Here is a 72,089-nt window from a genome sequence, read left to right as displayed (position 1 = left end):
GTCATTTACCCACCCAAGGAAACAATTGCACACTGTTGAGAAACCAATCCTAAGGACAGAATTTAAATATTAAAAGAACAGAAGACTTACAAAAGCTCTTTGAGCTGTGCAAAAACTTAAACTGTATTAGATGAATGTAGTTTATTGCAGATAAGAGCAAATGAGTCAAACCAGATTATGAGTGTACAAGCAAGTCCTGCTGTGAATCAAGTTATTGAAAATTCTAGTATCAAATACTGCCGAAAGAGACAATAACAGCTAAATGCTGTTATACATTTGAAAAAATGTACAAATCACTAAAATCAAAATTAATTTTTTTTCACTTAAAGTAATGGGCTCTGCAATACGAGGTGATCCCATGGGAAAAAAAAGCCCAGTTTCACCATGAGAGTATTGGTCTTTCAGCACAAATGCAAATACATGGACACTCCTACTCCCCATCATCCACCAGTGCTTCTTTTAATGATGCTTTCAGTTTCAGAATTGCAATTTTCATGATAATATACAAATGAGAATACTGAGGCAGATATAAGACATGGCTGATCTCCTTGGGTCACAGCCAATAGAACCACATCATAGAATCACACAATAATTTTTGTCATTTAAGGTGGGAAGCATATAAGTAAAATCAATAGAATCAAAGAATAGTTTGGGTTGGAAGGGACCTTTAAAGGTTATCTGTGACGGTCTGAAAAACTAAACATGATTCCAGTATAAGGCAGAAACTGGAATAGTTTATTGAACGTGAGAACACAATTTTAAGGGCCTCAGGGGCTGGACATGTTAATGAGGAGGACCAGCTACGTTAATTAAGGGGTTGCACAAGGTTTTACTGCAGTTTCCAAATAGTTAATTTTTCTTCAAGCAGGATTACACAGGGGGGGAAGGATTACATGGGTGTAAACATGGTTCGACAACAAAATTTCAAAAAGTCCTTCCTTAATTCTGCTGGTGCCAGGGTAATCCATAAGGTTGTTCTTTAATAGGTCTTATGATAAGGGTCCAGTTTCTTCACATCACAACATTCTTGTCAGCCCTTGTTTTCCAAGGTTTATCGTTCAAATTGACCAAGCTTCTCTTTGCTGAGAGCTGGTTTTTGGCCCCTTCAGTTATCTAGTCCAACTCCTATATTTAATTGTCTAGATTTCCTCTGCATTCCTTCTAGGAGTAATTCTAAAAAGTGTTTCACCTCACCATTAAGTGGAGGCCTGATAATTCATTCATTATCAGAATTGTAATCATACCTTTCTCTGCATTGACTGTAAGAGGAGTTGACAAATTCAGATGCACACATCTGAAGCCAGGTGAAGTGAATCCTTTCTACACTGATGTCTACATTGATACCTACAATGTGTAGTGTTAAGATAACCAGCCTAGTTCTTGAAAGCTGTATTTTCAGTATTGCAGTAGAGTGTGGAAAACAGGACATAATCAAAATAGGAACAAAAAAAGCCTGAGTGCTGTCGGTTGCTACAGACACACAGTCAAGAGAAACAGCAGATCCCTGGCAGTAGCTAGGAAGAGTGCCTAAAGGGCTAGAATTTCAGTGAGGGGAGGGGAGAAAGAAGGATGTGCAAGTCCCCTTATTACCAAACATCCTCCTACCACTCCAGGTACAGCGGAAGCAGTGCATTAAGATAGTTCTGCCCAGGCTAATATACTCTGCTTCCTATCATGAGTCACAGAAGTTTTAACTTCTATAAAAGGGCCACTGTGGTACAGGGAGATTTAATCTTTTCACACTGAGCATTCCCAGTAAGAAGCAACCCTGGATCAGTGTGGCAAATGTGTTTCAGCTAAAGCTATGAGTCATTCTGAGGGAACAAAAGTAGCCCATTTAAGTCTCACTGCTGCTGACTACATCCACTGAGTAGAGCCTTTCTGTACAAAATTCTCTTACTGACTGCTTTCAGATGAACCTGTTGTTATTATTTTGCATTTAATAGGATTTCTATAACCAGGTATAAAACACACATCTAAGCTCAAAGAAATGCTGTAAGCATTAAGTAATATTGTCTAAGATTTCAAGACATGTCCTAGATTTTAAGACCTGCCACCTCATCTTTTAAGCTAAAGATTTTGAAGTGTTTTGTAAATGTTAATTATTTAAGCCTCACAAGACCTTTGAGAGTATTATAAACACAATTTCCATTGATGTCACACAGTTTTAGAGTTGTGATGAAAAGCAGCTCAGGGGTACAGGCATTAGAAGACCCAGCTGAAAATGACTGCAAGTGCATTTGTATAGAAAGCCAAAAAATACAGAAATTGACCCAGAAAGCAGCATAATTGTTTTCTATTAACATTCAAACAATGGCTTTATACATGTTCTTCCCTGAAAACAAGCCACGTTTGTAGAGAAGGTCCTTTCATTGAAAGGTATTTTTCAATTTAGAGGGAAAGCTGGAAATTGAACAAGGAAGTAACTAAGGAAAGGGGATCACCTTCTTTTTTTGTGGGGAAGAGGATCAGAGACACAAACATGGCAACTGGCATGGATTGAAAATAAGGATCTCAAATCCCCATCTTCTTGTGCCTCTCTCTACTTCCAGTTAACATGAGTGTAAATTTTAAACTAGAGTATATGGTATAGATGGTGTGCATAACTAAATCAACCATCTGTGTGTGAGGAAAGGTGTACCCATGAGAGGAAAAATTTATACATCAGCCACAAAGAACCTTTGCCTACTGAGCATGCTCCATACTTACACACTTGTGTTCTGTATTTGTACTTGTTTTACTTATTTCTATTATAAGGGATAGAATAGGTTAAAACAAAGGTTTAATCTAGAAAAATCCAGGAAAAAATTATCAACTCCAAGTTTTGCTGTTGTACTCACTGTTGATACAGTCCAAAAAAACTATATTCTACTCACAATCGAAAATAATAAATATGACAAGCATTTACCACACGAGAAGTCACAGGAAATACTTCACAGATAACAGAAAAGGTGAGAATATAGATGGCTTATAAATTACAAGCACGATTACCATCACGCAGCATTATTTTTCCATTACTTTAGTCCTAATGAGCTAATCAAGGAAGATATCAGAGATTATCTACTTTCTCAGATAAGTTGTTAAATACAAAATGTAACAAGACTCTGCAGTTGAATCACAGGATAAAAGTTACTGAAGGTACATTTGCACATGTCATTTCTACATTCTCTTTAAACAAGACAACTGTCTTGTGCCTTTTGAGCTTTCATTTAGAAATACTTCAACAGCAACAAGTGACAGTTCTAGTCCTCAAAATTTAACTTAGTTTGTTTGGTTAGGAGTCCTCATCAGTTACAGTATTCATTGCTATTCTTCAGGAATCTTAAGAAAATAGTAGTTTTATTTCACAAGGAAACTGCAGACTTTCATGAGATGTTATTAACTCTTCCATTCACTTAACTGAAACCTTCTTGGAACCAGCAGCCATAGAGTGAAAAATCTGTGCCTGCACTAGAGTGTAATGACAAATGATAGTGATCATATTGTTGTTCAGTATCAACAACAAATAATTAAACAGCGAATGAATTTGACAGAAGACCTTTAAGACGTTGCCAAACTCTATATGGATAAACTGAATGTTTACAACACGTCTAATGATTTCATCAGTCTTAATTGAACCTGTTACTGGATGAAGGGCTCATATGCTCTAAAAGTAATGAAGAATGTGTCAAATGATTGAATAGAAGCAATTAACTTCTGCCCAAATATTTATTGTTTTGCAAATAATCAGAAACTGGGGAAAAGGATGGTAGTTGCAAGAGAGTCTATTGTTTTCACGGAACAAATTTCCTTACACAGCAACTGTGAGTAGTAAACACTTTGAATATGCTTATATTAAAAGTTTCATTCCTTCCACTGTAGGAATATTTTAAAAATACTTTGCATTTTAAATATAAAAAAGAATTGCTCAGTATTATTAAGGTTACATAACACATGCTGTTATTACTGGCATATAAACAATATATTCAGTGTTCAAGGCCAGGTTGTATTTGTCCTTGAGCAAACTGGTCTAGTGGAAGGTGTAGTGCCCATGACAGGAGGTTGGACTAAATTACCTTTGAAGGTCCTTTCTGATCCAAAGCATTATATGATTCTGTGATCCTATTGGTTGTATTCTTGATTCATCTATATGAAATAGGACTATTCCCTATAGATTAAAAGGAAGCAACACAAAGCTGAATAATGTAGCTGTTGAATCGAAAATATAATTTAACAAAAAAGTATGTGTCTTCAAAAACAGAGCGAGCAAATCTGTATTTATCAATATTTTTGCATTCTTATTCATGAAGACAAAGTAAACAGGAACAAAAAATTATGTAAATGGTGGACTATTTTTATTAGCTATAGCAGTAAACCCAACAAGGAACATACATGCACACATGAAGGTGAAAATATCCACAAACATCCTATACAGTGGTAGTATGATTATAAAAGGTTTGTACCAGGTTGAATTACTGAGTTTCAGTGGCTATATATTATTCACATTCACTAAATTTAATGTTAACACCTAAGACAGGACATCTGAACAGAAGAAAAATATTAAGCATTGCTTCACTGTGTACGCTAAAGTACAAACTGAAATTCATTACAGCGCAGAGAACCAACTGCAAGTTGTCCATGGAAGAAAAAGTGTTGCAGAAATGAAGAGGAGTGTCTATTAGAAGACAACTCGAAAACTGAATGTCTCTGATTCAAAACCCAGTTCAGAAATCCAGACTGGAGAGCAAGATGAACAGGGAGGACTTTGGACTTCATGAAAACACCAAGTCTTTATGAAACTACTCCGAGAAATATTCTGAACTATTCTTTACACTTATAAGGGAAATAGTCCCAACGTAATGAGAAGATCATTCTCTTTACTGGATGGTTCATGACTTCACAGATCAGAAAAAGGTCAGAGGCAGGCTTTTGTTTTAATGTCTAAAGAAAGATAGACATTTTTTGACGTCTTTTTAAAAGTCTTTAACATTAAATTCTCCATTTTGCTAAATAGATCCTACAAATAGATCCTATAATAGATTATAGGTTGGACTTCATGATCTCAGAGGTCTTTTCCAATCTAATTGATTCTATGATTCTGTGATCCTATGATCCTGAATAGATTTTTGAATAGAAAAAAAAGGCATAATGCAGTGGCCTTCTAAGTTTTAGTCAGACAAGAATATTTGAAATTTTCCTCATCCCTGGTGAAACACAACTGCAGTTCTGTATCCAATACGAGGCTTCTCAGCCCAAACGAAACAGCGAAATACTGAGGCAAATCCAGCAAAGGGACATGATGATGATTAAGAGACTGGAGAATTTGACATGCAGGAGGAGGCTAAGAGAGATGGGGTTGATCAAACTCAAGCAGAAGAGGTTCATGAGAATTTGAGCAATTTTTATACTTATACATGAAGTAGGTATATTGATTTTATATGGCAAGGTTTGACAGCAAGGTGGCTATAGGGGTGGTTTCTGTGAGAAGCCAGACATTGTCCCACACTGAACAGAGTCAGTTCCAAGTGGCTCCATGACAGATCTCCTGCTGGCCAAAGCTGAGCCCACCAGTAATGCTAGTAGTACCTCTGTGATAACACATTAAAGAAAAAGTAAAAAAATGCATTCTTTGTAGAGAAGTGAGGTTATGTGAGAGAAACAACTCTACAGACATCAAGATCAGTGGAGAAGGAGGTGCTCCAGGTGCCAGGCAGAGATTCTCCTGCAGTGTGTGGAGAAGACCATGGTGAGGTAGGCTGTCCCTCTGCAGCCTATGAGCATCCAAGGGTGAATAAATATCCATCTGCAACTCATGGAGGACCCCACACCAAGCCAGTTGATATACCTTGAAGGAAGCTATGATCTCTTGAAAAGTCTGTGCTGGAGCAGACTTCTGGCAGGAACTGCTGCCTGTGGAGAGAAACCCATCCAGAGGGGGTTTTCTGACAGGACCTGAAACTCCGTGGGAGACCTGTGCTGAAGCAGTCCTGTCCCAAAAAAAAAAGCATGCCATGGAAAGGATACACACTGGAACAGTTTGTGAAGAACTGCAGCCTGTGAGAAGGACTCAGTGTTGAAGAAATTCATGTGTAAGGGATCACACATTGAAACAAGGGCAGACAGTGAGAAAAGAAAGTGGCAGAGACAAAGTGTTGTGGACTTACTGCAAGAGTTATTTCCCATCCCCCTGCATTGCTTGGAGAAGATAGAGATGTCGAGAGTGAAGATGAGTCTAGGAAGAAGGGAGGGGTGGTGGGAAGCTGTTTTTAGATTTGTTATTATTTCTCATTATCTTGCTCTGATTTGATTGGTAATAAATTAAATTCATTTCCAAGTCTCTTTTGCCTGTGGTGGTAATTGCTGAATGTTCTCCTTGTCCTTAACTTGATGGATGAGTTTTTTTATCTTATTTTATCCTCCTGTACCATTGAGGAGGGAGACTGATGGAGTGCCTTGGTGGGCATCTGACAGCCAGACAAGGTCAACCCACTGCAGCAGTAAGCAAAGGAGATGAAGCCAGACTCTTCTCAGTGGTAAGTGAAAGAACAAGAGCTAATGGGAACAAACTGAAATAAAGCAAATTCTTTTAAAACATTAGAAAAAGCCTATTTATTGTGAGGGTGGCTGAGCACTGAAAGACATTGCAAAGAAAGGTTATGGAGTCTCCATCCTTAGAGGTATTCAAAACCTAACTTGACATGACCTGAAGCAACCTGCTTTACTTAACCCTGGTTTTGTAGAAGGGGATTGAATTAGATTGTCTCTAGAGGTTCCTTCCAGTCTCAACTATTCTGTGATTCTGGGAAATGTTAAGCTTTCTGAGGTCGAGTTTAAGTAGGACTTGTGTTACATAGGAATCCCATTGGTTCCCTGCAGAAAGGCAAATTTCACTCCTTTGTGTTCAGCTATACACATGAGCCTGAAGTTTGAGAACATAATTTTAAGATCTTTAAACAGAACTTAGGGGTAGAAAAGTTAGGAAAAAAAAGTGACAGATTTTCTATAACTGAGAATGGTGAATTGTAAATATTTATACAGCAACATAATCATGTATATTTACTTCACTGCAGTGTAAAAAACACACTTAAAATCTTGCAGAAAAGTGTCTAATGCTGTTAATATTAAGCAGTTATTATTAAGTTCGAGATCATATGTTGGTCTGATTAATTTATTTTTTTAAAAGGAATATTTTCTTAGGTCAGAGAACATTATTTGAAAGAATAAAACATTTCTACAGGCAAATATGGTGATAGTTAAACTCTGGCTTGTGTATGCAAAGCCAGGAAATACTAATGCCTTAAAATAACTGAAGCATATAGTAAAGACCAACATGAAGAGCAAACTGTAAAATAATAAGAAGACTGTAGAATAAATGCCCACAACCAGCAGATCTCTCTAGAGTACTCTTAAATGTCTGATCACAATGAATTATGAATATTTCCTGGTTTTGTTCTTTTCCCTGTAGAAGACTGATCACTGACCTGCCCAGAATATGCTGGATGCACTTGCCCAAGGACAATCTAATCACAGAAAATACAGAAGCAGCATGTGTTAAATCCCAACCCTAATCAAGGCTAAAGGTGAAAGGCCACAATTTCTACCACATTTGAAAAATTTAAAGCACTTATCAGCCCTCTACAGGAGAGGACCCTGATGGCTCTGCATTTTAAAGAGAACAGTCATGTATTTTCAGCTCCTCTGATTTAGGCTGTGATCATTTTAAAATGTGAAAGTAAAAGGCTACAAGCAAACACAAGAGTGCATATTAGAAGGAAATCACATTAAGCAAACTGCTCAAGATATACTCTGGGGTAAAGACTTGTAGCCCATATTGATTTAATGCACAAAACAGCATAGCAAATACAGGCATTGCAGATCAAGCTGTGGTTCACTATGATGAGTTAGCTGTGTAGATAGGCAGACATCTAAGAAAATGAACACTAAACATATGCTGAGAAGGCTTTTACCACTAGCCATAATGCCCAAAACCTTCCCGTGTGTGTCCTGTGAAAGACTATCTGTTTCCCATTTCAAGAAGTAGTTGTAATGACTTTTGATTGCAAAACCATAAGAAAGTTGAAAGGATAGCTTTAAAACAGCCTCTTTCTCTTTAGATTCTTAGCTGGTGTGGGACCATTATAATTTTTTGAGGTACCAGAAAAGTCATCTGAGGCCAAAAATTTCTTTCAGAATTTATCTAGAGGTGATTCTAGTGGAGGGGCAGCTGTCACATTCAGCAGCAGGAGGCTGCTACTTGCAGTTATTCCAAAATTTTCACAACCTCTCTGCTGTGATCTGGGTTCATTCTGCAGCATTTGAGAGGAAAAGTGGATGGTAACTTCTGGTAGTGGCATATAAATGCTGTAGCAGGAAGCACATTCTCTCCCCCATATGTGAATCTGCTTTAACATTGAGACAGTAAGCTTGTTGACTTGGGGAGGAGTGTTTTATATCAAAATTAGTACACTCAAACAGGGTTATGATGAGCAAAGTCATGTGTGAGTTGCATATATTCATTCCTTTATTAAAAATCCTAAACAACAACAACCAAAAAAAATCCCATCGCAACTACTTATAAATAAAAAGATACCTCCTGTCATTAATTTAAACTCTATGTGCTATCATCAGTTTACTTGGCAGCAGGGACATGCTGTAATTGGAACAGAGATCATAAGGTAGAATAGCAAAATATTTTTCCTTCAATGAACACCTGAACATATAAATGCTGTCATGGCCCACTGTAGACTTAGATGTTACCATATGTGAAAGAGTGAGGAATGACTGAATGGGTTGCACACAGCCACTCCCAAAGTAGATTTGGATATGATGCATAGGCTAGAACATTAAGCACTCTTCGGATACTCAAATAAAAAAATTGTCTGCCTTCTTACATCTTACTGAAATACACATGGTGGCTAAATACAGGTCATTTTCCTAGAGGTATAGAATCAAATATACCTTGTCATTTTTATCATTGCCATACTCTGGACAACATTATAACTTTTAGCTGCTAAAATCATTCCAGTACATAGACTGAAGTCTTCTAAGGTGTTGAAGTACTGTAAAAATAACATATGTAGTCTTAATTTATTAGCATTCTGGCTTTAGATGACAGAGAGTAAAGTAGGCGAAATTTCTTTTCCCCTGGAATAATATTTAGATTTCAACTTGAAGTTGTAGGCTATTCTGAAACAGGGTTGTGTCTTTACCAAGTAAATTATCACTGTATGGCAAGAAATCCAAGATGCCTCAAGGAAAACAAACAGTGTACGTATAGCTCAGTGATATGGCTACTGACCTAGTAGTCAGGAGTTCAGCATTTGAGTCCTGCTCTAAATACTTGATTTGTTTGTACTAGGATGATATGCTACTTCCATTGGAAGGGGGAACAGAGCTGATATTACCCTCTCCTGAGTCAGTACCGCAAACATCATGCTCAAGAAAAAAGTATCATTCTGCATATCTTAAGGAGATTCCACCTGTAGTTGCTGCAGGAAAGCAAAGGGGGAAACAATGAAAATCCAGTCAGGAATAGCATGAGGTGAGTGATAAACCATTCAGTTGTATCACAGAGGAGGCCGTTCTGGGCATGCACATGCCAGTCTGTCCCATACTAATCGAAATCTCAGAATAAAACAACTAAATGAACAGTTCATATCGTGAAACCAAGAGCCTCAAACGCCTGTTCACACAATCCAAAATCATCTTACTACTTTGGAGACTCTGAAATGGTCTCAGGATTTTCTTAAAATGAGAAAATCAAACATGGCATTTAGCAAGAGCATTCACAGCATGCCAAACATATCACTTGCATGAGTTAAAAAGGTTTTTAAAAGAACAAGAGGAATTTTTTTTCAGTGAGATTGCTTAATCTTCCAATCCCCGTTTAAGCAAAGTTTGAAATTTAACTTTAATATTTCTCAGAAGTTGTAAATATTTTAAGGGACAGAGAAACTTCATTCTGAAAACAACTGTTATGAAATGAAAGCAAGTTCAAGGCACCTCTTTTTTTCTGGTGTTTCTTAGCACTAGATCAGAATATACATGTAACCTTCACCCTTAGATTATGCTATTTCTAAGATAAATCATAGATTTTTGCTTCCTAATTATATTTAGAAGTTTATTTTCTTTTATAATGATTCAAGTCTTAAAACACAAACTTATTTTTCACTTGGCTTCAAAGACAAATTATTCTTAAAAAAATTTAATAAAATGTAGTAAAAATTGTACAATATAATGAAGTACTCTGGGCATGTATTTTTCAGCTTAATTTCATCTAAAAGTAAACCAGTTTGTGGTCTGATGCCCTTCCCCCTCCCAATGTGAGAATGGAAACATTTGGGATAATTACTTGAAAAACACTTTGTGGTTCAAAACAAAATGTAAATGTAGAAACTGTCATCTGGTAGCAAAAGCACTGAATCTGGTAGCACTAAATTTTGAGAGTGAAAGTTGCATATAGATATTTAAATTTAAATTTTTTAAAAATTTTAAAAATTTATCTATATCGCCAAAGATGTTTTAGAATGTGTGTGTGTTTACATGTAACAAGGGTCACTACTCAGTCTACTAACTCATTTGACAGAGAGCAGTAACAGAAGATATATAATGCCTCATGATATTACAAAGTTGAAACATATTTTGTGGAAAGTGATGGATATCAGGGTCTTTCACCCCTGAATGTTGTGATAGGATGGTTTTTAATCTTGTTCTGTTAGAAGAGGGGTCTTAAAAATAAACATATGTAAAAATACAATTTCTATAATTTGAATGTACTTTCATAATATAGATACAACTATAGATAAAAATTAGAGCTAAGAAGGGACAGCAGGAAATCAATCCATGGTGGTTTTCCAGATTCTCAAATGTGGTTTTCTTTAAAGATATCCTAACTCTTCACAGAATTAATATTTATGAAAAATATAGTTTCACATCTGAGCATTCCTTCCCCATTTTGACTGCACTATATGTTATGATAGATAATTCAAAACAAATACTATTAAATCATTTCCTTTATAAGATGATAAAATTGTAAATTTCAACATTTTCAGGTCTCTTTTCTTCCCCTTTTTCCCCCTGGCTTCAAAGAACATACTGACAAAATCAAAATCAATTTTATGAATCATTTTCATTTTGACAAAATTGCTCTGTTCTGCATAAAAGGTCCTGACTCAATTTTTATCTAAACTGCTCTAGCTACAATGTTGAACTTTCATTATCAGTCACAAATTATAAATTCTTTCTGGTGAATCTTTAGATTAGTATAGCAGATTTAATCTGCAGATTAATGAAGATTCCTGCTACTGAGAGACCCATACCAACTGTTTCATAAACACAGTTACTGAATATCTACAAGCCATTTAAATTAATATAATGATAAAAGTTAAGATATAATTTTAATGAAGCAATTAACTTACTATAAAAGAAATGATGTAGTTAAAGCGCTCTTTCATGTATGCTGTTATGCTTTTCACAGCAGTGAAAGGCAATATGGCAACTAGATCTGTGTCCACAAGCACATGAACTTTGTAGCCTTCTGTTTGTTTGGGGTTTTTTTGATTTTTGTTTTGTTTTACACCACAAAATCTCTTTATTACATTAAATTTTCTCTGGCAGAAGCCAGTATAGCTGTGAGCTCTTAGTTTCTTTCTTGACAAAACGAAAGAGCTTAACATGCCCCCCTACCACTTTACCATCCTTTAGTGTTTTCTCTTCACCACATAGCAGAAATATACCTATAGAATAATGCATCTATACCACATAAAGATTTGTGAAACAGCTTATGCTTTGCGCCGGTCGTCTTTCCATGTATAGGTGTCTGACTGGCTCCTCCGGTGCTCAATACTATGACAAAATGTATGCCTAGGTGAAACATTTCAAACAGTTCTAATTTTCTTACTTCTCAGTTAGCAAGTATATGGAGTTACATGCTAAGATGTGGATACATTACTGGTAGTTTCAGTCTTGAAAGACAGTTTTGGAAACAGTTCTTTTCAGAAATAGACCCAAACACACTTTGAACTTCAGAAACGTTCCTTTTGTGCTGCTCCATCTTCTTTTTCCATCTGTTAATTAAAAACTTAAAAGGGTAGAGATACTGTGGGTATACCACTAGACTTGACTATGCTAGCACCAGTCCCATGAGATGAGCCTTCTAGAAATTCTGTCTTTAGTGTCACTTGAATTCATTAAGGGCTAAGAGCACTCATCTTTCTGCTTCTGCCTGAGATGTTGGCAAAAGCACTGGCAATGATCACAGCTACTCAGCATTGTTCACTTTTACAGGCATGCGTCCCAGGCACTGCACATCTATTTCATATTCTGAGCTGTACAGATGTAAAATGTATAGGTTTTGTCTTGCTGATTTTGTACTCTGTTGTTCTGCTAGCCTGCAGTTTATTTTAACTGCTTCATAATTTATTAATACCATTTTTCTCTAATCCTCCTTCAGCAAACCCAGCAGGGTAGCCTTCATTCAAGCAAAAGTCACAGGATTCCTGTTAAACTCTGCACCTACACAAAAATAAAATTTTAAAACCTCATGGTAGAATTGGATTTAGACTTGGGGGTTTGGGGCTCATTATTCAATACTTATTGAAGCAGAAGTAAGATTTTAAACCAAAATGAGCTCTGGGAATCTAATAATTACCTTTCTTCTGGTATGACTGTGGAAAGCCATTACATACCAGACTGTTATACTTTGTTACAACCCTCTATACTTACTGAAAGTAACGTACTTTTTTGTGCAGAGAAAAACTCTTAAGCAGATGCATTGAAAAAGAACAGATGTGTTCACAGAACAATTTTTCCATGCTCCATTTTCCACTATGTATTTTTTTTTTGCTTATGGAAGTAGGAGGCATAATTCAGGCAATGGATAAAAAAGGACCTGACTATCCGTAAAAATCATATCCAATTAAACATTGACTGGAAAGGACAACTCATTTTAAGATATTTTCTTGGGTCAATTTATGCATCTATAATTTCTACAACCTTCTTCAAAATTTAATATACTTTAGACCAACCAGTCACCTTTAGGAGCGGAAACTTGTAGTTGGGTTTAAGAAGCTCATTCCTGTACACCCGCAAATACCAAAAACCAAGAGACAACCTTCCCTACAGGCACTGCCTATGGAAAGCTTTCATATAGCAAGATGAACCTAGGTGAACGTATCTTACTAGCTATTAAGGCTTTTGTTACCCTAAAAATGATTTCTTGAAATACCTTTTTTTTAATATGCACAAGAAGTTAACAACTAAATTCTAAAGCTTTCAAGTGAAATTTCTGAACATTAGCTTTTTTCAAAACTGTTTCACCAGAGACTGATATCAGTTTCCAGGTGATGCCTTAAGGTCCTTCTAGTTTTTTGATTTTTCTAATTTTTATAAGTTCTATAAGTAGAAGCAGCAGCATTTATTCCCTTACCCTTAGCACAGAAACTACACACATATCCCAACCCTTTTACCCCAATTCCCCATATCAAATTCTGAATTCCATTAGAAATGTTTAGTCTCTCTTTAAGATAGGCCTCTTCTATTTGAGGACATCTAATCCTGGCCTGAACTGCAAGAGTATAGTCAAGAACTGGGTAACCGTGTGCCCACTGTACCCCAAAGATGATGAAGATGATGAAGAAAAGGGTCTCAAAGATCCCAGCCTCAATTTCCAAGGGGTGGGACTGGGGGTGGACCAGGGTAAAAGCCAGGGGGTAGAAAAATCTGGGATTGGACAGAAAATATTATAAATTGTAAGCACCTGAGGCAGAGGTGCACGCGTCTTGTAACCCTATGCCTTGGAGGCATGAATTAAATCCTTTCCTTATCTCACCTTCAAAACTAAGTTGTCTCAGAGTTTTTTGTCCCTGAGTTTTCTGTTAGGCATCACAGGAAAAATAAAGATAGGTTATTTTCTTTATTTTTAGTGGGTATGTCTTTCACAGAGAAAACGTGGAACAAGAACATCTGTCAGAAATTGCAAAGAAAGCCTTCCACTCTGCCATTTATTGAGAAATTCTATCTTCTGCATTCATTTTACAATGTCATTAGTTAAAAAGATTAAGTTTAGTTTAATATCCCTTATGGTTTCCTGCAGTCTCATAGTAATTCATTACCATCTGCGATGTTTTGTGATTGATGCTATAAGGCACAATAGGCTGGATTAATCAAAGAGATAACAAGTAGATTTTCATTTCTTGAATATTAATGACTAACTGAAACCGCTATTCATTGATATTCAAAAATAGATAAAGAAACAGTAGGAAATCCGTAGCAAAGGACAACTGGAATCCAGTTTCTACCTTTAAATTAAAATTGGCAAAAAACATTTCCAGATAACAGCAGATTTTAATATTTATGAAGTCCTGTTTATTCTATGACAATCTCTATCAACAATACAGTAAAATAACAACTAGAGACATAATGATGTACTTGGGTTTGTATTTTAATAACTAGAAACATCACCTATACCATACCATAGTGACCAGTTTGCAACTGATGAGCACTGCCTCAGTACAATGCTTCCTACAACTTCTCTGTTGGTGGAGAAGACAGCACAGCTTTCTCTGTTTTTCAAGTAACACCTTAGAAGAGACTCAAAAGGCCTCTAATCTTGGCTAAACTGGAAAATGGATTAGTAAAATATACAGAAATTAAGTAAGATATCCAAATCCCTAATTTGAGCATGCACATTTTGAAACCACCAGAAGTTCACAATATATCTTTAGGATATTCCTTCCACTCCCATTATTACTGATGTCAGCCTGGCCTCTTCTTAGCCCTGTAAATGTTTGCATTTCTGCTAGCAGGTATACACAAAATATACAAAGCTCTCAGTTCTCAGATTATTTGCCTTATCAGCTTAACTCCACTCAAAGTCATTCTCCAGCTACACAACAGACTGCTGCAGAAAGGTCTGTTCTGGCTGGATTGGGCACATGCATCCCACCAGTCAGAAAATGGTCTGGCCGCATCTATGGCTCTAAATGAGTTCCAAGAAATCTCCCTGAGCACTACAAGTGTAGTATTTGTATGGGCATGGACCCAATCACATACATGATTCATGCGTCTGAATCAAATTTATTAAAAGCGACAAGAGTTTATATAGACAGTTCAAACCGTGACATGTGACCTTCTCATTCAATCACATTGAAGTATTCCACTGAGCATGTGCAATAGAGTACCAAAGACCACAAGTCCCATAATGCCTTGCAGCACTCTTCCTGTAATATGAACCACATTTCCCCTTTTCTTATTATAACAAGTTACAGAACAATTTTTAAAACCTTCTCTTAAACATTTCTTAACATAAACAAACTTATCTTAACCATCTATATTAACCAGGGCCTTAGGTGGTAAGGCCTTTATTAAAACTGATAATAACTTTATTAATTGTGGAACCTTCAATTGTTCAGGGTTTGTAAATATGGTTTATGTAAGACTTATTATTTGAGGGCATTTGTGTAACTGTGTGAGAAACATCAATTTTATTTTAAGGAGAATGTGTTAGGGTATGGGTGCTGTGTTCGATTGCTACTTTAGGACTTTGCTGTGGTTGAAGTGATGTTGTTGTATAATTGTGCCTTTAATTGAGATACTGTCGATATCGAGTGTAGATGAATTCTCATACACACATACACACACACATACACATTTTCATTCAAATAGGCAGCTGTCTTCCACGCATTTCATTCTCACATGTTCTGTATATTTATTCTGTTCTGGTTTTTAACTATAAGTGTGAGTTAGCATTGGTTACTGACTGTGTGTTTCTTCTGGTTCCACTTCACTAGTTGTTGTTTTTGGTGATTGTTTCTGTTTTGAAGAATAGTTAATGTAGGTTTGCACACATAGAGAAAATCCATATCCCCTCCACCCCTTCTTTATTGTTTTTGTAATATTTTTCTTAATGTGCTGTGTGGTCTCTTGAGAAAAGCTTGTCAAGATTTGAGGGAAAGAATGGTTAATTGTTAAAGGGATATTGAGGTTCTGTCATACTATTAAAGTAATTGTTATGAGGTTGTGGCAACATAACTGTGTTACAGAAAGGTCCATTAAAGAAAGCTGTCTCTCACAGATGCTGGGCTGTTTCTGCAGGATTGCAGTGGTGTTTGTGGATGCTTTCATGTTTGCTTCTTGGTTGGAGATTTTGGTCAGCCTTGGCAGGCTGCTGGCCAGCTTGGCTAGTTTCCTGTTGGTCAGCAGTGGGTGGATGATGTGGGCAATGGTGCTGAGGGATCTTTCACAGTTGAGGTCTTGTACAGGTGGCTCCGCAGTAGTTATGTTGGCAGGAAGGGCGTATGTTTTTGTCCCGATGTCCTGTAGGTTGCAGCTGTTGGTAGACGCTGTTCCTTTAAGAGCGCTGGCTGGTTGCAGGCTGTGGGTATTGTTGGCTATTAGCTTGTTTTGCAGGGCGTGGGGTTGGCTGGGTCTGCAGGCTATGTGTGAGGCTGCTGGATACACTGTATCAGTTGTTTGATTTTGATGGCGGGAGTTCAGGTGTTACTGTTCATGCTGTCACTGTTGTTGATGGTAGCTGGCCGAGGGATGGCCTGGGTCTGGCTGTGCCCTGCCCCTACCCAAGCCGCCCCAGCTGCCACGGAAAATGCCGCTACCGCCACTCCAGTCCCGGGCCATCCTTGCGAGGCGGGGTGTGCACTTCGGGGCTAGCCCACGGAGCCAGGCAGGGGCCAGGCTAGTGCTTTGGCCGCACAGGGCCCAGAGCCTCGCCCCCGGGGGGGCACACGGGCCGTGATCCTGCGTCCCACTGTGCGCCGGGAGTCTCCACACCTCGGGGTGGTTCCAGCCCCACTGGCTCCCGCGCAGCCGGAGCTGCTGTCACTGCCACGACCCCGGCGCTGAGTGGGTGGGTCTGCTGCACTGCTGGGGCAGGCCAGGCTGGCCCCCTCCCTGGGGCACCAGAACATCCAACCCAGCACGGCACGGGGCAGGCGTAGCCAGCAGGGGTGAGTCTGTGGTGCCGGGAGCTCAGCTCCCACCATACACGCCCCTGCCACCATTTTGGTCTCCACGGCAACAGCCACTGGGCCAACACACCCAGTTTCCAGTAGGGGCATATAAGAAAATGGCCGTGGGACCGGAAGAGATGAGCCCTCCCCCACCATGCAACCAGGACAGCATGGCACTGCCCGTGCAACCACGCGGTCACCACATGGCTGCAACTCAACAGCAGCTCCACAGCAAGAGCCATCCTGCATGCATTCCCTATCTCGCAGTGGGAATCGAATAACTGCCTCCCTGTAATGGTTTTATGGTTTAAACCAGGCACTCACACCCCAGAGCCTATGCACCTGCGAAAACTTGGCACAAAACTACCACCTGTAACATCTCCCTCCTGCTCCCAGCCACGGGAATACAGTGCCGATCTCAGCCATTCTCCTTCCCATATCTTTTCCTCCCGCATTGTCAGTGGTTTCCCCCCACCTCCATGTCTTTGCCCTGTGTTTAAGGGGTTGGGGGGGGGGGCAGGAGAGTTAGAGTCAGTTTCCACGGACGAGTTTGAATTCTTTTGTGCAGTCTTTAATGTGTCCATAACTTTCGTCCATGTGGCTAAATTTCTAAAGGTTTCTAAAGTTGCTTTTTCCAAACTTTTTGCCAAACAGTCACATTAAAAGTCCTGACTGGCAGGAATCCTGGTATAACTACAGTAATGTGTATTAAAAGCATTCAGCTTTTTCTTTAATCTCCTGGGAAAACCTTCCCTTGTGGGAACACCTCCCTGCCATCCCGATAGGTTACCTCTTTTTGCTCTTTTTTCTTCTTTTTTTCCTTTTTAGTACTTTTTCCTTTTTTATCCTATCTTTGCAGAGGTAACTGGTGCACGCGATGTGTTTGTGAAGAGCTCTTCCTTTTTCCTTTGAATTCTATCAGGACAGATGCTTCAGCAGACATCCCAAAGCCTAGTGCTTCTGGTTCACCAATGCCTGTTGAAAGTCCCTGTTTGGGAGAGCCATTTGTAGCATTTGTATGGGCAAGGACCCAATCACATACGTGTCATGTGACTGAATTGAATTTATTAAGAGCAATAAGAGTTTATATACACAGTTCAAACTGTGACATGTGACCTTCTCATCCAATCACATTGAAGTATTCCATTGAACATGTGCAATAGAGTACCAAAGACAAGTCCCATGATGCCTTGTGGCACTCTTCTTGTAATATGAACCGCTACTTACAAGTCTTTGTCAATTCTTGCATTTTTAAGAATGGTCTTTAGACAAAATTTTTCCAAAGTCAGCACAGCTCAGACTGTAATTCTAACATGTGAGAACTACCCTCAGAGACAGAGAACAGCACATTCGATTTCCTAATATGAATACAGTCATGGGCCAGGAACTTGCACTGTATTTTCCTTAATTCTAGGAGATATCCTTAAGCATCTGAATATTACTAATGTAAGAGGCAGAGAGCATATGAAGTTCTCTTTTGATCTCCAATTAACCTTATTAATATTTAATTATGTAGATAGTACAGAAACTCAACAGGAGAAAAGTGCAATGTGAGAGTCCACTGATCTGATTGTTTGGAGAAAAAAAAGGGGTTATATCTTTCGCACACAGCCAGACAGGCTAGGTTTTTCAAAAATATCCTTTTGGAGTGTAAACTGTGCATGCTGTCATTAGGCTGTTAGTTATTCCTGTCCTAGGTATTTCATACTGGGATATTTTGACTATATCTACATAGAGGATTAGAAACAAAAGTAGATCAGGCTCAGTGTGCCAGGCTCACTGGGTATGAACCCAGCTCATAGAGCAGTCCTATCTGTGTACATCCTACACTGTTTGCATCAACTGCTATATATTTCCTATTCTGAGGTTTTCATTTTCTGTGAATCCTGTTCTCAGATAATGACTTCTGTTATGAACCACATAAAAATAAGTGCACCTGACTCTGGGAAGCAGTTTCTGTAGCCCAACAAGGAGTTTATAAATTAGGTGTCATAACAAAGCAAGCTCTCTAAAGCTGTTTTACTTATATGATTTGATTTGCAAAGCTTCTGTCCAAATGCCAATGTAAGTGAATTAAAAGTGAAAAGAGAAATAGCCACACAGAAGTTACAAAAATATTTGTGAAACATTTTGTCAACAGCAACACAATAAAAAATAGATTTTATGATAACCGAATACTTTCAGTAATATAAAGTTGTGTCAGAGCAGAAATTCATCCACCTCTTCAAAATGAGCAGTTATTTTCTGTTCAGTTTCTGGTTTTGCTTAAGAATTCCCTCTTAGCCTACATTAGGAAAAATGCTTTTAAAAACCTCACTGTGATAAATCTGAGTGCCTTTTACCAATCCCTTCATATGCTATTTTTTAAATAATTAATATCAATATAATTAAAATAATTAATATTTTTTGATGTGTTAATGTATTTCACCCAGTTCTGTTTATTCTGCCTGTTTGTTGCTTTGCAGTCCATAAAAAGATTTACAAATATTGCATGCTGTACAACATTGGCAGTTCTTTTCATCTTTTTATTTTGTAACATTGGAGAGTTAGAAAAAATGAGAGAGAGCACAGCTTAAAATACATTTTCTTTAGGCTAGGATTGTTTAGAACCTCTAGGAATAAACTGTGTTTGGATTATATTCTCATCTAACTGGTGATAAAATGCAAGAAGTATGCTCTGAAATTTGCATTATTGCAAGGTATTCTGAAAGGATTAAATAGTCAGTAGGATTAGGATCTCAGATGACAAATCCCTGTTTGTTTGGGGAGGCACCAATGAATTACTAAATGTTATTTAGGGTTAAAGATACACATAAATATGATTTGCCAAGAGAACACATTGATGGTCAAGGCGTAATTAAAACAACTCTTCCAAATTTTGCAGTTAAAGAATAGTTTTTCAAACAGGTAATCTTGTGGTAAATATTTTTGAGGTTTTAAACATTTTAAAATTAAATTTTTAGGAATCCAAGAATCTATTTTATACCAATTTCCCAAAGCTCACATAGGATGTGACTTTTCTTTCACTCTCTAGTGAGTTCTGACAGGCCCAAGAAATCATCTTCTGTTCTACTTATACATGTCTACTGTTAAAAGATTTAAGATCTTGAAGAAATTCTACAGGAAAAATTTTAAAAGAAGCATTTCATTTTAGCCTTTCACTGAAGCAAAATACTTAATTTCAAACTGAAAGCAGTTGCTGTTATATCTGTCACTTTTCTTTGTCATTGTAGAATATTTGAGGAAGATTATGTTTCATAGATATGCTATCACCATTTCCAACTGACTATACACTGCCCCAGAATTTAAAGCATAACAAGTGGGCAGTGCACCTTTGGAAATACAGTTTAGTCTGTAGTATGAGACATTAGGACCCAGAACTAAAATTCTTATGAGGTATATCAATGACACTGCAAATGCAGAAAATTTATAAGCATTTAAGTCTTAAAACATTTCTGTTCCATACAGTGTTATTCTGTTTTGGCTTTTGCCTTAATTCTGGGTAGAAACATATATGGAAATACTGTAATTTAATTCCATACTCAAGTCTGCTTTGTTTGAGTGACTAACACTTGGTTTTCCCTTCTCTGATGTGACCGTGCCAGTTTACTAATCTAGAACTCTCACACATTATCTGTTTTTTCCTTTTTTCAATTTCATTTTTCTGCACATTTTCTTTCTTTATTGAAACAAATTCTGCACTGATTTATATATTGTTTCCCTTTCTTTTTCTCTGTCTTTCCAAAATTTCCATTTCAGTGTCTTCTCTTACAGCTTATCCCATATCTCTTTCTCTGCTGCGTCACTCTTTATAGTTCAGTTAGTCTTTCCCAGCTCCAAGTGCTGGTGTCATTTTTCCAACTTTGTTCCAGTTGAAAAGCTGATTGATTGACATCCAGAATTTGAGATAAAATTACTTGAATATGCCAATATGCTTCCAGAGGAGATACTAACAACAACAAGCATGTGAGCATCCAGGTTTTTTCTGAAAGGTGGCTTGAGTCTTTGAACAGCATTTGAATAATCTGCAGAATTAATCATTAATCTCTATAGTGTGCTCTTAGAATTTTCAGATTTAATGAGTGTTGATTTTGCAAACAGAAAATTAGAGGGAGATATGGAACAGAATTATGGCAGGCACATATTTTGGATATTGAATGGCTCTTAGTTACTTCACAGTATTGAAAGATACCTTCAACAGAATTCAACATAACACTTCTTAAATTCAAAATAGATGTTTCAGATTTTTTATAGTTGTTTAAAAATTTAGTCCTTGTTTAGATCTGAAAGATGATTATTATCAAGATCATTTTCTTTAAGAAATCTGAAAGTTTTTATAGTGGAACGCTGTAAAATAAAATAAGTGTCAAGTACTTAAAGCATCCTAATAATAAAATCCTGACAGTACTCTCACTAAATGGCAACGTCTCAAGGATAATAAGCTTCTTGTCATATTTTTTGACGAAAGAGTATGAAAAATGTGCTGTTCAAGAAATGAATCTCTCTAGTCCTTTCACTTCTTTAATTTTAAAAAGTGCTTGTGGCAGAATCCATAAATTGACAGGAACATATGGGACAGCTACCACACACAGTGGTCCAAAAAAAATTAGTATTACTGTAAATGGGCACATCTCTATTGGCATATAAGGAACATATTTATTCTTATAAGTGTAGAATTTTATCTCATGTCTTCATATCACCAAAGGCTACCTTTAGGGAATGACATATTAATTTTTCACCTGTCATGAATATTTACTGATTTTCTGGAAGTCCCAATGACATAAATCATTATTTCTAATGAGTACATTTTATATTACACCACTAATAAAGTAACAAGAGAAACTAGCATGAGAAGAACTAAGACAGTGGAAGAGACTGAAATAGCCTTTTACATTTAACACATTCGCTTAAACCCAATGTAGGATCTGAACATTCTGAAACTCTAGAGAGCACTGAAATATTGTCTCTATTTCTGATGCTTCATACGCCTTCCCAGGTTAACACTCAGGAAGCAACTGTGATATGGCTAATGACCTAATTACATTCTGTAACTGAAATTCTTGATTTCAAAAGAGAAAAAAATTGAGTTTAGGAGCAGGAGGTCTCAATTTTCTTCAAGGCAGATAACCCATAAATTGTAGAATAAAATTGTCTTAGAGAAGAAAAATCACTTGGAGAAGAACTCCACAGTAGAGCAAACAAAAAACCTCTTAAAATAAATTAACTGAGAGTGTGCAAAATAACAGTGAGGCAGAAATAGCAGTGGAAATTTAAGCAAACAGCTAGAGTTTGTTCTCTTGCATGGAGAAAGGGGCATAAAAAAAAAAAATTAAAAAAATGGAGAGAGAGGGAGAAAAAAATCTAGATATTGTTCAAAATTATATATTTTTTTTTCTGCCTCTTCACTTACATTTTTGTGTGTTTCAACTTGAAGAAGTCATCAAAAATTTTTCCAGAAATACTTTACTTTTCTTGAAGGATAAAATTTTTCACTTACTTCCAAATCATGTTATAATTAACGATCAGTTCAAAATTCCTGTTCAGAAGTAAGAGAGATGCTGTAATATTGCAGTGAAATATATCAGTATGACATTTAAGCATACCTAAGCAAATTCAGCAAATCAGAACTCAAAAGTTTGTACAGGCAGGTCTTCAAATACCGAAAGTTTAATTGGAGTGCCCAGAAAACATGACTCTGCAATGAATCATTTTACTAGTGGTGGTTGATCAAAAAGAATAGGAACTAAGTCCAATAAAGGATGACCATGAGCAAAAGAATAAGGAAGATATTTTCTCAGTAAAGAAGGACATTTTGTGCTGCTACATGACCACTTGCTCTTCCAAGTGATGAATTTGAAAGGAGATTTGAGGTTAAACATCATATTATGGGTTTATTTTGGAAACATCCATGTTTACAAATGTAATGGAAAGGGGTTGGAGCAACAGTTCACTTCTCTCTGAAGAGGAAAGAAGGTACAAAAAAAATTTTTGCTTGCTTATGAGAAAACATAATACTTCATTTCTCTGACATGTTTAGTACTAGGCTATTTTCATTGTGGATTTCTGAGATTTAAAGTTCTGCTTTTGGTACAAGAAGGAATTCAGATAGAAATACCTTTTCCTCAGAAAAAGAATTTATATTAAAACAGTTTCCAGGGTTTGTTTTTTTTTTCTTTACCAAATTTAGAGGTACACATGTAGAAATGCTCTCTACTGTATGTAATTACATTATTCCTTTGCGAAAGTGACATTAAAATTAAATTCTGATTGATGATACAAGGTTCTGCTTACTTACATTATTATACTTATATTCTACTTATATTACATTTCTTACATAATTTTTTCTTACTAAAATTACTCTATTTCTGGTGCTAGACCACCATGGACTTCCCCCTGACTTCAACAATGCTGCAAATAGGAACATCTGTCTCTGTAAGGGGTTTAGAGCACTCTACGGCTACAAGACACTCCCAACCTGATTAAGGGCATTGTTAGTGTTACTTGAATCAAAGCAACACAAAACTTAAACCAGAGTACGGTATATCAACTGGAACTGAAAAAAAATAGAAGACACAAAATGTTTAATTGCCCCTAAGTATAGCTCAAGTCTATGTCTTTATATCAAAAAAAACCCACCCAAAACCATTTATGCATATAAATGGACATTTTTAGCACAGAACATTTTTGGGGTTGCTGTCTAAACCAGTTTAACTAGCAAGAGCCAATACCTGTCAAAGTACAAGTGTATCTTTGGGTCAGAAATTACTCTCATGCCTTTTATGACATGCTGAGGGGACATAGTGGGTGAGGTGGTAGAGAAACATCTGAGGGGGAAGGAATATGTTCCACATAGTTTCATAGAGTAGAAAGTCAAGTGACCAATAAACACAGGAGCTAATGCCTCTGCATCTCCTGAAAACCACCCCTATATAAATGAGGCTGGAATAAAATGCATTGACTATACTATTATAGTGTAAAATTTACACGTCACTAAATTTGTTCTGACTCCTTTATACTTATAAGAAGACACAAAGAGAACTACCACTGTTACTTGGGCAATGCTGTGAAGGTTCCCTCTTTCAGTAAAACATGTTTATGAGGCCTCTGTCTGTGTGTGGGACAGGGGTAGTTTTGCCCAGTTTTGGGCACAGAGACTTCAGCTCTGCATGAAACCGTTCCCACAGAACCTGCTCACAAGTTGCTGCTATTCGAACATGTAGCTTGCTACAGCAGATCTTGCAACTGAACTTTAATTTTTTGGTAGAATATCTGAAATTATTTTAAGCCCAATCAGACAGGGTACAATTAAAGCAATCACACTCCTGCCAGTGCCCACCTGTCATCAGTGCAATGACTGTGCCGACATCTCTGCCAGCTGTTAATGGCACTCCAGAATTCACACTCACAACCCAACTCAGACATGCTCCTGCCTCTCTACACATTAACCACTCGGAAATGAAATACGTGTCTGTCTCTTGCTCTCCTTTTTTTCTCTCTCCCTCATTTATCTCCATTTTAAGAGCCAATAATGAGATGAATTAAGTGGTGATGCCCTTTCATTTTTCCTCATTAGGTTTGCTGGCTATTTCAGCCTTACCCTTGCTGAAGAATTACTTTGGGGATGCAGCCATCTTGCAATTCCTCTTCATTAAACTGGAGGAAGTAAAAGTATGTAAAAATCACATCGTCCCTGTTGTGTCAGCAGTCTGAATGGAGAATTTAATAGTTATAAATGGCCTGTCTCTTTTAAAAATATCTCATATGTGCGAAAGTAAATATGTGCAAAGGTAAATATAGCTTTTTAACATTACATGTTTTGCTTTTGTTCATCTGTCTAAAACAACTGCTTGCCCCGACTTACTGCAACTGATGAAAACTTTGTTTTCTTAATTTTAAAATGTAATGAGGAGTTTTCTTATTCAGCACAAGGAGGAATAAGAAACCCAAATGTATCTCCACACTTCTCTCACATTGAAATTCCATTTCTGTCTCTAGCATTTTTTTTTCCATAAGAAGCATGAGAACAGCCATCTGACTCACCTCTAGCTCTGTTACATTTCTGCTGACACTACAGTTAGACACAAGTATTCAAAGTGGATTATTTTCCCGTTACAAAGATAGTGTTCCATGAAAATAGATATTTTGGAAATAATGTCAGTTTGGAGAATATTTTTTGTACAAGTAAGTTGAAAAATAACATTTCAGCTTTTCAAAACAAGGTTTTCAAATCAAACCAGTAGTTTAATTCGATATTTCTTTTACTATTTTGAGTCTTTTGCAGTAAAGTGTTTAAATATATTAAAAGTTGAAAAATAGTACAGTGTAAACACGTATCTTTTTTACAGTTGTTCAGTTTTGATTTTCTAGTGTTTCCTATGGAAATTCCAGCCCATATTCACTAATAAAAATAATTTTAAAATAGTTGGAACAACGAATTTTCTGAGAAACATTCTTACATTCAATACATTCTTCTCACAATCAGATGTACAGTTATGTGTCATATTCCACTGGAAAAAAAATACATGTGATTTTTAATATGATCTTTAAACCACAGTATCTTATCATGCTGCCAACTTGAAAAGAAAATTTATATTTTATATTGTTTCTCATAAAAAGTTATTTAGGTGTTGCTGTTCTAACACAATGAGAAAGGAATAGTTCCTGCAGCTATCAACTTTGAAGTCTTTAAATAGAAGTACAAAATGAAGAAGAATACAATCAAATCTAACATCCATCATAATTAACCCAGCTGAATGACACTGCATATATTTGTGTTTAAAGTGCCTTTGTGTCTTCTTCTGTGTTTGTTATTTTTTCAAACAAAAATAAAGAGAGGGAGGAATAGATAAAATTAAAAACAATAAAAGGTCCTTCCTCCCTCCAAATAGGTACCATGATCTTATTCACTACATGAGTTGTAACAGACACTAAGGTGCAGAGCTGGCAGTGAGAACTGCTTCAGCTGTGCTCCCTTGCAATGTCAATTGGGCAATGGAGTTTTGGTCTCAGGCTACCTTTAAGGGGAGAGATTTTCTTATCATGAAACTCCCCATCTCCTCTGTTCCTCAATAAATATTATCTGTGATAATAAGCAGGCACAACCATCTACAGCCCTATAGGTCATGGCACAAGCCTTTATTATTCTGCACAGAGAAGAGACTTTTCTATTCATTAGTGTCACGTTGGGAGAAAACAAGACTCTCTTGCTGTCATTACCAGGAAAGAGCTGAGCAGCACTGCAAACCTGCATGAAAATGGGTACTGGAGTTCCATAAAGCTCATCCACAAAACATGTTCCCCTAAACATGAGTCAGTGACACTGTCTAGAAATGAACACAGAAAAAAAATTCCACTTTCCTGATAAACACTTTGGAGACTGTACATTCTTGCATTTTTAGGAGTATTGCTGACCCTATCCTCACCCTCCACAATGTGTAATGGACATCCCTCACTTGAGTTTAAAATAATGAGTCTATGAAATACTGTTAATTTTTATTACTTCAGGATTCATAGAGATTATCCTACCTTTCAATATCTAACAGAAGCAAGAGAGATTAGAAAAGCAATTTCATTGCAAAAGAAGAAAAATAAATTCAACCATTATTACTTTTCATTAATCTATATCATGATTATAAATTATAGGTCTGTTAAATACAATTTGTCACTATAATCTGTTATTTCACACCAAACATTATTTGCATATTTTGATTTCTCATTTGTAACCACCTATGCTCATTCTTCACTTTTATTTGAAGTGTAATTCATTTGAAAGTCTATAACATCGGTAAGAATCTAGTTTGAAATATGGACATACTTAAGTTTTATAAATTGGGACTAAAGCAGTAGAAAGAAACATTGAGCATTTTCTTCTTTTCTTCAGATGGACCCTAGAAACATGCAAAGAATTCACATGCCTCAGAACAATAAACATAATTATTTTCTCTGAAACTAAAGGACTGGTAATGGTATTACAATACAAGTAACACTGAGAGCCATTTTACCAATGATTGGCTTTTTTATTTTTTTTTAAGATGCTAAATTTAAGCAGCAATATTAGTCACTAGCATTAGTCACAATCACAAAGAAACATAGACTGACAATTTCCTAAGTCTAAAATAAGATAACTATGTGCTTTTCAGAGTTAAATACAGCAACTGCTAAATCCAGGATACATAAGGGTTCCTCAGGTATATGTGTTTCCAACAGTAAAAAGAAGGGGGGGGAAATCACCAAGAAAATACCACAATAACCAACAGAAAACCCACCAAACACTTAAACTTTAATTGTTATAACTAATGACAACTACATGAGTCTTGACAAAGCTGGGTCTTCATCCTCCAAAACACAGCTAAGTATGTGAAGCATTTCTTTCTTTAACTTGCCTGCAAAACGATTTTCAGATCACACACTTTAAAATGAGAGCTGCAAAAAACAGTAGAGCTGGGTAACACTCTTACACCTTATATGCCAGGTGGTCGTCCCATGATGTGTTATGGGACAGACTTACTCACTTTGTCCAGACTTAAGCAGAAGATATAACCCTGACGCTTATTGTGTTTTATTTGAAAGGTTCTTCTGAAGTCTGTGTTTCTAGCTAAATTTGAGAAAAGAGTGCCTAAACCTACATTCTCAGCTTACTTTGAGATCATTGATTCCATATCTGTCCTGTCCTACATAGATCCTGTTTGCAGGAGAGTAGCTGTAAAACTGAAGTGATTTCAATTCTCTTATCATCAATTGAGATTAACATAATTTCAGTTAGTTTTTCTGGTACCTTACTGCCTTGTAGTAACTCTCTTTACAGTAAATAGGAAGAAATAGATATCAACTGAGGATACTTTATTTCATTCAAAGACAAAATTAAAACCAGAGACAAATTGATTTATAAAGGCACCTATTCCCTTCCATTTTAAAGGAAAGCTGGCTGACTATCTTAGATCAAGATTATTCAATACCAGATGACTTAAAACATGTAAAAAAAGACCCATTGATTGTTTGATTTTGAACTTTTGTTGGGCATTGCAGTACTTCATTATAAAGTGGTACCTGGCAACACTGACAAATATATATGATCAAAGCACGTACAAGCTGCACTTCAAAACACCACATTGCACTAATCTGAACAACTATATGTCTGCTTCAGCTGAGTTTAACACGCACTGTTTCTGAACATCCTTGCAGAAACCTTTATGTAGGTGAAGTAAGCCTTCACACATGTTCCCACTGTTGTCTGTCCCTGTTAACAAAATCTGTCATCACCTTCTCAGTAGCAAGGAAATTGCACAGCAAAATATCCATGGAGGATATTTCATAGACATTTAAAATTCTCATTTAGATGTTCAGCTGTTTCTGTGCTGTTAAGCCTCCTTTCTGAGAGGCTTGTGATGCATTGGATTGAGCTTGCAACAGTAAATAAACAAATCACTTCACCTTTTTAATGCAGAATTTAGACCCACCATCCAAAGTTTGCCACTGTGTCTTGCTGTATCCTGTCAGAAAACATGGGATAGAATAGTATTCAGCCACAGGTAATAAAAACTTCTGAAAGGGTTTTTATGTATGATAAAAAGATACCTCACATGCAGTTTAAAGTCATTACGATTTAATAATGGTACAATATTTTGAGTGCAGTGCTTGCCAGGATAAGCAATACATTAAAAGAACTAGCTTTTCAAACTAATTTTTAAAGGCTGCAGGTTGCTGATGGAGTCAAAAGTAAGTAAAAGAGCCTGAATCACATGTTCAGATGATTATAGCATGTTTATTTAATTTCTTCGCCAGGTGCTGTGCTTATGTTTTCACTAGTCAGCTTTCTTCGGGCAAAGCACCTGCTTAGGAAATGAAATAAATACAGTATGTCAGTAGCATGAAAGAGAGGCAAGCCTTTACTTCATTGGACTTTAACCAACAAGAAGAGTTAAAATTTAAAAGGTTCTTACTACTTTGCACCTGATTTTGACACCACAATACCATCCTCCATTCTACAACCCTCCATGCTGATTTAGGAAATTTAGGTTTCTTCTAGACAGGTAGTAAAAAATTTAGGGTCAAGTCCCCAAAGCAGTGAACACACTGCTGATGGGTAAGAGTAGGAAACTGCCATTCCCTGAAAAAAGAAGGCCCACATTTCTGAGGCCAGATCATGCTAAGCATTTCTCCTCCCATGGAGTTTGGACAGATTGCCTGATGCAGTGGAAAGGAAGAGGGGAGACTCCCAATAAACCTATAATTGATTTTGCTCAGGCAAATGTTGACATACAGAGTTCCTTTCCTTCTAGATGATCTTTAAATTCCCTTCTAACCCAAATAATTCTATCTCCATCAAGGAGATGCTGTGTGTACCACTGTGGAAAGTCTATACCAAAGATTAACTTGAGTAAACCCTACTTCATACTAAGCCAGAATTTCTGCATATCTGCACCTTCTGAATCTGTTCAGAGCCAAGCCTGGACTATAACACGTTGTAGGAATGCTTGAGATGCTCCAAACCATTCTCCAAGCTTGCCATGAGTTAGGATGGGAGAAAGCACACCAATACTGTAATACACTCCTCTCCTCCTAAATAGTAAATTGTCCCTGGGGTGCTTCATTCCCTGGTATAAACATAACCTACATAATGAGAAGGAGTGTCCATAGCCATTGAAAGCAGTGCAATTTAGGGTGCCTAAATTCTCACAGAGCACCATGTGAAATTTTTGGGATATTTTATAAAGATCAAAAGAAATTAGGCACTGCACCAGGCACAAATGGCAGGGTTTGGTTGGAGAGGGAGTATCTGAGGTGCCCTATGTGGGAGGTGTCCATGACCTGCCAGTGCTGGGCACCAGCTAGAGCTGGCACTGATGCAAACTCCTCAGCACACCCCAAAACTGCTGTCAGCAAGGAACCTGTGGCATCTCTGCTCAGGTGGTGATGAGCCACTGCAAAAAGAGCTTGTGGCTCAGGCTGAGCGAAGGGAAGGAAAGGTGTTTCCATAAATGTCTGCTATCTTCTTTGTTGGTTTTGTGTTGCTTTTTTATTTTTTCTCTCAATACATAAATCAGTAATTAAGGCTTTGTGTTAATTGGCAATAGATTAAATTACAAAAAGTTCCCCAAAGAGAAGTCTGTCTTTTTTTTCCTGAAAGCCACTCAGAGGGGAATTACCTTTATCCATGGGAGTAATGTAAGCAAGTACCTGAGCTCATACAGGTGGCTTCCCTTCACAGTAGTTGTGGTGCTTCTTGAGAGAACAGGCAGTTAAATATGTTGCTATTTCTCTGTTGACTGCCTACAGGAGTCCAGGCCAAACACAAAATACCTGCTTTGGTAGTCAGAAGTTAGCTAAGATCAGTGCACCACTTGAAAGGAATCCCATTTCAGGTATAAAAATTTTCTTTGTTGGATTTTTCTCATTGCTAATAGTGGTTTTGTTGGGTTTTTTTCAGTCTTAAGTTAGATCCAGAAACACATAAGATTTTTAAAAAGCTGAGTGTCATAGTTCACAATGTCAAGGCTGAATATAAAACTGTATTGACTTATGAAGTTTGTAAAACAGGAAAAAGAATTATAATAGAGTATCTTCCAAAATTTCATATAAAAATATTTTGAAATAAAAAAAAAATCACAGTGTTTATGCAGTCAAAGAGCTGGAGCTGTAAGTTACCCATTAATCTATCTGTTGCTCGACATGGCATGGGAACTCAAGTCACTTTGCAATGCGACCATTCTGTCTGATTTTGACACAGTTCAATTAAAAGCATGCAGTGAACAGCTTGTATAAACACCAACTATTCTTCTTACTCAACAGTATGAAGCAAGGAAGCAACTTTTCAGATTGTTTTCTAAACCACAATTGCTCAACTCATATAGACAAATTAAGAAGCAAACAGAATCTAATCACATGCAAATAACGTTTCCAAGATGCAAATGTCAAACACTTCCTCATGAAGTACAGCAGCTCGCAACTGCATAAGTAAATTCACATTTTGACTAGAATGTAAGGGGAAGACGTTCAGCAGCCCTCTACATGATTTTCCCCATTAGATGAATGATTCATAAATATATTAATTTTCTTATGTCATTTAGAGTACAGCCATTCATTCTTTGCCACTCAATGCTCAGTATAAGCACTATTAAAAGTAAACTACATTAATTATGTAAATCTAATTGTCAATGGCCCTTGAAATGACTATATAGTTAACATTGTTATATAGTTAACATAAACAAGATCAAATCTTAAGAGGAGTCTCTGGGTATTGACCTAACATAACTATTAATACTAATTTAACAAAAATCTGGAGCATATATAAAGTGCAATTACTAAGATTAAAATTTAATAAAATTTACCTTTTTACCATTGCCTTTTTCAGGACAAGAGATTATAGTGTAAACCAAGGTAGATGGGTGGATTATATGCATATTATTTATGGACAATTGTAGTTTTTCAAAGTATTTCTTTTGTGAATCCCCATGCACCACTACAATTGAACTTTTCAAGAACCAATTAAAAAAGTTACACAGATCATATAAATCACTTGTGATGTTCTTAACAGTAAGAGGACCTTTAGCTTATGGAGCATTACCTCAAATGTCAAGTGGAGTTCATTTTTCATTCACAGCATAAGAATTGTGAAACCGCGTAAATAGATGCCAGGTAATCTCTTACCATAGTAAATATCAATTTTTGAGACAACAGACTGCAACAATTGGTGATCTTCATATCAAATTCAATCTTTATACCTAAATGTACATTATATTTAGGCCAGAGCCTATAATTCTGTTTGAATTCCATAGTTACAATATTGTACTGCATACTTGGGCACTGAGATGCAGATGAACCAGAAACAGTGGTATGCAATGAACAGAGCCATTAGGGAGAAAAACAAATAAAGAAACAGAAAAAAAACCAAAGCACTTCACTCTTGCTAATAAATGCTAAGAGGACCAAACATTCCTTACATGATGTCAGCAGTAATTCATGCATTTAGCAACATTCATAAGTTAACATTATTAAAACAATAAAGATGTTAAAAATATTTATCTTATTCATTGTGGTAAGAGTAAGCAACTTGCATATACATTTTATCTTCACAAATCTGTCGGAAAACCATGACTGCAACAGAAATGAAGGGCACAATACTTAAATATATGATATTTACATATAGTGTCAGTATTTACTTGTAAATTCTCCAGGAAGAGAGCAATAATCACAGTATTTAAATCTTGTGCAGTATATTCTATTAATAAAGTATTCACATAGTTCTCAGAAATGGTACCATTAGGAAGGAAAGCACTTGGCAAAAGACAGTCTTGCTGTTTAAGTTAAAAATAAAAAAAAATTCAGATAAGGAGATGCTGGCCTTTTGAGTATGCTATGGTAAGTTTCGGGTATTACCACCTTCTTAACACATCAGTACAGGGAAATACTAACAATGGGTTTGCACTTGATAATAGAAAAAACTAAGAATTTAAAATTTAAATGGCTAAGACTTGGTGAGCTGAACTCAGCATCAGATAAAATACACAAATGTAAGACAGGGAACAACTGTCTAGATTCTAATAGGAATTACTTAGGATTACAGTAAAACATTAATTACTTAGGATTACTGGTCAGACAACCTGACAATATTGTATGGTTGCAACATTATCTATGAGAATTGGCAGTCATCTTCAATACATGTCTTTCCTGAACTAAAAAAACAGGACAAGTTCGCACAGCATTTAAGGAAAGATGTACACAGATAGACAGACATCAGCATATAGCAACAAGAATGATCTTGAAAATTTTGTCTACAAGAAATGGCTGAAGGAGTGCTGTTTAACTTAGAGAAGGAAAGACCAAAGAAAGATGTCTTTATAAAAGATAGATAGATGGATGGATGGATGGATAGATAGATAGATAGATAGATAGATAGATAGATAGATAGATAGATAGATAGATAACGAACCTAAGACTGCAGCAAGAAAGATGCTGTTGTGGGGTAAAAAAGTGGTTTCCCCTGGAGTTAGAAAAGTGGTAACCCCCGAGGGGGTGGTGTTCTTGGCGTAGGGCCCAATCAGAAGCCACATTTTGCTCCTTTGAAATCAACATTGCAACAGACCGGAAAAGAGGGAGATGACATAGTTGGAGAAGAGAGGCAGCCATGGTTTAAGACCACAAGGAGAGAGGAGCCAGGAGCCCTGCTGGGGGCCAAGGGCCCCCAGCCCTGGCTGGGGGCTGCAGGAACCTGGAACAGTGTTAAACTGGGCCAAGTACTGTAGCTGAGAGCTGAAGAAAATTTCCTTGCTGTAAGTGGACAGCCAGAGACACTGAAAGTGGTGGTGGAGCAGCACTAAGCAGAGAAGTGTGGTTGAGAGCCGAAAGAGATAAAAAGCAGCAGAGATGGCATGGAACCAAGCTAAGAGACACAGAGATGTCTGACGGAGAGACAGAGCACCAAGCTCAGCAGAGACTGTTTTGGGGTAAGACTGAATTACTTTCCCAAAATCCTGAGACCTCCTAGAAAGGAGGAGTGGGCTTCCAAACTCTTAGGGAGTCCCAAAATACAGTAGCAGCTAGAGAGAGAGAGAGAGAAGAGCTGAGAACTTGGAGTCATCCTGAGAGCTCCACCAGGACAGAATGCGGGGGAAGTGGCCTTGCCCCCCCTGCTGCCACACTGGCAATTGAGACAGAGCAAAGGAACTCTGGTAGAACGCTTGGGGCAAAGACTGAACTGAGAGCTGCCCTAAACATTCTGACTCAGGAGGAGCTTGAATCCCCTGTGGAAGGGACTTTCATGAAGACGCCCTGCACTTCATGATAAGACGTGCTAAGGTGAGCCTTTGCCCTGGCTATCGCAGTCCATGGGAGAGAGACCTTTGGCTGGAGCCGAAGGGCCGAGGGGTGAGAGGAAACTCCTTGCGTTGTAATGGAGAGAGAGATTTTCCAGCTACAACAACTCCAGCTACGACTGCTGTCTGGAAGAGGAGAGACACTGCTGCCCTGAAAGTGGAAAGGATCTTTTCTTCTTCCATTCTGAACTTTTATTTGGAGGGAAAGAAGGGACTTGATCTAATGTAAATATTACTTTACCATAGGAGAGATAGTTAGAATTGTGTATATAATGTATTATAGTATTTATTTGTGTAAGTAATAAACTGTAATGTAATTCCCCCTCCCCCATACTGAGTCTTGTGTTATGTCTGGAAAACCCTCTTACACTGAAGTAAATTGTGGGAGGGGGGCTTGGACTTGGAAATTGGATTTTGGGGGGTCTCAAACCACAACAGATGCACTTTAGATGCTGGGGAAAAGTTTGCAAGAGTTATGGTATAATACCAGAATATGTCACCCCAAGAACTTGTAGACTTGCTAAAAAGATTTCAGAGTCAGTTAAATAGACAACTGTAAGGTATGATATAGCTGATCTTGCCTAAGGTAGGTAACCTTTTCAAGCCCTTTTCATCACAGTTTCTATGGTTTTTGATAATACCACATGCAAACAAGTTTAATACTGTTTCATGAGCTGGATTCTTGCAATATTTCTATTCTAGGGAAAACACTGTATAAAAATGGTAATATTTCTAAACTGTAGCAGTCTCTGTACTAGTAAATAAAATTAGTTAGACATCTAATTTGCAGATTGTGAGGAAAAATGATGTGTGTGACCAGCAAGGATTTTTACAGCTAAATGCTCTGACTTACCTAAACAAGATCTCTGTACACAGAAAGGCTACTGGCCCTCAGAACACCCTCACCATGTGCTTCTAGAGACAGCTCTAGCTAGTACTGGTCAGCACTGTGTCAGGGACAGGCCAGCAGTGAGTACACAGAACAGGACAGTGCTCAAGCCACAGCATGGCTTTGGTTTACATATTTGAAAAGCTTGAAGTCCATCTAACTTAAAAGTTGCAACTTAGCAAATGTTCCAAATCACTGGAAATGCCCTCTTATCAGGGGGACATCTCAAATGCTGTATTTAGTGTATCAAGTGCAGAACTACAAAAAATCTCCATAAGTTATTTAACACAGCTTTGACCATGTTACATTAGATGTTATGATGAGAACTGGTCTACCCTTCAGAAGTTTAAAAGACTGGAGAAATGCAAAAAGATTGTTTAAAGCTACATTTTCTTACTCGTCAGCCATTCTTTCCTGACTGAAGTTGGAGCTTGCAGGGGCTGAACTGACTTGTAGAGTTTCTGCTTTTCCTTATTGTATTTGTGCATCATGCACACAACATACAGTGTTATGGTAAGAAAGGACGAAATGATTTCTGAAGTTTGTTTCCAATCATGTCCCAATGTTTCAAAAGCTCATGCAAACCTTAAAAGAAAATAAAAATTACAGGTTTTAACCGCAAAGCTACCACTATGCACAGTGAATGACATAATATAGTTTCTTCATACATTCAAATGACCCAGTTAGACGTTCACTGATACATTCATTTTTGTCTCTAAAATACTCCATGACTTAATATTTCTGGTAATTTTAAAGTAATTTTCTTTTGCCGTCTAAAAGAACCACAATGTAAAAATTGTACGTTTCAAGTGTATACAAATCTGTTTAAAGAAGACAGAAATTAAACCCCATCTGCTACTGCAAAATTCGTAATCAACTACATTTTCATGAATTTAAAAAAAACTTTTAAGGATTATATGCTTGGTTTTTGTCAACATTCTCCCTTCTGTTTTCATCACTGAAACTTTTTTGTTATTGTTTGTCACTGAAATTCCCCTTCTGACAGTCTATAATAAAAAGCTAATCTATATTGAACTGTATTAGCATTTGTGAAAACGTTTATGTGTAAAAAACACTGAAAAGATCTTTTAATGTGGTAACTAGAGTTATCGAAGAGTAAATTCAGTTTATCAGTCACAGTACTATTGTCATAATCATCGCTTAGGCAACTTTATTCCATTAAATATTTTTAAATTGAAGTGTCATTCATTAGTGGTTGAAACAGCATGCTGACCTGATTAACAAAAATTAATACAAAATGTAATTATTCCAGTTCTGCTTAAGTAAAATCCTTTCATTTCCAAACAATATTGCACTGCTGGTCTCCAGATTCTTTCATTTTTGCTAAGGAATACATTTTTCAATTAAAGACTGCTAAAGCCATTGATTTACCCTTTGTGATGAAACTAGGTCAGCAAGCACTACTGCAATAGCAGGGTTAGGTTTTTTATTTTTTTAAATAAGTAGATCTGAGCTAAGACTGCAAGTTCCAGGTGTTGTTGTACTAGCAATTGCTATTTGCTTCCGTGAACAGTGATACATGTCCCGGAAAAAAGCTGTAAAATATTTTGCCACAAGCCTCAGAAAAAATTTTGATGTTAGTTTTTTGCTTGAAAAATCAAAGTAATGCAAATGTTGCAGATAGAGATTAATAGAATTATAATTGCTTAAAGTAAACAGCTTTCAAGCAGTTGCTAATTGATGCATTGGTTTGACTCTGACAAAATAGATAATAAAATACTTTCCTCAATATTCACAGAAATACATAGTAAATTAACTCCTAGAATTTTTATTATTCAAGAAGTTAACAAAGAAGAAAATAATATCAAATTAAATCTGTGAATATAAAAATAAGCAGAATAATACAAACTTTTCAAATGATAAAAGTTATGGTAAACTGTAAAGTGAAAGATTTTTACGAAAAAAAATGTTGAATTTTCTGGTGGTTTTGTAACTCAGAGCAGAACAGTTCTTTTATATTGGAACAGTTTTCCAACACAGGAGTTCTGTTTCTGGTGAGTTATGAACAAATGGAGAGCTGTCCTGGTATCCACTGAAAATATTTGAGTTATGAGCATAAAATAGAAAGTTGATAAGCACCTTCCACTCTTCCAAATATACATTCACTTCTTTTTTTGGCAACAGATTAGCAAAATATAAGCTAAGGAAGTTCAGCAGGCAGCTTACAAGGAAATTCAGCACTTTTTAGAAACAAACCTTAGGGGCTTTTTGCCATTAACCTGTTTCTGGGACCACAGTAAAATGTTTGTTTTGTTTTTCAACAGGGAGCTTTAAACAGAAATAAATAGAAGCATACAAGTTCTTTAAATCAATTTAATATTATAATTGGGGATTTGAATGTTGGAAGATAAATGTTTAATAACTCAAAGAAAAAGAATCAGTGAAAGAATGAGTGTACTGCAAATCATAGTATGTGCAAATAGGAAACAATTTATTGGCTCAAGGAGAGAAGTAAATTAATGTTCCAATTATCATGTTTTCGGAATTCCTTGGTGAGCAGTTCTTCTCATTGTTAGACAACCCAAAATAATTCAGCTTTGGAGAGTAGGTTTTCTGAGTAACTTGTGGAAATTTAACCACTGAACGCAGTAAGGCTAATGGGAGCCTTATAACTGATCTCTGTTCAACAGCATGTTAAAGCTATTTACCTCTGAGAAAGTTCTTAAAGGTGTTTAGATCTTGCCTTCAGAGTGATTGAACTCTACTGTAAGGATGACAATCTACACTTGGCACATATTTGCACATGGTAGAATGGTGATTTATTTATATAAGTGTTGTCTCTTGGTTTCAGTCAAAGGAAAAGTTCACCTTAACTTATCTGGATATTAAACATCTGGTTTTGTATTATACTTCCAGCTTTACCAGAAATTTTAAACTCTGAATGCCCTTTTTAATAAACTTATCTTGTTTTATTTAGGAAAAAAACTTAGAAGATTGGGGCATCCAAAAGATTCCTCAGTATGTTGGCAGTGATAACAAAACTGTTATGAAGAGTGTTTTTAACTTGAAAACAGAATATTTCTCCCATAGACATGCAAATCCCTGGCTTATTCTTCAGTATAAAAACACTTTTATCTGCCATGATAAAAGAGCACATAGAAGCAGTCAAATTTATTTTAGAGAAAACACAAGCACACCAGAAGTCCTCAAGATTAGAAGAGGATTATATGATTGCAATATATTTTCAATATTTACAGCACAGAGATATGTAAAGCAAGTCGATTCATAAAGTTCTCATTCTTCAGCAGCTCGTGAAGTCTTTAAAATAAAAGAGATGCCATCACTTTTTATTGTTGCACATTAAGGTCACCCTTCTTATCCTCTTTCATTAAAGGGAGCCTAGGTTTGCCTCACAGGACAATCACATTGTTCCAATAAGAGAGAAGGTGGCAACATTTGTCCAGGGACTGCTCAGCAGTAAACAGCCAAAAAAAACCCCAAAACAAACAAAACCACCCAAAACCTAAATAATGCTATGGTAAAACCAACAAGCAAAACACTAACATTGATATCACTGTCTGCCCTATTTTTCTCATGACTTTGCTTATATATGCACTGAATATTTGTACTTGCCAAAGCAGGCCTCAGAGCAAACTGCATTTTGATCTCTGTGTGTCACATCCCTCAAGTAACAGGCTTTGCTGGCTCTCTTTTCTTTTTTCCGAGTGGGCCTATGATGTTCTCCCTCTGACAGCCACCTGTAAGTTTGCTTTCTCCCTGAGAATATGTCCAAAATCAGCCCTTTTTAAACAGGTTTATCAAAAATTATATATCACACAGAGCTCAAGGAAGCTACAACAGAGGCCCAACCTGCACATTTCCCTTCCTTACACCTTACTCTTCGACAGTTTTTGGCAGTTACACCCAGTGCACTTGAATCTGTTTTTGCTAGAAGAGACAGGATGTGCTGTGTTTCTTTGTAATAGAAAGCTCATAATCCATTCACCCCTCACCATTCCCATGTAGCTAGTATTTGTTACATATATATACTGACAGAAATTAGTATAGCTTAAAAAAAAGGGTTTTTTTTCCTTTTACAGCTAGTTTTGGAAGTTTTAATATTATTAGAGTATAGAGACTACACAAGGATTATACCTCTATACAAGTAGTGGCTTTTTTTTTTCTTTTCTTCTCATAAAACCCTTGTCAATTCTTTGACACCATCATTATGATCCTTTCATCCGTTCTCCCTCTTGTCCAAATACACACACACGGAGCCTGGTTTGAACTAGCTCAATGCATTGCAGAAAGCAAATGATAAATGAAGGAGAGCACATGATACCTGTAACTAAACAGAAAGCATGAACCTGCCCATTATCCTCAGTAATGGATGTTTACAGCAAGCCAGGGATGACAACTTTACCAACATTACATAATGCTTGGACTGTAAGCTACTGTTTTATCTTCTAATGAAACACATTTGAATTATAAAATTTCTAAAGAATTTCCAGCAATGATTTTCAGAGGGATTGAGATTCATGTTTGTAACCAGCAGTATTACAGGGGGTTCCTGACTGAGTGCAATGTGGCATGTGTCTTGTACTCACCAAACCATTTACCTTTCACTGTATCTGTGCTTTTCTAACTACAAAGCAATGGACTAAATGAGAGGTGTAATTATTCCTGTCATAAGGACAAGCAGAAAAAATGGGAGTTGAGTGGTCACAAATCAATACTCCCAGAGACAAACAAATGCTACAGAGGTGCATATTGTATTAATGAAGAGTGAATATTGATTTAGTTAATAGCAGTGTTCCAGTAAACTTTCATAAGCATCAGTGACCCTGGTTTGTGAACTCTTCCATGAAGGTAGATCCCATTATTTGTATGGATTCCTGTTCATTTATGGCTTCTTCCATGAAAAGTATTTTAAAGGAGTAAGGGTGACTAACTACGGAATTTTGAATAGTTACAACATGAACTTTTGTCAGGCCATTAAGCTTTACTTCTCTCCACAACTCCTAGGAATCTACAAATCTCAACTTATTCAAAGTCCAGTCCTGAATTTGCAAGGATATAGAGGTAAACAGACTGATACTTTAGATATTTCCTTCAAAATTCTTTGGAAGCTGGTTGCTTTTTCTGCTTGCATAGTCATAGTTCCTAACTTCACCTTTTCAAGACAGCCTGTATTCTATTTCACACATCATTTGAATTCATAAAGAAAAATAAATTAGACTGGAAATAGTGAAGATTTGGAGTTTGTTGTTGTGGTATTTTTCCACTCAAGAATGAAACTGAGGAGTCTCTTAAACATTTTTTCAAGTATACTGAGAAAGAAAAGAAAGGCTGCAGTACTAATGTCTTTACAAATTGCTAAAATACAATTGTTGTTTTATCATTAAAATAAAGTTAATATTGTCCATGAAGCCTTTCAAATAAAACTAGCAGAATGCAAATGTTTTAAATATAGATCTCACCATTATAGACCAACTATACTTTCATGAAGACCTATTACACTTCTAATTTTTAAAAATTAGTTTAAAAAAAAATTAAAAAATCTTTTAACTTCTGTTGGGTTTTGATAATATAATTTTTTATAGTATAAATACATGAATAATGCTCTGGATTTTTTTTAAATCTTGTTGTATTGTCAGTCTCACCCTTTCTTTCCAAGTATCCACTTCTAATCAGAAAAGGATATGCCTTTGCCTCTATTCAAGCAGGCCAGGTGTACTGAAAACTCAGCCCAAGCAGTCAGACTGTCTACCAACACCCTAATGGTGGTCCTAATTAGCTTACATAAATTTATTTTAGCCTTTATCCCATAAAACAGGCTGGATTCAGCATTCAGCTAGAGATATAGGTACCCACAGGTGAGACAGTTGTTTAAGATTTTGTTATAGTCAAAGGAAATTATAGTCAATATATTCAGTGCACAGCCACTTGGGCACAATTAACTACCTTCAATATAAGCAATAGCATGCCATCACATCTGACATGCTTTAGTGTATACGGGACATTGGAATCAGCAGGTAAGACACAGCAACAAAGGGAGACCTGGTTCCCCAGGTCTGGACTACTAGCAACTAGGATAGATACTACAAGGTATCTATCTCCAGTGTAACCAAACAACTCCAGCTAGGCAGAGGAATAAATTCTCCTTGTATCTTCAGTCCAGATCACTTTCCAGGTACTATTTTTTAAGTCGATATGCATTGAGTCAACTGATACAATACTTCAGAACTATAACTCCCTCCAGTGAATCTTAAAATATGTTGAATTTGCATATGCAGTCCTGTTTTCTGCATAGTCACTAGTGGATAATAAAAAGACCAAACCACAACTGCAATCAGCACAAAAGTTGTCCAAGTTCACCCTCTGGAACACAAAGAAATTCCCCTGAAGCAGAGTGCTATCAGGGTCACACCACTTTTCTTCTGCACAAAGCCAGGAATCTCCCTCCGTTATGTTATGCCACAGGAACTCTGAAGGGGAACTTGGAGGGGTAGTGGGGCTCCACTGAAAGCATGTCTGAGTATTCAGGGAGAAAAAAGACTCACCCTATTTTTGAATCCAGATAAACCTTGTGTCCCTCTGCAATTCATCTAAAAGTGACAGATACTTCAAAAAAAGAAACCAAAACCAAGTTGACTTCAGATGTGATTAAGTCTCTATAACATGGCTACATCTCTTCAGTGACTCCAGCGATGTTGTGGTCTCAAATAAGTCAGGTCCTCCTTTACTGCCTTCAGCTAGGAAGCATAAATTTAACCCTTGTTTTGGAGGTGCCTGTCAGCATATTTTGATGGAGGTTAAGTTTCTGACAGACACCTGTTTAGTTTTGAGACAGCTTTCTCATCTTTGTAGATGAAATGAAAGCTAAGTAGACTGCCACAGAATAGATTGTCAGTCTCTTGACAAAATGCATTTTGCCCATAAACCTCATAAGTCATTTCTGATGACTCTTACAAGAGAATTTCAATTCTATAGCAAATAAATATTTTTACTCTCAAAACCCATATTTTTTTTGGCTTTTTGTTCTGTCCCAGGAAAAATCCTACAATCAAGTATGTCATCTCAATTTATTTTCTTAAAACTAAGTTGGTTTACACATAAGATTTCTTTACAATCCCACAGTATCTACATATATATCTACTCTGATTTCAAATATGGAATTTTCTACAGTTCTTCTTCAGAGACTAGTCTATGGTCTAACATTGCTTGCCCAGACGATTGATACTAGTCCCTATATAGATACAGGAAAGTGGGTATTAAGCTTTTCTTTATACAGTAACCCAAAGCTGTTAGTTAAATGTAACATTTTGGAAAGTATTTTGATGTGTTGGAAAGGTTTTCCCTCTGAAAATGTTTTAGTGATAAAAGGTTACACATAAAGATGGAAGCAGAAAAACACCCAAGATATGTTTTTTTGGTGAGAAAGGTTACTGTTTCACATTTCAGTTCTGTAACCTTATTATAGACAAGAAAAATATTATCCAATCCACTGGTTTTATAGATATTAGGGAAACATGTCCCTGAAAGAATTCCTGTTATTGAGAAGATATTGTTTTATATCAAGTAAGTATGGATATCCTATTTTTAAAATATTTTGATATATTTCTGGAAATTTAAGTACTATTATTCTTCAACCAAAACACAGCTTGGTATAGAAGTATCTTGCTTGTTGTTATTTAGAAAAATATGTGTATAAGTGTACATGATCTCATAAACATTTTTTAAAAATATTCATATAGAGATTTTATTACAGGAAAAAAATGGAAATGCCATGTACCATGAAAAATAAAAATAACAGGACCATCTCCTTTTTGGAAGTAAGAAAATAAATTCTAAAAGAATTGTCATTTCATATAATGATTTAACAACTCTATTGGCTGTCAGTGAAATATATTATTTAATATATTAAGGAAAATTAAACGTACCAAACTTGAGAAGGCACAAATCTTTCTAACAGCATTTGACCAATAAAACTAACTACAAAGCCAAATTTTTTATCAGTTTTGAAATACAGTGCTCCTCAAGTCACGCCTAAAATTTGTCCTCTCTGCTTGTAAGAGCACTGTTTAAAAGGCCTAAAGGAGCTCCAGCAGGAAAAGCAATGGACCAAGCAGATAGCACAAGGGATACTCTGCAAGACTAGAACTAAAACATAATTACTCCTGTCATCAGTACAGAATGAGGAACAGAAGGAAGATTCTGCAGGCATTAAAATGTTCTTCCACCCCTGTGTGTATGTGACTTTCAAGCTTCCCATCTGTGCCTTGCTGTAGTACTGGTAAATGGAAATAGAAGTAGCTTCAGCACAATACACAAAGTTAAATGTCTCACAAAGAGGGAAGATGTTCATATCTTTCTCAAGAGCATGTATACTTGTGCATTTTGTAAACTCATGAATTTGCATTACCTATCTGATGTTCAGTGACCAAACTACTGTAGTCTTTCAAAGCATATAATTTTTAGGAATGATTGGAGAAGCCTTATAGGCATTTTTATTAATCCATTATACTTCTTACCCATAAGCCAGACAGAAGTGAGAGCATACCCTACTGAACAGTAAACACAGCACACTCTCCTCATTTCAAATAGTTGATAATCTGAAAAAACATCTGACAGAAAAGCGAAAGAAGTACAGTACACAAGTAGTGTAACCTCCACAACCATTAAGTTAGCTACTTGTTTATTAATAGCTAATAAAGTATCCAGGGACAGGAGGATGAAGTAAAGTTGGCATAAACAGACAGTTAGAATACAGAAAAACCTATTACATGACATCAAAGGTCCCTGTTTCAACTGCTTCTGTCCCTCCATTTTCCCCAGGCAGGCTTCCTCTCAGAGCTTCATGTGGGTGTCCTCTGTTGTGAATAGAAGGGAAATGACCCCAAGTCTATTCATTTCTTCCACTTTTAGCACACCAGACTCCATTTAATTTAGTTTTGCTTCTTTTCAGTATATTTCCTTGTTGCTTGAATCATACCTGAATACGTGATACCTCATGAATTGTGATTAGAACTATCATTACAAGCATGACTGAACACTTGCTGTGAAGTAGACTTGCCTAGACTTGCAAATCCTTTATACAAGGAGGAGAGGGAAAAAAACTAAACCCAGGGCTATTTACAATTTAGGAAATAACAAAAATAAGCAAGCCTGATTCTACTGTATGTTTTTATGTAACATGACCTTCCTTCTATTTAGTCAAGACTGATCTCTTATTGTTTCCAAAAATGTCCCTGATTCCCAACAGATTTATTATTAATAGATTTCACAAACAACAGTTCTGCATTCACTTTATCCATTCTTCATAATTTTTAGGAAAATAAAAAAATATACCTACTGGTTGTCCTTTCCTCCTCTGCTTAAAGACACCTTTAGACCATTCCAGCAGCTCAGAGTGGTGGGAATTTCGTTTCCAAAAGCTGTGCTGAGCAACTGTTTCCAGAACACTGCTCCTATTTTCTTCTTCACTATGGATGCTACCATGTTACCAGGGAAGGAATTTGAATCTGCAAATAGCTTCACCTGGGAAGAAAAAGAGTGGATGAAAGTTAATTGGGATCACTCACGCTCAACAAATTTTATTTATAAATATGCAAAGCTGGTCAGTTTAAGCTTCCATGGAAATTACTTATGAAAGACAGCGGCAATTACAGAGAGAGATGCTGGACTAGTCTGTAAAGAAGGGTTCCTTACTTTGTCTGACAACCATGTTTCAATCACATTTTAAAAATGAGATAAACAGACACAGAGATTACCAATTCCCCTTAGCCTTGTTTAAAATGAAACTAACAGAATAACTCTATAGAAAACCAGCGGGAATATTCCCTTAAAATACTTTGCTAGAGGCCTTCATTTATAATTATACCAGAGGACAACTGGCCCTAAAGAAAACTTTATTATAATGGTAACTATGAATGCTCCCTCTTCAAATCCATTGTGACTGCAAAGAACAGGATGTGAGACTGTAAATCTGCAGGAGGAACGCTGAAGGTATCTTTCAACGCCGGGAAGACATAAATAATTTTCTGCCTTTACCTTTTTTCCTTCTCTGTTTTGTGTACCTTCATATTGGTATCTTTAACAAAAAGACTCCAACCAGTACAGCAACAGTAACACATTCAGTCCACTACAACTTTTTTACAGAAAGGGAAGAAAAAAGCTCTGCCTACAATAATATGTCAAATACTGTCATAATAAGTTTCTCTGATAACCAGTATTGCTATGTAAGGAGTCCATGCAGCTAAATCAATGAGAATTAGGAATGCTGGTGAAAGGACAGCCTTATTTAACACTCTATAGTTCAAATCAGAAGACTTCAATATGTGACTAAACATAATTTGCAAAGGGCAGAAGTAGATGACATTGGACCTGTTGAATTAGACAAGCTACCACAACCTGAGTTAACTGTTTAACAATAGTTTTAGCAAGAGAGACATACTAGCAACTTTTGCATTCTCTGCCTTTTTCTTTCTATTGGCAGTAATGTAATAAAGTTAATTTCGTCTAACATCTGTAGGCATTATAACACATAGGTTCATCACCATCCTTTAGTACCTTATCAGAAAGAATGCTGCAGCTGGAACCCACAAAAATTATTAACATTTGAAAAACATATTTCAGAATCATCTGATCTAAAGCTACCTAAGCAGTCTATAAATATTGTTTATTCTTGGCTGCATCCTGAGGAACACAGTCTGTGATTTTACAACCTTGCTTTCCTCTTCAAGTTCAAACCTGATAGTGCAATATCCAATGGATGTTATCTCTGGAACAGCTACCTTCACATAGCACCTTTCATCAGTTTCTCTCAGGTAAGCCTCATACAAGCTTAAATTTACACTCATCAATTTTTGTAGACCATTAAGACCTATGGTCATTAGCTTGTTGCCTCCAGAGATTCTACTGAACAGTTTTTCAAGTGCTGGAACTTACCCTCCAGGCCTGTAAAACCAGAACCCCCTACTGAGGACAGAATGCTGTCAGACAGTGAAGGTTTTAGCTGTTTAACTTAGTGCCTAAGCAGACATTGCTCACCTCTAGGCATTCTGATTAGGTTAACTGAGAAAAAAATCACAGCAAAATAATCTGATTCTGAAGAACAAACTTTTTTCTTTCCTTTTCTTTTGCAGAAAGAAAAGATCTGAGATAATAGGACCCCTCATTTATTTTTGACCGTTACTTGCCCATTAAACTTACTCTTTAGTGTGAAAGTATTTGTGGGAAGAATCGATGTCTTCTGTTGGGACAAAAAACACAGAGGGAAGCAGAAAGGCAAGCTTTTGGACTCAAGAGTGTCTTGGTGTTCATCAGATCTGAAAAGTGAAAAAAAAAAGAGGATAATTGTTCCAAGCAAGATGAAATTATGTTATTTAAATAGATGAGTTGAGCAAAAACAGAAAGGTTAGCTGTTAGCTCATATGGAGCAGAGACAGAAAAGAGGTTTTAGCATCAGTATTAGAGGAATGGGTTAGCTGGAAAACTGTATAGACCATTAAACCAATGTCTTTATTGAACCTTTTATTTTTAGTAGCAAATAGAGTTATGAATTTTAGTCTGTGGCCTCATCTTTTGAAGGTACTCTGTAGGACTTCTTAGAGGACCAGGAATGAGCATTTGGAAACAAAATGAAAAATCCTGTCCTACTGTTAAGTGGCTATTTCTGTCCTTTACAAATTGCCTGAGTGAGCTCATTCTAGAACATAGCACTCATTTAATTGCACCCATGTTGCATTCACAAGGGCATTTGTTCCATCAAATAAAGTACATCACAGATTGGGCTGAAAAAGCATAGGATCTATGGATTTTAATGGTTTTGTTTTAGGGAGTATTATCTGTAGTAACTGGGAAGGGTCTTTGCATTCCTCTGGCACTGTTTAGTTCCATTCGACTTTTGTGGATATCTGTGAGTTTATTTCTGAATACATGATTAATAAGGCAGGGGATGATGTAAAAATCATGAAAGGAGTCATTATCAGAAACTATGTAAGACAGAATCTGCAAACAGCATGCTCAGTTTTTGCTGAATTGCTCTGTAGATCTGTCTGGAATGGCATGATGTTCCCAAGGGTACATAGTTAGCAGGGGTTTCTTGCCCTCATGTAGATGAAACTCACTTTGGCAAACAAATGTCTTGCGCTTAATGCATCTTTTAAAGTCAAATTAGAAGATGCTACTTTGGAATTATAAATTATTTACTCATAGCAGAGTATTATCCTGAGTGATTTGAGAAATTTAAAACATGAAAATGGTGATAAGGAATTTTAAGAGCAGTGAAATCTGGTTTTTTAGTGATTTCTTTATTTTATAGGTCCTGTGGTGTAACTAATTGTGTTACAGGCAAAAAGATTTCCATTTGAGCTAATTAGTTCCCAGTTTTGGTTGAGGTCCTGAAGTACCATCTGTGAACTTTGCACACAATGTGCCGCCCTTACAAGACCAAACAAAATTCAATCCTGTGGAAAGCATGAGGACACTATCAGTATTTTTCATGTCGTAAGGAGATACCTTCAAGTCAGAGAATACAAATTCATATTTGATACTCAAACACTGATTTAAACAATAATACCTAAATATTAATTTGTAATGTCTTAAACCCCAGATAAATAGAAATTAAACTACTCTTGGGAAAATCTGCTGTAAAATACCTGCTTTCCCTTCTTTTTTCCCCTGGGTGTAAGGGTATTACCATCACAAAAAAATTTTCTTTTAACCTATCAGAGGCTCCTTACAAATTGAACCAGCAGCATTTTTTTATTATTTTACATAAATTGTGAAAAAAATATTAACATGAAAAATATTAACAGAAAAAATGTGTTACATTTATGATTTAAAGCTTCAGGATGCTCAGTCAGTGTGAACTGATGCCACACAGTGCCACTGAAGCCAATAGTTTATAGGTTGTCTTACTTTAAAAACCAGTTCACATTCAGGCACAGTGATTATTCTTTTCAAAGACTGCACATTACATACATCAGATATGAAGCTGTTCTTTCCAATTTCAGGAAGAAGGTGGTGTCACATATGACATTTTCAGGATGATAGTCCCATTTCAGGGTGAAAAAATGCCTCAAAACACATGACTTCATGGCTATAGTTTTCATTCAATTGTGTAATCAATCTGATGTGAATAAAAGCTTTTGTATTACGTACAAAGGAAGGATATTGACAGCTTTATGTCAGATTAGGCTTTCACACCAGTAGCTTTTGCTAGCTCTTGCATTTTTTATGACTCCATCCTGACAGGAAACAAATTTTTTAGTGTTTAGTCTCTTCCAAGCAGCTACTTCTAGCCCCAGCTGGAACCGAGCACTTCCTTTTTGAAAACTGCTAGCAAGTATAAAGGCTAAAAGCAGACCAGGGCTCTGGCTGTAACTCCAAGAGCAAGTAACATGGCATAACTAGCAATACACACAGGGAAAATCTCCCCACCTACATCCCACCTACTGCTTACCACAAGATTCCTGTTGGGAGTGGTCCATGGCTCACACTAATTTCTAAATTTCATTTGCATATTATCTTTAATACTACTAGTCAGCATGGATAAAAACAATTGCATCTTATAGATAGAGATCACACAATAATCAAGTTTTGGTCCTAGACATCTTAATTTAATAGTGTAAGTATAGATGAGGATATCAGATGACTCAGGACTACCGCACATCAGAAGAGTATATGCTTTGTCATCTCAATGTCCATTTTGTATAATGGGGGACTTGGTGGGATGAATCTTTCTTTACTTGTTTTTGTTTGAACACAAACACAAAGGGTATAAGATGTTCTCTATTAGTACTTCTGTTAATGACCTGAATGAGAATAGGCAGTACTTTTATAAGCTTGAAGGAGGACCCCAGGCTAGAAAGAGTTGCTTTCAGTCAGTAAGTACATTAGAGGATGGCATTAGAATTCAAAATTATGCTGAAAAATTGGAAAAGTGGCCTAAAAACCTAAGATACAATCCAATAAAGAGAAATGCTAGATTTTACTCCTAGGAAAAAATAATCGACTTTTTTGGTGTTGTGTGGAGATTGACTGAAAAATGTTTTCTGTTTAGAAAAATATGAAGTGAAGATAAAATATATTATTCTTTCCAGAAAAAAAAAATAAATAAAACCTTGCAGATCTTAAATCTCCAGCAATTAATATGGAGATGCCTTTAAAAATTCCAGATATGTGATTGTTTAAAGCTGTTGCATTTGTGTTATTAATTATCAGTGGGTGACAAGATACTGTTGTCCTAGATAAAATGTAATTTTTTCCAATGTTCAGGATTTAAAAGCAGCTTTAAAGCTCCCTGACTCAAATGTTTAACCTGATTTATGGGTTGTGCTCTGAGAGTACTAAGGCTAAGTCTCATTAAGATCATTTTAAATTACTTTGAAAATTAAGTAAAGAATCAAATGTAACTACTAGTCTAAACACATTGTGAAATATTAATTATACATTTTAGGTGAAGGGAATAAACCAGAAATAATTTAATCTGTGACACATAATAAATCTCAAAGTAAATCCTTCGGGGAGGCACTTTCTAAATAAACATTTGTTTTTAAGCCACAAAGGAACCAAAGTTGAAATCACTAGTTAGAGTCAGAAGTTGTTTACTGTAACTTTTTTCTTTTGTAGACACCTGTAAAAAACACATAAACATTTCTAAAGGGTAAATACATTGAGGGAAAAACTAAGTAGTCTAAAATAAAAAGGAACAAAAAAATTTTATGTTTGGCCTGCAATGTTTGTTAACAAGATAAAAATACTTAAGATCTTTTGTTAATAAGATAAAACTATTTAAGATCAATTGCAACTGTCAAGCTGATGTAAAATATATTTTAAGTTCACATAAAGTTCTAATATTTCTGTCAACTTATTATACAACTGCAAAAAATGAGACGTAAACAAAAAAATTACACCTCCACAGGTAAACTGTTTGTAACCCTCGAGGTACAGACTCCCCATGTTCTTTTCATGCAAAAAGTCCCCCTGTGCAAATAAGGCTCTGTGCACTGCAGTATTTAAATATCACATATACATTCAATATACACGCAAAAAAAGGGCCTGATTATGTTGGCTTCTTTTCACCAGACAGTCTCATCAGTGTAGAATAAGATAGGTCAGAAAGACTTCCTGGAGTGCAAATATTATTTATTTTTCAGGAAGTACTTGATCCTGTCAGTCCCTCTGTACAATTTAGGTACTACAAAACTATGTACCATTTTACTATTTAAGAGAGAGGTTTTTTTCCTAGTAAGTGACGCAGATATCGGATACATATAGTCCACGGAGAGACTATTAAACTTACAAGCATCATAAGTGAAATTCTACTACCCTCCAAAATACATAAAGAAAAGGGAACAGGAACAAAAACATTGACCTATGGAGTTATCCTCTCATGAAAAGAAAACAAGAATAAATACATTGACCTGTGGAGTTTTCGTCTCATGACCTTTCTTTAATCTGAGTAACAGTGCTATGCCACAGAACACTCGGCTGGGAGATAGGGAGATGTGCATGTAGAGATGTGAATATTTCATAAAAGAGACATTGGTAACAGTCAGGATGAGAACAGTTCCAACATTCTGCTTAGCTTTTTCCACACTCAATATTTTTCCTTGGCAGAGCAACCTTAAGCAAGGGCGAGAAGAAAATTGCACTGAAGTCAGGACTCAGAGAGAACTCCTTTTCCCATTCAAAATTGCTACCTTTCCATCACTGACACCCAGGGTTGCTGCCTTTCCATTTTGATCCAAACAGCCCAGCAATTACCAACCTGCAACTTACATGCTCAATACAAAAATTTTCACAGGACCCTGGGCTACAAATCTTCCAAAATTCCCATCAGAGTAAGAGTAAAGACTATGGACAAGACTATTTCCCACAAAGCCCTTCATTTCTTCTGCTAACTTACAGTCTCAGTAAACACTCACACAGACATACAATTCTGCTGCTGAAAATCTGCCCTCTTCTGAGTTTGCTTCATACCTCCCAGCAAGCCTGCTTTTGCTTGTGCTTCCTACAGGATCAGAGCCTCCTTTGGGTGTCCACCTGTTCCAGTGTGGGAGCTGAAGGGAGGCAGCCTTCCTCACTACGGTCTTTCCACGGGCTTCAGGAGAATCTCTTCTCTGGTGTCTGCAGCACCTCTTCCCCCTCCTTCTTCACTCACCTTAGTGTCTGCAAGGCTGTTTCTCTCACATATTTTTACTTACTCTGCTTGCTGATGCTACACAGCAGTTTGTCCCCTTTCTTAAATACATTATGCCACAGGCACTACCACCATTGCTGATGGGCTCGGCCTTGGTTGATGGGTTCATCTTGGAGCCGGCTGGCATTGGCTCTGTCAGAGGTAGGGGAAGATTCTAGCAGTTTCCCACAGAAGCCACTCCTGTAGTCTCCCTGCTACCAAAACCTTGTCACGCAACACACTAATACTCAAGTATGCTGTGCTTACAAACATGACAAGAGAACATTTTCAGAACATGCCTCTTGGTATAATCATGGGGCGATCTTTCTCTCAGTGAGTTCAGAGGTAGTATTTTCATACCTACATAAACATTCTAATTTTTCTGACACAGCTCCAACATGTACTTTTACTGGTCTTGTGTCATTAGTTGGATCTGACTATTGTTTTTTGCTCTTTAAGCCATTAGCCACTGAAATCCCTGTAACTCTTAAGTGAAAAATGCATGAGCTCAGCAAAAAATGGACAATATTTTAACAAAAGAAGACAGGCATGCCAGCAGAAATCAGAATGGTTCCTGTGTATGTATATATTCCTGTGTATACTGTACCTCACATTGTGCTGAAATACTCCAGAAACAGAATATATCAAATCATATGGTCCCTTGAAGCAGAGACATGACACAGAAATACACTGCAGCCTCCTTACAATATGACTTTTTTCCTGTGGTCAAAGGGAAGATAGAAAATGTGGGGCAGGGGTGTTCAGGATTTGAGGAGGGATTGTTTGGAGGTTTTCCTAAAGTTTTTGATACTGTCTTTCACAGTATCCTCTGGACAAAATGTCCAGCATACAGCTATACTATTGTACATAATCCAATGGGTGAACAACTGGTTGAAGGGTCAGGCTCAAAGAGTTGTAGTACATGGGGTAACATCAGGGTGGTGATCAGTCACTATTAAAGTTTGCCAGGGCTCTGTTTTAGGGCCAGTTCTCTAATTGTTTTCATTAATGAGCTGGACAAAGGAGTGGAGCACACACTAAGTAGGTTTCCCAACAACAGTAAATTAGTAGGAGCCATTGATTTCCTCAAGGTTACAGAGGTCTTACAGGGATGTCTTGGGAGATGTCACAGGCTGTATGAAATCTAAAAGAACAAATGCCAGATTCTGCACCTGGGATGGTGTAGCCCTGCATATAGACACAGACTGGCAGACAAGAGACTGAAATGCAGCCCTGTAGAGTGGTCCTGGGATTTTTGTTGAAGGTAAACTCAGTATGAGTCAACACTGGGCCCTGGCAATTAAAAGTGCCAACTATATCATGAAGCACATTAAGCACAATATATCTAAGTGGACAAAAAGAGTGATTGCTCTATTAGACTCAACACTGGTGTAGCCTGCCCTGGAGTATTGTGTGCAGTTTCGGCCTTCACAGTGCAAAACATATGTTTCCCTGTGTGGAATCAGGATTTGGTGAACCCCTTCAGTCTCTTCCAAATAAGGATATACTATGTTTCTATGATTCTCTGATTCCATCCTTCTGAGGCAACCATTCATAAATGTTTGATAAAGAGGAGTTAAAGTTATTTGCTGTCATTACTATCTGTCCTCACTCAATATGTGGCAACACACAAATTGGAAGGGTCACTTTCCCTCTGTGGAGCATTGAATAGGAATATGGTTTAGTGTTAATACACCCACATATGACAGATATAATTGCTGGAAACAATAAATCAAAACAAGAGTTCATGGCAACCAATTACAAGACTGTGTTCTTTTAAAATAGACACAATTCAAAACATTGTATCCAAACATTACCATCTGTGATGTTCCATTAGAGCAGATGCTTAGGAGAGGAATCAAGACTTTTATAGGAACAACGCATAGGTTCTACTCATTTCAGAGAGGTGATATTGTTGTACCCCAGCCTTGGGATATCAACAGGGGATAACTCTGCCACATTTACATTGTTTGAGTAAATGTATCTTGGAAGGTACAGACATATAGGGGCAATGTCCACTGAACAAGAGACTCTGTCCCTCTGAAATGGCCATATCTGTTTCACCACATTACTTCTAGCACTCCTTGATGATACCACTTAGCCCTTAATCAGAAGACAGTGGAGAGAAAGCGACAGCAATATTCAAGAATTGTCAGCTGAAATATGTACCTCATTATGGCACCTAAGTTATGCTAATGTGTGATAAGACATAGATCAAGAATCAGTCCATGAACATAACAAGCCTCACAGCAACCAGGCATTCAGTAACTAAAATCCAGGAAGAATGTGGGTCTTGACATATAGCAACAATTCTGGATGTTTTAAAATACAAAGACACACATGCATAGGTATCTATTTATAAGTACAGAATCATATAATCATAGAATGGCCTGGGTTGGAAAGGACCTTAAAGATCACCCAGTTCCAACCCCCCTGCTGTGGGCAGGGGCAACTTCCACTGGACTAGGTTGCTCAGAGCCCCATCCAACCTGGCCTTGAGCACTTCCCGGGATGGAGCCTCCATAACTTCTCTGGGCAACCTGTGCCAGTGTCTCACTCCCTCACAGTAAAGATTTTTATTTCTTCCTCATATCTGATCTAAACCTAGTTTCTTTCAGTTTGAAGTCATTCCCCCTTGTCCTGTCACTGTATGCTCTTGTAAATAGTCCCTCTCTCCATCTGTCTTGTAGGCTCCCTTCAGGTACTGGAAGGCCATAATTAGGCCATCCCAAAGCCTTTGCTTTTTCAGCCTGAACAATCCCAATTATACGTGTGATTTCATATGATATATGACAATAATAATAATTTTAAAAATTCCAATATCCAGTGATGAAATTTAATGGGAAAAGTCATGCTTAAGACCGTTTGTGTGCCCTATGCTGTAACCTAAAGCATTTCAGCCATTTTGTGAACATGTACTTGACAAAGCAGACACTCAATCAAGTAGGAAGATTTAATTATTTAGATTTTTATAGAAATATTTGTTCACTGAGTTACTAGTGTTCTGTATGGTGATACATTTCCCACAGCAGAAAAAAGAAAGATCCTGTGAGTTGAAAGAGTGGACTTGGGTAAATTTATAACAGGCACCTTGAACTATGAAGGGTAAGAAATCCTTCTGGGAATGCATTTCTCTTTAAAAATGTTTGTAATTTGAATTTAAATAGTGACAAGTGATGCATGGATGAATGAAAAAAAATCCCCTTCCTGCTCAGTGATACATAGGAAGATCATGTACACAATCCACAAAAGATACTGCATATATATGTTCTTAAAGCTTGGCTTTCAAACTGTCTCAAGATACAAAACCATCCTCAGAGGAGAGGGGGGGGAAAAAGTCACTTCCATTGTTTTATTTTTCTCCTGTGTCTTTAGATGCTTCTCTCTGCAGAACTGCAGCTGTCCACCATTAAAAAGTTTAAAACACAGTCTCCAAGAAATAAAAGCACTAAATTGAATGCATCTGATGTTTAATCCATGCATGCTTTGCAAGACTCAAGTGTTCTGTCACACACAATGGACATACCTATGGTCACGCATTCCTATCAGCAATGGATAATCCTTTCAAACAGCCCATGCTACAGCACAATCACAGAGAAAATGATCCTATGTTTTCACAAGCACAGTAGGATTCTCACACAGAGCTGGTTGACCTTTGATAAGCTTTTGATTGTGTGAATTTTAAAGGCTAATTTGTCATCACAAGGAAGACCACACTGCTGATGGTAAATGTACGAGCTTAGAAATACTGCTCTGCTTATGCTTGAATCCTTTAAAAGCACCTTTTATTAAGCATTTTAGGTTTTTTGCTATCATACATTAATTTAGTTTATTCTTCTCTATCAGAAGAATACGCTACCAGTGAAATTATGAAGCTGTTAAAAGTGAAAAAATAGCCTATGATGTATGTAAAGTGATCTGCTTCTTCCATCTGACTTTCCTATTACTCTCTGCTTTCAGCTTAGGCTGATCTATGTGCATCATTGAGTATTCAAAATCATGCTTACTGACTGTAGTGGTCTTAAAATCTCATACATAAGGTTGCACTAAAATGAAGCTTTGGGGATTTTTTGTTTTTTTCCGTTATCACAATCTCAGGACAATTCAGTAAGCAACAAAATCCAATGGGCTGCATTATTGTATACAGAATGCTAGCATGCATTTTATTGCTTGTTTTGAAGAATAGCAACCAGAAATATTTGGAGCACTCTCTCACTGTAATATGTGATCTCCATTAAAAATGCTGTGTTGTCATAAATATGGCACCTGTCAGATGGCCAAAGGTCACGCAGTGGTATTTTTCATATGGCTGTGTAGAACTATGGCACAACTATCCATAAGAATATGTGAAAAAAGGCACAGAAATGCATAGAAAATGCAGCCAAAACCTTAATGAACAGTTTGCTTCAAACAATGCCAACTGGGGATATCATCATTTGTCAACTCCATAGTGAATCCAGTCCCATGAAGATGGGTAACTGGCTGGATATTTGATTTTCACAGCTACAGAAAAGATTGTTTTGTTTCTTGTAGGCTTTTGCTGTTTCCTGTCTTGAAGATCTTGGTGCATCTCATTATATATATTTCTTAACTGGTAGTTTTCTGCTTCCTAAGGAAGTTAAATGGCCTGACGGACTGAGTATGAGGTCAAAAGCCAAAATTCTCAAGCTCTAACATTGGCTCTGACACTGACTTTCTATGTGGTTTGGGTTTAACCGATGCCATTTTCCCTAAATGAAGGCAATATTATTTAAGAACCACAAAGAGAGCAGCAAGGGATAATTATTATTTTACTGTGTTTTGAAAACACAGAACAGCAAATCTATTCACCAAGCTAGGCATAAGTTGTTCTGAGGTTTTCAGTTTTCCTCTCATTACCATGAGAGAAGACAGATTTTGCTGAAGATCACGCCATCAACAGAAGAAAAACCATTTACTAAGGGAAGATGCATGTGGGAACTGTCGGCTGAAGGCCAGACTGAGGAAAGCTGTTTTATTTTCTAATCAGTGTGGGGACAACCAGTAACTGCAGCAGTCTGAGGGGAGAGTTGCTGAGGAAGCTGTGCCTGATCCCCATCTTATTCAGCACCCATCTCCAGCTGGCAACTACCCAGGGACAGTAGGCAGACCTGGCCCAGCAGGGAGGTCAGGATGGAGCAGGAGCCAGGAGGGAGCTGGTATGAGCGGGAGGCTGCAGCTGGGTGACCCCTGCTGAAGAGCAGAGCATCCGCCACAAACACCATCATGGGCAGCCTGGCATCAGTCTGGCCGGGAACAGCTCAAGGCAGCTTTGCCAGCTGCCTCACAGACATCTGCTCCTCACTCTCGCCAGCACCGGGAAGGTGCCAGTCTGTATGAGGAGCTGGTTTATCAACCCAAAATCCACAGATTGCTTTGGACCTATGTCAGGGTCAGGCCAAGCCTGAGCTCAGCCCCTTTTAGTTTGCTCCTCTCTTCTCACTGGGACAATCAGCATTCAGCAAGCTTCTCCTGCACTGGATAAATACACTCATCCCACATCACTTGTAAGCTTCCAGGCATGATGTGTGCTGTTAATACTTTCTGCAGGGTGGGAAGTGGATGTGGTGCTTAGGGACATGCTTAGGGACATAGTTTAGTGGTGGACCTGGCAGTGTTAGGTTAATGGTTGGACTCAATGACTCTAGAGGTCTTTTCCAACCTTAATGCTTCTATGATTCTAGGTGGCCAGGTAGGGGTAGAATCCAGGTATTACCAAGCAAATTGCCACTAACAGTGAGGTCCCTAGGCATCTGCTGCATGGCCAGGTGGGCAGGAATTCCAGGGACAGGGAAAATACTCTTTCAGTCTCAAGTAGAGCCTTATTTGACGTGGTTTTCAAAGATTTCACAAAGTAGTGGAAAGCAGACACATTAAAAGCAGACTTTTCTGCTGAATCCTCTGAGCCCATTAACAACATCCTAGGGCTTAGTCCCTAGTCCTCAGGATGACTTATGCTAGGCAGCTTTGTGGGAATGCTTCTCTGTGACATTTCCAATTAAAAGCCATGAAAAAAGCAATATTGGGTGTTTCTCTCCCTCCCTGCAGTGTTTCCCAATCAGAAACACTCAAACTATTTCACTATCTGGGTATGTGTTAGGAAGCTGATACATAAAAACACCAACCAAATGCACTGAAAAATAGCAGGAGGTTACAGTATTAACTCTAAAAGCTATTAGAAATCAATCAGTAATTCAGCAGGGCCCGAGGGGCAGACTGATGTAATGGAAGGCAGTCTATTAAATATAAAAGCCAATTAAACAACAAGTTCAGAGAGCCTGTCCTCCATCACAAAAAATTAAGGCAAAAGAGACAATGGCAGCTAGGACCCTCATCTTGTCACAGGTTCCCAACCTGAGGGGTTGTTTCTAATAACTGTGGTCCCATGGATGGATCCAAGTAAAGGACAATTAGGCAAGCATTTGTAGGAATTTATGTTCAGAAAATAATGAAGGTAGCTACCATCAGATCAGGTCTGGTGTTTGGGGACAGTGCTTCAGTGCTATTTGGAGATCACTTTAATAAATCCTTTGAAGTACAATGTCACTGATATGAAAAAAAAACCAAACAAACACACAAACAAAACCACCACAAAACAACAACAAAAAAACCCAACCAACCAAACAAACAAAAAACCAAAACAAATAAACCCAAATGTTTACCAACACCAAAGAAAAGCTTAGGGAAAAGTTACATCTCAAGCATTTCTTAAGTACTATAAATATACTCCCTTCTTGTGGAGATCACCTCTTACTAGCAATTAAAAATGTACAAATACCTGTAAAAATGTACATATATAAGGTCATAATGAGTTGTCCCCTAAATCTTTACATCATGCAAAATGAACTGGCAGCTAATGGGAAAAAAATGCTTCCTCCACCCTGAGTTTGTCATAAGAGCTTAATTCCAGGAGCCAGCTTAAGCAGAAAAAAATACAGATGACAAGAGGCAGAGGTCAAAGGAATAAAGAGGTTGTTTCTACTCACAGTCCTCTGATAGCAGTACTTTTAGAAAGCTGGGACAGGTGAAACTCTTAGACTTGGAAATGTCATTCAATTCAAGCCACAGAGCAGGTAACAACACAGGAACTCTTCTTAGTTTTCTTGGAAATTCTAAGGCAAAAATCCTTTCTTTAGGAAATTATGTCATAATTTCAAGCAAGAAACCTAAATGTTGTCCTTTTATATTTTCCTGAAATATATTTTTCTTGCTCACCTCTCTTCACCTTTTCTGCTACTGGTATTGCATTTATATGCCCAGAAACAAGGTACAAGATTTATGCATAGTAATAACTTGGTCTCTGAAGAGGAGGATTTAAATTGGCTTTAAAAAGAATTTCAAAGAAAAATATGTAAAATCATATACGTGCTCCCTCTTGTTTGATATTACCAATGCTGGCAAGGGTCATTACTCCAGATAGCTGAATTGAGATTTAGAGGAAGGTGTATTAGCACTGCAGGAAAGCCTGAATGTTGGGTTCAGACTGATGGCTGAATAACCTTCTGGAGCAATGAAAGTCATCAATTTCATCTATATGTTATAAATACACCAAATCTTGAGAAGAGTGCGAGAAGCACATAACTGCACTTGGTCCTATTGTGCAAGATTTTACACTGTTAAAACGCCTATAGTTAGTGGAGAAGAGGAGCCTGAAGTGCTTGAGAGGCACTGCCGTGTAAATGCCAGGGGTGAGCTGGAAAATATTTACAGCCCACTATTGCCCTCTAGTGTAAGCTGTGCAAGGGCTTGTGGTACTTCCAAGTGATGAAGGGGAAAAATTTTGAAGCAGAGCTCTTTAGTTTAAATGAAAAGATAACGGCTCTTTCCATTGATATGGAGTTTTATACAATTTCAAATTAACCTTGAGAGAATCTAGTGTAGGGAAAGGGGGGAGTTTGGAGGGGGGGGGAGTTTGGAAAGGTGATGATAATACACCGTAACTACTAAATTCTCACTTTTTTGGAGAAAAGACATTCTCCTTGGAAAACATTTGCTTCACAGACCTTCTGTCTTCTAATTTAGTTGCATCATGTGGCAACGAATAAATTGTTTCCTGACTGTTATAAGGCAAGACAAGACAGCAGAAGATATTAATTCCAGCTTGATTTAGAGAGTAAGGGAAGAGCTTTTATTTTAAAGAAAATAACTTGCCCTTAGTAATTTGTTATATATATGTTTCACTTGGGTTTATTTTTTTTTTCACTTAAAAATATCTAAAAGGATTTAAAAAAGGTTTTCTACATACCAGGGTATGTAAAACACCAGTATGATAAATCTGATTGAATATCCCTGAGAACAATGTTTCCAAAATGCTTTATATCCAGGGAAGCCATACTGTTGTAAGTGGAATAAATTTAATGTTATATATAAAAATATGTCTGAAGAAGTAATAATGCAATTTCTTGCACAAAATCTTATGATTACAGCAACTTAAAATGAGAGATAGAGAGATTGGAAATAATTAGTACATTGACAACAGGATGGAAAAGATACTCAAAAAAAAGGTATTTCCCTTTCTAAGTGCTTGATTGTGACTAGTCTCCATTTTGTCTTAAATATAATCTATCATGTGGTTGTACCAATAAAGGAGACTTCCAGATCCATTTCTATGAATTACTGCTTGCTCTGCCTGCAGCAATGCACTCTGCTTTCCCTGCCAATATTAGTACTTTTTTCCTACTTAATCCCTGCTAAGGATTCAGTAGTTCACTCATAGGCCAGTGCAATATGGACATGTACATTTTTTGTTTGTCGTTGGTGGTCTACATTGTCAGTAAAAAGGCTTAAGTACTAGAAAGCGTGATTTACCTTACCTTTAAAGAAAGCACAGAAGAATCAAATCATGGAAAGGCCTGTGCCTGAGCCCAAAGTGACAAACCCACATGTGGCCCTTGAAATGGAAGACTTCTAAAGTCAAGCAAGATGAGTCCCTGAGCCTGGTCTCCAAATATCAGGAACATGTTAAAGTTTCACATTGCCTTCAGAGCAAAGAAATTTGGGAAATAAACTGCTTCACTCTTTACCTTTCACTTTTGCACTACTATAAACTTCAAGCTTACTTTAACTTCCAGCTTTACTCATCCAAACTTCTTGAGTGCATCAGTCCACAGGCAATTTCTGGAATCTATTTAATAAGAGTTACTTAATCACTGTGATGATATGAAGTCTTCATTCTTTCAAATATTCTATTGTTAGCTTAAATCAAAAGAACATTTGAAACCCTGAGGACTGCATATTGAATGTCAGACCTATGTGATTTGATGACCTGGGATGAAAAAATCCCTCAAATGCTAGAGTTTATCATGGGGCAACTGACAAACTCATAGCTTAAGTACTGCTGGCATGGCATTATCATACTGACATCAATTGCCACAATAGATAATGTATGTGGGTTTGACAAGTACATTCTTTCAGCAAATCTGATTTGATAATTATTATTTTACAAGGACTACCCCACGGATGAGATTAAATATTAAGCAGACATGTTTTGCTCTCTCATGCTCATCAGAGAGTATCCCAATGTACATTCAAGATCATAGTGAATAGTCTATAAAGACATTAATTTATTCATTACATGAGTCCAGGAACAACACTTTTATTCTGGATCTAGATCTCATTTGCCTATTCTCCAGTACTGTGAGATAACTGTATTTACAAAGCAGCCACATTATTCTGATTGCATGCAACTGCACTTTTACTATTTTTCCATCATCTATGGGAAGATGAGTTATGCTTGTGCTTAATGGAATAACAGAAAGTCAAATTCAGCAGCTATATATATAACTATGGTTAAGGTATTTTTAGATTTGAAGTCGTTACCAGATAAAAAACTGTTGCCTTGTCTGAACTACACCGTGAAAAAAAAAACAACAAACCACAAGAAACTAAAAAATCTTGTATTTGAAAGAATTTGTAAACAATAAGGAAGAAACTTTACCTTTTTTAAGAAACCATATACACTGGACACAGATTTAGACCCCATATTTCAGAGTTTAGTAATCAAATAGAATCACTTAATGTCTGAGTTGAGGTGAGGGGTATACTAAAGTTATATTCATAGAAAAACAAATCCTACCTAAAAAGCTCTAATCTAAGCAGAATGGGGAAAAAGATAGAAAGAGTGTTTTTCCAAATACTCTGTCCAACAGCCTTCTTCTTGCTAGCTTTGCTAGCTTGGTCTATGCCTCCAGAAAGTTACCACTTCCAAAATGTGTCAGGAGAATCTCTCCTAGGTCACTCTAGCTTTTGAGTCTTATCCAGGGACTGCCTGTAAAATACTGGTTGGCATGTGTTTAAGTTGTTCCAAGGAACCTGGTAGCAGCTTACAAGACATGGAGAACAGAGTGGCAGCACTGAGAAACACCCTGTGCACACACACCTTGCGATAAAACATTGACAGAAACTTCCCAGCAGACCTGGTTTTGTCAGACTGCTTGTACTGGGTTTGCATGGCCAGGTTTGGGAAGCAGAGGGGTTACAGGGGTGGCTTCTGTGAGAAGCTGCTAAAAGCTTCCTCCATGTCCAGCAGAGCCAATGCCTGGTGACTCCAAGATGGATTTGCTGCTGGCCAAGGCGAGGCCAATCAGATATGGTATAACACCTCTGTGATAATATCTTCAAGAAGAAAAAAAAGAAGCTATTGTGCAAGTGAAATTGCAGCCAGAGAAGAGGGGAATGAGAATATGTGAGAAGAAATAACTGTGTAGACACAAAGCTCAGTGGAGAAGGAGGGGGAGGAGGTGCTCCAGATGTGGGAGCTGAGATAGCCCTGCAGCCTGTGGTGCAGACCATGGCGGAGCAGCTGTGCCCCTGCAGCCCAGGGAGGACCACGGGGATGCAAAGATCCACCTGCAGCCCATGGAGGAGCCCATGCTGGAGTGCTAGAGAGAGAGCTGTGAACCCGTGGGAAACCCGTGCTGGAAGAGGGACCTGCAGAACCGTGGAGAAAGGAGCCCACGCTGGAGCAAGTTTTCTGGTAGGACTTGTGATCCTGTGGGGGACCCATGTTGGAGCAGCCTGTGCCTGAAGGACTGCACCCTGTGGAAGAGTGATCAACCTCTCAGCAGTTCAGGAAGAACTGATGCCCATGGGATAGACTCACATTGAAGAAGTTCACAGTGAACTGTTTCCCATGGGAGGGACCTCACACTGGAGCAGGGGAAGGATTCCTCACCCTGAGCAGCAGCAGAAATAACCTGTGATGAACTGACTGTAATCCGTATTCCCGGTCTTCCTGCACCACTGGGTGGGAGGAGGTATAGTTGGGAAGAAGGGAGGGGTGGGGGATGGTGTTTTTAAGGTTCATTTTATTTCTCATTAACCTGCTTCAATTTTGTTAGTAATAAATTCAATTGATATCCCAATTCAAGTCTATTTTGCCCATGACAATATTTGGCGAGTGATTTCTCTCCTGGACCTTATCTCAACCCATGAACCCTTCATTGTATTTTCTCTCCCCTGTCCACTTGTGGAGGGATATAGATATCCCTCTGCAAATCTAGATATAATCCACAAAGATAGAACAGCTTTGGTGGGTGCCTGACGTCCAGCCAGGGTCAGCACACTACACTGCCCCAAGGCTGCTCTCAGGGAAATCAAGTTCCCTGTCTTTAGAGTTCAGACTCGCGTTGGATAGGAAATAGCATTGTGAAACTTGACTTGAAGCAAAAAAAAACCCACAAGAGAACAAAACAACCAGTTTCATTTATTGATAGCCTGTTTGTCACAGCAAGAAAATTTGAAAAGAACACATTTTATTTGCTTTCTTAGTGAGGTGAGAGGAAGACTGCTCTCTGCAGTAAAACTAAATTTGGAATTTCCAAATACATCACAAATCAGAAATTCTGGCTTTAAACTGACTCTACTTACAACCAAAGTAAAATGTTGAGCAGTGAAACAGCTGCAGCAGGGAACTCATTCAAAGGCAAAAAAGATGTTGTTACATGACCCAAGGAGAGAATAGTATTCTTATTCTTGATGAAAAAAAGAAGCCAAGAAGGAAATTTCAAGGTGATTCGGAGACAAACATTGTTTACATTCAATTAAATTTCAAAGCTAAAATCCCAACCGAATTGTTTTCCAGCTACTGTGTGTTTTGTGCTGTGGTGCCATATGCTACAGTTTGGAGTACTGTCTCCCTCAGTTGTCTTTTAATTGGCTTGACCTATGGGAAAGATGGCAGGAAACCAAACTAATTATATCAATTCACCTTGTGGACTAGAAAATCTGCGGTAGAATGACATCTCAAATGCAAAAATAAAAATGAAGCAATAGCAGAAATGCAATTACAGTGTCTTTACATATCACATATGTCGTGCATGCTGGACCCTGCTTATTGCAGTATCATCTTATGGAATTTTAAGGATTTTCTTGACAAATTAAGCAGATTCAACAAAATAGAACTCTGTGAGGAAAAAACAAACAAACAAACTCATAACATTTATTGTCCATAGAATTCTTTTTAAAGACATTAACGGTACTTTCAAAATGAGCAGGCCCCAATCCAGAATAACTAGCTCATTTTCAAATAGAAATAGATTCAGTATTTTTATACCTTGTACGCAGCATATATCAGTGCTCCTCTCCATTTACGGTGCTTTAGATTGAAATATCATTTCTAAACTGAGAAACTGGAAGCTGATGTCAAAAAAAAAAAAAGTGAAGTAGATATCAGACATGTAAGAAAGTCATTCAAGCCACAATTGCATGTTCCACATGTCAGCAGAGTAAGCATCTTATCCAAACTAATGTCATATCCATTTTACAGACTGATATTTGAAATGATGAACAATGGAAAGCTTGTGAAATGCTGCCCCTGGTACACTTTATAGCTAGTGTGGAGTACACTAGATATAAATGGGTAGTGTTTTAATGTCTACTTACATTGAAATGATAAAGTCTGATTTACTTGCTTTTGACCACCTGAAAGGTAGTAGTGTGTTCTAGTCCCCTACTCTTTGTTAGGCCAGTGTCTCTCACTCTTCATTGACATTGGAAGATGTTGGGATAATTGACTTAACCATCAGAGACTTCAGACTGGTGAAATAAGCACCACTTTAAATCCTAAAGATTTAATCCTAAATATTAAATCCTTGGAATAGATTCCTGAGAGATTTAATCAATGTTTTTCCACTAATAGGATTCATAAATATTTGCTTATTTGTCACAATCCATCTATATATTGGTTTACAAGTATGAATATACACCCTCAGTATGTATTCAAATACATGCCTAGTTTCCAACAGGCTTTCAGAATGCATTTCTATTGGTATCTTGGTTTTATAGATAAGAGAAAAGCCTCCAAACAAGCCCACTTAAACAAAATAGTTCACAGAATAAATATAGAGACTTAATGAAACCACTGGGAAAGAATTAATTAACTGTCTCCACTAAACAGTTCAACTTAAATACAGAAAAGCCCCTGGATATCTGTTTAATTTTGACAACAGAAATAAGCGCTGCTTAAATAGTCAAAGAAAAGTCAAAAGTCTCAGCTATGAAGAGAGTATGCCAACAACAATGATGTGCACAAAGGCTGTTGCTGTCTTCCATGTAGTTTTCCTGAAGTCCTAGCCTTTTCATTTTCAGAAATGCAGTACATTAAAAAAATTTCAGCACTTCACAGGATTTGATACTTCGGGCCTAATCTCAAACTGAGCTCATTTGTTTATTTGGCTAATTTAGTTTTAAGATCACTAGCAAATTTTTGTTCTGATACACTGCCTGCCAAACTCAATATGAATCTTATCGTGGATTAAGATGGCACTGTGTTAGACAGGTCCTTATTTTAAGTTATATATTCCAGGGTTTTGTGGCAGATGATCTCTGAAAACTGGACAGAGATGATTGCTGCAAATTAGTTATAAACCAGTCCTGTTACTGTTACAGTGTCATAGTGGAAAAAGTTAAGCAAAAATTGCCAGTATCAATGAATCATAATAGCCTGCTATCTATTTTTTCTATTTAGGCAGTAGTTTACTCCAAAAGCAATTACAGAAAATGGGCCTATCTGAGGGAGAAAAAAAATAAAACAACAATTGAGTAAACAGATAAATTCTCTGCAAAATATTTCTTCTACTCTTCACTCTTTGAGAACACCTAATATGTGCTCTGGAGAGATAGCCTACACTCTCTGCAGACAATATCTATAAAGTGCTCACCTGAGGCACAGCTCTTGTCTGCAAACGGGAAAGCATTCGTAGTGCCCTTTGAGCACCCTGCATAGCAAACCATTCTCACAGATAAGACTTCTTCACCCCTACACCTCCAAAAGAAGATACTGGAGCTTTATTTCATCATATACACAATTTTCGTTTCAAAGTAATAAAATCCAAGAGGTTTTGTGAGTTTTTAAAAACTCAGCTCATCTATGACTGACTGGGGTTTAAATCAACATCTCTTTGCTTTTTTTGCAGCTCATCTAGAATCATAGTCATCTTATGGCAAGAGCACAGCAAACTACTGCTAAAGATCTTTATGATACCACAAACCTGACACTGCTAGAGCAACAAAGAGCAAACTTCTAAAGAACAAACAACTTGTTTCCATGTAAGGACTTTCAGCAATTCAGTATGCTCTAGTAATTCAATCACAAGCTGTTACGTTATGTGTAAGAGTCCCTGGGTGAAATGGTGTAGTTTGGGTTATGAAGCAGTTCAGCCAGGATGATCATAATTGTTCCCTGCAGCTTTTAGATGTATTAACAACAACAACAAAAAGTAAAGGAACAGCTGAAACTGCCATATGTAGGGAAGGTTGAATTGTTCCTAAATCTTGTCTTTCATTTTGTTTTCCTCAAGTGCTGTTCTGACCTAAGATTACATCTTCTTTGACAGAGATGATATGATCTGGCCAACTAATCATAGTGTTTTTTTCCTAAAGACCAACCAACAAACCAACCAGACTCAAAGATCATAGAGATCCCATAATTTTTAAGGTGAATTGCAGGAAAATGAATTGAAACAGCAGATAGTCTGAACTTGAATGCGAATTAAGAATTTTTATTTTTCTTCACATTACAAAACCTCCTAGCATTCATACATAACAGGTCTTTAAATAACCACAGAAACCTGTCAAAGTGTTAAGGCCCTTGAGACCAGTGTACATACAAAAACATGGAGACAGCTCATTTTAATATAAAAAGTGCAATTGCTGCTCTGCCATGTAAAAAGCAGAAGGGAAGTGCATTATGTTTGGGGAACTGAAATCTTCAAACTACTATAGCTTGCCAAATTTTGATTTTCAATACGAAACTATTCTTTCCTTTGAGTTCTTAAAAGAACTCAATAAGCCCAAGATTTTTCCACTACAACTGAATGTTGGGTGCAAACAAACTTCACAATAATAAAATAATTTTAAGAAACTTCAGTAAATATCTCAGAAAAAAAGTGCATAAGCATCAAGTAAATCACTTCTGAAATTTCCAGCAATACACTACCATGTTCATTTTTTTAGCAAAAATTCTTAGAAAGAAAAGTGAAGAATATAGAAAATTAATGTGGAAGAGTTTCCATGTGGGAAAGACTATGTACTTGCCATAACTAATCAGTTGCAGAGAGGCTGTGACACAAAACCTCTGCTGGACAAGTCTCTGGGCAACCTGTCCCAAAACTGAAATTATTTCTGACTTCAGTGGGGTTTGTACTAGTCCACAAAATACTTTCAGTCTTAATTATTCTACAGTTGTAAATACGTGGAAATCCCCACTGACCCGAATCAATCATAAAATCATCCTCAACTTTCTCTGATGTATCATACATTCTACTTCGGTCTCATGAGGTTGTATGTGTAGTCCATGACCCTCACCAAAGCGGCTTTCTCTTCTTGTCTTCAGAGAGGCACACACAGAATATCAGGACCCAGACACATAAATGCTTCCCACAGCTTATTGCTTATCCAATCCACATCACAAAAAATCGGAGGTCACTCATAAAATGAGCAAGTAGGGTAAAATTTCCCAACTGAGCTTACCAGACAATGACCCAGTTTGTACCATTACACACTCCTCATCTCCCCTTGATGAGGCCATTTTCTCCAGCTTCTCCCAAAGCTGGAGAGATTTGAAATCTGAAGCTATGCAGCAATCTCAGTTCTCCACCCACAGGCAACTGGTGTTACCATTGAGCGATCATGCAATCTCTGCTCTGGCACCTCCCCCTCCTTCTTTACTGACCTTAATGTCTGCAAAGCTGTTTCTCTCACATTTTCTCACTCTTCTCTCACAGTTGCTGTGGTTTTTACCCCTTCTTAAATGTTATCACAGAGGTGCCACCAACATCGCTTATGGGCTCAGTTTTGGCTAGCAGCAGGTCTGTTTTGACCCAGCTGCAGCTGCTGTGATTTCTCACAGAAGCCACACCTGCAGCCCCCACCACCTCCCTGCACCATTACCAAAACACTGCCACATAAACCTGTGAAGCAGAAACCTAACCTAAGAAATGGCTTTCTCAAAGTCACAAATTATATCTTCGGCTGAGGAATAAAATTCAAAAAAACTACCACCACCAACAACAAAACCCAACAGAAACGAAAAACCAACCAAATAAACAAAACCCAAAGAAAACCCCCCAAACAAACAAATAAATCTAGCTCTCCAAAACGCTAGTCTACCACTGCACAATCTCTTCCTAACCTGATTTTGCATTGCTGCGTTAGAGATAACAGAGTACGAGTATTTCATCAGTTTTGTTCGAGTCAGAGACACAGTGCAGGATAGATCCTTGCTTCCGTAATTCTAATTCTAAATGGAAAGAAACCATAGTCAAATAAATTATATGAATTTGAATTTCTCCCTAACCTCCTAGAATAATTTAAATGACTGACTTTCTCTCTTTTTTTTTTTTTTTTTTTTTTTTCTGGAGAGGCCTCCAGCCCTGTATCTTCAAGCTCCCTTTTGCAAAACAAGACTCTGATTTATAGATGTATAGTATTAGAGATTCCCAGCCCACTTGCAAAACCAGACTGGGAAACAATTTTACATCAGCAGGAAAAAGGGTTTTACAGGGAAAAAAGGAATAATTAAGGGCCAGCGTGCACATATTAATACACATTTGCAAATGTAAACACCACAAAACCCAAGCCACAATAACGCTAGAAAGAAATATCCTAGTGCATAGTAACCATTGCTCATAGTGAGAAGAGAAATATAAAATATGGGATAAGTAGTGAAATAACACTATGCAGAAGATCCACTATATTTACACTGGATCATATTTTCCGTTTCTGCTTTCATCCAATGATGTGTATACTAAAAGAGGGTTGCCACTGAAATTTGATGTTCCAGTAAGTACGAGCAAACATAGAATGTGATCTGGAGCATCATTTGTATTGGCAAAATTCTCAGCTGGAGTCCCACAGAACTACAAGATATTAAATAGATTTATTGCCTATCAGTTTTATACCAGAGGGAGAATATCTGCTTCTCACAGTGAAGAGATGCATTATAAAAAAAGTAACTGTGATACTAAGAAATCATCATTCAGCCAAGCTAAAATAAATTATAAATTCCCTCTGTGGCTGATTTTTATCTGGCTGCACCTGACAGCAAAAGTTTTCACAGGCAGATATACCCACAGATTTTAAAAGGAGATTAAACAACATTTTCTGGTATCAGTTTAACCCTCTCCCTCCTCTTCCCCGTTTTCCCAAGCTGTTTACTTAAACAGAGAAAACCTTTTATCAACTTTTCTTCAGTCTGTAGGCATCTCAAAATATAAGTTAGGCAAAATGTCGAGTATAAATTTCAACTACCATTTAACACCTTCAGAAAAGTAAAGGAGGCCACTGTCTCCGCTAGAATTCTCTGCCACTTTCTGGAGATTCACAACCTTCAAGAAAATGTAAAGGACTGAAAGGATTCTGATGTCCTACAGCATGTGAAAATTATGATTCTGTATCATATTTCTGTGAGTAACAGAGACTAAGGGAACTCTGTGCTAACAAAAAATCCAAGCTCAAAAAGTAGATTTCTTGATTTTACAGATGAACTATAAAGTGCATTCTCTATTGAACATTTACTACATAATAAAGGTATTACATTATGTCATAAAAAACCATTGCATAATTCAACTCACTTTTGTTTTGTCAGGGTGTATAAATCACAAATTATAGGAGATGGAAGCACGCACCAATAGCAAGCACAAGCATCTTTTAAATTCCGTAGATTAAACAGGAAAGCCACAGATCAACAGTAAATCTGAAGTAGTAGTCTCATCCTCTTAGCATAAATCTGGTGTAATCTTACTCAAAAGTTTTACACTTTTTGTATCAGTGCAAATAACCAAAGAGCAACAGACTAGCAGACATTGCTTTATTATTCTGAACTCGTTGAGTATATTCTTTTCATTCTGTACTCCATAATACGTGTTTTTTTTCATGTGTGTCTCTTGGCTGCACATCTCTCTCTCTTCTTTATCTTTTGTACTTTTTTTTTTTTTTATACAGTCATTTACCTATTCCTAATGGATTTTAGAGAGGGATGTGGAGCACACTTCTCAATACAAATTCATTTGCCAATATTGAAATTCACATCCTTTGCCTTTCCTGAAATGTAATTCTTCTGAGAGCTGAAATTCATTTTTACTGTGAGCACAAGGCTGTTGTTTATACAGGATAGTTGCCCCTCCTCATGGGAGCTATTGTCTCTGGCAGTGAGCATTAGGATTTGAGCAATTGTACTATAGGTTCCAGTGAAACTGTGCTCCAGTTCTTACTCTGAAGTCCTCAGAGTAGGAAAATGCAGAGGCACTTAGGTCTTCATATAACAGGCAAAATGTCTTGTAAATGACTAAAAGAATCTGTACGGTTCTGGTAAATGTGCAGCCAGAGATCACATCTAAATTAAACCACAACACATTTCACATGAAGAAAAACAGGGAAAGAGCTAGATTTGACACAGGGTGACTCCTTGTTAATATCTATGACGAGTGACTCTGAAGCTGAAGGGCAAATCCAGTACTCATTGTGCATGTGTGATAGATTAAACATGAAGGAAACAAAATATATCTTTGTGTAAACACTGGATTCAACCCTTTCCTTCTTTCTCTCATGTTTGCCTTTTGAATTGAATATGTTAATTGAGTTCATTGAGAATTTGATGTGTGTGAGGGTAAATAAACAGAATTATTTACCCTGCCAGGAGAAGGTCCTCCTGCAATCAGAAGCAATAATTTAGCCTATGTTCTAGTTCAATTCTTCTCCTCACTTCTCTCTTCATTATTTTTTTCTTTGACCAATTCTTCTAGTAAATATTCAACAGCTGACTTCATCTGGAACTGTGTTACAGGGTGGGGACAGAGAGGATGCTAGAGCCTCAGTCTTGCAATTCATTCTGTGCAGACAGAAAAAAAAGATAGGTTTAATGATTAGCACACTTATTCAAACAAGAGACCCAAAAAGACAAGATAAAGTATTGTTTGTCCTGTATATTGAAACAAGTAGGTATTCAGGTTGAGTCAATTTATCTGAACCTAGCAAAGGAATTTCAGTTTAAAAGAAAAAATTTGAAGGCATCAAAAGTAAGTCATGAGTAGAGCAGAAGGGTTTCAAATTGGGGTCTAAAACTCCTCTGTTTCTTTGTTATTGCCTAGGTCAGAACAATACAGATGAGTAAACAAGATTTTGAAACAAAATGTGCTCAGGACCCTGAGGCTGGCTGTCCCAAAAGAGCATTATCCATGATCTAAAGCTCCCTGGGCCTCCAAGGCAGGGTGGCCACATTTACAACATCTATGCAAATGCTCCCCAGATTGTGCTGAGCTCCCAGGCAACCCTTGGAAATTAGTGGCATGGTGACAAATTCCAAGGCCAGAGATGTAGCAGGGATTTTTTTCAGAATCAGAGAATACCCTGCATTGGAAAGAACCCACAGGGATCTTCAAGTTTTTTGGTGAATGATCCCTCCATAGATTGAACCCACAACCTCGGCATTACTAGCATCAGGCTCTAATCAACTGAGCTAATATCATGCCCAGCAGGGATGAGCCAATGACAGTCCTCTGCTCTGGCTCTGCTCATCTGAGTAATTTAAGCCTGGCTACAAAGTTTAAGTACTTTAGTTGTTGGGTTTTTTTGTGAATGGCTGAATCATCCATTCTTGCCAGCTGAACTGCTTGAGACCTGCTTCGCACATCAGTGCAACTGAGTTCCATAAAGCACAACTTTGCCATCTGTATACCATAAGTTCAGTTCCATGAGGCTTCTAAAAGAACAATTCGTGCTTTGAGGTGACTGTTGCTTCATTTTAAATCCTTTGTCAGGCGGTCTGAGGATGTAAGGACTGCTTTGACAGGTAGCATGTATGTTTGTGTATGTATGTGTGTGTATGTGTGTGCATGTAGTGGGAGAGAAAGATAATGAATGCTCCCTTTAGACTCATGATGCCAGATATCAAACATCTGTAGAAACTGCATAACCGCATTTGCAGAGGGAGTTCACACATCCCTGCCAAATCATCTCCAAAGCAAAGGACATGTAACTCCTCAGCAGATCAGGACAGGTGAAAGCATTCAGTTAGAAAGGAAAGCCTAGGATTCCCATCCCTCTGGAGGTGTTGCTTTAAATATGTAAACTATCAGGGAGAAAACTTACTATAAGTGATCTTCTGAAAGCAATCCATTACTACTCTGTCACCATTTGGCCTTAAGAAACTTTGTAAAAAGGAAAATATTAAAAGCATGGTCCCAGAAAGGCCTCTCTGCAGTTCTTCAGTTAAGGCAGCAAGAGGCCTGAAGTGAGGTCAGATCCTAGCCACGCTGTTAATCCTGAATGGTGAGGCACAGCTTTCTGGTAGGGCTCAATAAGACACCTCCATCCTGGAAAAGGCTGTAATTTGATACACATCTATAAAAACTTCCACTCAGCATGGAAAATGATGCAGAGACCTATACATATGCACAACCAGGTGCTGTAAACTGCTGTGCTCTCCTTATTCAATAGAGTCTGTAATACTCATCTCTGGCATACAGTATTCATTTCTGTACTGCAGACTTGAGCTGAAAGTCATACATCCAAAAGTTAATGGTAACATTTGATACTGCAGTGGCCAAGTTATTTTCACATTCTGACAATTTACATTTCTGACTTGCATTAGAGAAGCTCATTGGAAACCTGGTCATAAATCCAGATGGGAATTATATGATGGGGCAGAATACATGTCCTTCAAGTCTCAGGTCAAGAGCTTGTCACTAAAATTCCAAGAACTTGGACGTGTAAGAGCTCAGAGTAATGAGCTTTCTCTCTCCTTACTTCTCTGCCAACTTTCAGAGTTAAACAAACCAGTT

This window comes from Manacus candei, unplaced genomic scaffold, assembly GCF_025592945.1.
Source record: "Manacus candei isolate 608988 ecotype Guabito, Panama unplaced genomic scaffold, ASM2559294v1 h1tg000034l, whole genome shotgun sequence".
NCBI lineage: Eukaryota > Metazoa > Chordata > Aves > Passeriformes > Pipridae > Manacus > Manacus candei.
The sequence above is the reverse complement of the archived record's forward strand: the minus strand, read 5'-3'. Positions refer to the sequence as shown.